This window comes from Brachionichthys hirsutus, chromosome 10 (assembly GCF_040956055.1).
Source record: "Brachionichthys hirsutus isolate HB-005 chromosome 10, CSIRO-AGI_Bhir_v1, whole genome shotgun sequence".
NCBI lineage: Eukaryota > Metazoa > Chordata > Actinopteri > Lophiiformes > Brachionichthyidae > Brachionichthys > Brachionichthys hirsutus.
In genome coordinates this window covers 8,255,347-8,312,011 of record NC_090906.1, presented here as the reverse complement: position 1 = coordinate 8,312,011, position 56,665 = coordinate 8,255,347, and the positions used below count along the sequence as shown (strand labels likewise).

Sequence of the window (56,665 nt, the reverse complement as noted above, 5' to 3'; positions counted from 1 at the left end):
TGATGCATTTTCAGCATGAATACAAATTTAGCATTTTCTTTTTGATTAACAAATAGATAAATAACGTTGGCTTTGTTATACTTGTTATAGTCTTTTATTATATGCATCTTTGCACAGTTGGCATTCCCTATTGGAACATTAAATATTCATTAATTTGAAAAGAAGAATTCAAATAGTCGTCTGCATGCATTTGCTTCAGGGGCCGGATAATTTATTTAGATTATGAGGGATGCAGTCAGGTGTTCTCTTTTCATCTCCTTTTTTCAGGTCAACTTTGATGAGAAAATCAGCCGAACATTTACACAAACATTTGCATGAACGAAAACGGTTTTTCCATTGTCATCACTTGAGAAAAGCTTAACTCAAACCAGGAGATACATCTATCCTCTCTTCTTGAATTAGATTGCTTGCGTTTGTCCTATTGTGACAGAAAAGACTATAAACTGAAGAAAGGAAGCATTAAGTATGAATAAAGTCAATATTAGCATTGAACTCTGCCCTCCAGGAAAAACACTTCCCAGCAAGGCCCTGGTATCGCTCTACTAAAAGACATCTGAGATAGAAAGCATCGCTTGAATTTTCATTTTGTCTTTCATCTACTGTCAAAAACTGACAGTAGGCGGTTAGGTACTTCCTGTTGTGCGCACCAGACCTCTTCAGTCTCCTAGAAATGCTGGTTAGCAGAATTTCAGATGCATCACATTTAGAAATGTTGTGGTATTTGTTTCCCTGCACAATATCTATAAATGTGTTATCGTGCTATAGGCAGCTTATGAACACATTGCTATTACCCATGTCAGGCTTCCAGAGCAACAGTCAGCCAGCATAAATACAATCACATGATCACCTGCATAGCATTACAGCCATCAGTCATTCTGGTGTTTCTACCTGTGTCCAACTGTGACATGTCAATACGTTTTCTGCTTGGACTGCCCTTATATTATGTGATTAACGCCAACACGACCACAACAATTTGCACATAGAGTGCTCTTTTCATTTTGTAGTGTTGTTTTTATCAACCTGAACAACAGTAAAAGCCTACACAGTATTATAAAAGAAAGTTAGACATGAGTTGTCCAGTATGTCAGAATCAAGCTGACTTCATGCAGTACCGAATTCGATCAGGAGGTGGCGTTCGGGTCCGTTTATTGACGCCACACTTTTGTTATCCATCCATCCATCCATCCGTCCACTGATTGATCGATTGAATATATTTACAGTCTTGGACTCCCAGCTGTTTAATAATTGCAGAGCGTGGGTTGGTGGGAATGAATAACCAGTAAGGGACGGGATAGTGTGAGCCGGCCAGCTCTACCGGTGCTTGTCATCGCAGCAAACAGCATTCAGAGACAAGTGTAAATGAGGTGAGGTGGACGATCACACCCGCGTTCAGCGGTGATGGCACTGAAATGTGTGACTGACTGCAGAGTAGGTGAATCATTGTCCAGCTCGTGGTGTGTTTTCTCCTTTGCTCTGGATGCTTTTCACATTTAGGTGGCAGCAGGGATGTTGACAATGAGTTTGTAGATGGACTTTAGCATGATGTATTGGGTACTGCTGGCATGTATGTCACTTTGCCACTGCAGCTTGGCGTACTTCCACCATCCTCTATGACATAGAGTCTATGTCAACGGCCGGGAGCGAGGATTAGCATGCTTTTCTATACCAGCCTGTCAAGCACCGTTTGATGGCCATACAAGGACCATAATTATCTTAGTCAGTGTTATGTTAATCTAGAGCCACAGTGGGAACAAAACAAAACAAACATAAATCTGTCTCAGGCTGTCAGTTACATACCAGGCAGCAGGTTTAGAACCAAACTGCTTCTAGTCGAAATCTAACCAGTCTGACCAGACCTGCCATGTTTTCTACCATGCTCTGCAGGATGTTGAGCAACATTAACAAACAACGCTTTAGAATATTATAAAATGTAATTCTAAAGAATGGTGTGACTCACCATTGCTGTGTGAGACATGCTGGTACATGTGGGCAGTGTGAGACAGGCTCTCTGAGCTGGAGAATAATAATGTATCTGGTAGCATGGGAGGCAATGAGGCAGTTATGTTATGGCCTCAAAAGACAGAAAACACCAAGACGCACTGGTAACATGATTAGCGGCAATGAGTTCATTCAATCGCCAGCTGTCAAGGCCTCAAAGACGTATTTTGCCATTATACTGTGGTCAGCGGAGGTCAAGACAAATACACTTTTAAAATCAGTATTGACTATCGTTTTAAGAGGTGCGTTTGTCTGATCTGTGCCACCACACATACACGGATTGATGAGATGAGCTGAGTTTTTGGGTATTAAAAGCCGAATAAATAATAGTATTTTCCCAAACTTTCATTTGCATATGTAGTAAGGCTGTACAAGAAATCGTTCCTTAAGTAAACCCATGAGAAATGAAAGAAAAACTCATTTTAAATGGCTGATCTAAATTAGATTTAACTCTGTCTTGACTAAATTAGATCTGTTGTTGTTGTTATATTGTCAGATGTAACTGGTAGCCGTCTTCATTTTAAGGCATAAAACCTGCGTCTTAAAAAACACCAAAATATTCCTTCACATCACAATAATTACTCCAGAAAAGTGAAATATCACAGTGTCAGTTTTTTTTTATCTCAACCCTCTGGAGCCTTAATATTTGGAAATGAACATATGTTAAATATTATTGCCTCCTCAACCTGGGGTGTGTCTCGTTGCCACAGGCCAAAGATAGTTACCGAACATTAACAATAGCTTTACTTTCTTCAAAATCCAAACAGCAGAAAACCTGTTAAATACCCAGAGAAAGGTAACCCTGAATCGTTCTTAAAGCTGAACAGATGTCAAAGTATTGCCATTAGGAACCCAAACCCCTCAAAAGCTGGTGAAGCGATTTCGCTGTTATCACTCAAAGGCAAATGTTAGCTGTTACGAAAATCTCTGTGGAACTCACAAATGGCAAGTCGCGCCAACACCTGCAGGGTAGCTGCCACTTTTAGGGCCACATTTAAATCTACGAGCACGCAGGTCCAATGAACAGCTGCCAAGAGTTTTACAATATTCCTCGACAACACCCCCCCAAACAAATAAAAAAAATAAGTGGCACTTCCTCGAGCAATTGTGCAGACACCTGTGGGTGTCTGTTGGCTTTGACAACTCACAAATAGTCTCTCAGTTTTTATGCCAGCTGAATATTATTGGACCAGGGAAAGGGATATTCTGGTAAGTAGACACCAGCGAGACCAATCATATCTTCAGTATAATCTGAAAAATCACATTACAGCCGATACAGCACTGTAAAGAACGTACAGCTGTGGCCAAACGTTTTGGGTCACTTAGAAATGTCCTTATTTTGAAAGAAAAGCACTGTTTGTTTTTTTTTCAACGAAGATAACTTTAAACTAGTTGAAATGCTGGTAAGTAAATGACTATTCTAGCTGCAAATATCTACATCGGTGTATAGAGGCCCATTTCACTCCAGTGTTCTAATGGTACAATGTGTTTGCTCATTACGTCAGAAGGCTAATGGATGATTAGAGACCCCTGTGCAATCATGTTAGCACAGCTGAAAACGGTTAGAGAAGCTATGGGATGTCCCAAAACTTCTTCTGGCCGTGGGTGTATGTTATTCTGATTAAATCAATAAAGCACCTCTTCCTGTTTGTAGAAGTGCCTGAAACATTGCAAAGAGCATTTAAAATATCATATGAAATAAATGATGGGTCACTTGGAGGAGGTGCAACACAACGTACATCCAAAAGCCTGCAGTTCTTTTAAGGAAAGCGACACAGGAGGATAGCGATGGCTTATTTCTGGGTAAGCCATCTTCACATCTCAGGTAGATTTATTATAACAGAGGTGTACAGATGTGCATCAAGGGAAATGGTCTCCGTAGCTGGACTGCAGGGAGAGTTTTTTTTTTTTTTTTAAATCTTTGCTGCTTGTAGCATGATGCATTTTCAGCAGCATGAGAACGTGTAAGAGTGTGTGGGGGTGGAAGGATTGTGTTTAAGACATGTCCCTCACCCACAGAATTTTCTTTTAGCTCATGTTTGTGATCGTTGAAGCTCATTATCGTTTCTAAAACTGAAAGGATGCATAAGCAGAACTGTAACGCCCTTTTTTTTTTGTCAGATCAGCCATATTAGGTTGAAAACAGCTGCTTATGCAGAGCATCGGTCCTCACCTCCAACAATCGCTGTAATCAACACACACAAACTCAAAGGCTTGTCGCTTCCAGTCTAAAACGTACATAAAGGGCTGTCATAGTTACCAGCTTCACGTACAAGCTGGGACACATTTGGGTATTTATGTGCATATGGCAGGTTAACGAATTCAACATGTTACCTTCACATCAGGACAGCTGAAAAGACGTCTGTGCCAAACACCCCAGAAGTGAGAAGTGGGTTTGACTAATCAATACTATCGATACTAGTGTAAATCCAGCAGCAGATGGTGATGGTAAAGAGCAACGTGGGAAAAAACTGATTACAGAACTGTTTACAAGTTTTTGTTGCAGGTGATTTGTTAAGGATTACATTAGTACACAAACACTCTGAAATATATTATGTGAGGTTAATACGAGTCTTCAACCGTCTTCGATAAGTCATGACTCGTGAATCGTGTTTTTTATTATGCAAATATTAAAGTGTCTATTTGTAATCCTTTGCCTCCACAGCTTAGAAATCAAACGGTTTCCAAGGAAAGACCTGCTTTAATGATCGGGCAAAATGATTTTTAGCCATCACTGTCATCATGATGCCATAATGGTGTCTGGATTTTGTTATAGAGAGGCCGCATGTAGAAGGATGGGTAGTTTGGACGTGACACATGTCAAACAGTGTTGTAACATGAATCATTGAAACATCTTTCCCTGACATTTGGAGTGTAAAAGGATTTTAAAAAAGCATGAACTCATCCTCCATTTGGAGATGATTTCAGATGCAGCTATTCTAGATAGCTGCTAACTGCTTCTGACGGCCTTTAGAACATGCCAGTTGCGGGTTCCACCACTAAGTCATTATTAGGAAGTCACACCTCTGTCCCATCCATGCCTGCTCATATCTTGGCACTTTTTACTGAACAAAGAGGCAAAATAAAGGCGCAATGGGTTCTGCCTTGAATAGAATGTGCAAGAGAGTCTAAAGCGCCTTGATTTTTAGAAGATGCGGGTGGATTTTCTGCAGCAAGGACATGGGATTCTATCCTCCAAAAATTCCAAGTAAAGGCATGCTACGAAGGAAAAGGCTAGTGAAGTGGAAGAAAGATTAAAGCTTTCATCAGCCTGTTCCAATGCGTAAATGGGGATGCGAGTGCAGCCGGAGGAGCAAAAAATGTGGATCCTTTCATAATAGGTTCATCGTTTTAGATAACATTTCTTGAAATACTGGAACGTTTGGTTTTAAACCGCTTCGACGACACATGGAAAACTCGGTTTGACCCTTAGGGCTTGTTACACCCCAGCTGACAGTGGACATTTCAGAACAACACTGATATTGATACATGAGATGTGTCAATGGAAAAACTCATCTGCACACCCTGGTGGACAAACTACATGTGATTGCACTTCTAAATGACAGAGGCTTCAGTGCGGCCAGTTCATACACTGACGCTGACTGAATGGATCGGTGCCAAACTCCTTCGGATGGTAACACCACCTCTTGTTTAAACATGAGATTCAAGGCTCAAGAGAGTCACTGCAATAAATGTCACTCTAGTCAAAAGCAAAAACAGTAGAAATTACAATTAATAATTATTAGCACAGCTCATATTCTCTACACAAGTGGTTCTCTTAAACAACGAAACACAATATGTCTGCTTTTTCTGAATATAACCAGTGTAAGGACAGACGAATCTAAATGAATTATATACTGTTTATTTGTTCCCATTCTGAGCAGTAAGATAATTAACTTGGACAGATCAATCTTTTAATCCCTGCCGTCACATTTGTCATTATTCACATTCACAATTTGAAAAAGACAAAAGTCTCTTAAGAGAGCAATCTTTGGTGGACGAGTCAAAAAATGGTGATAAGCTTTTTGAAAATCAAATTCAATGTAATTCAGTGGAAGTGCAGCATTGAAGGTAGCCCATCCTTGCATGTAATTACAGCACTTGCTATACTTGTGAAAAGCATGACTGCGGGTGTATTTATATCAGTGGCCATCTGTGGCCATTTAGTGTCTATGCTTGCTGTATTTCTGTGCATGCGTTGATCACAACCTTAAGCCTTCACCCCGGGGGATACATTTTGTGTTCATCATTTCAAATTGTTTTATTGCTGCACCATCGCGCCTGCATTGTGGTGAACAGGAAAGTGGGGTGAGGGGTGGATTTGAACGATTATAGGGCCAATGATGCGAAGAAGCTGATGCACACGTCTTCCCCCCCTTTACATGACCCTGAGTGGTATGCTCCACAGTCTTAAAGGCAGAGTGCACAGCTGTGTCTGCATTTTTACACCGTTACATTGCAACATAAAGATAGAGGATGCTAGATGTTTCATATTCGTTTATAATGAATGATTCATATCAGTTTCAACAAGCACATGAGATGATAATCAAATTATAGATGGGATGCCTGGTGACTTCTTATTTATATGTAATTGTCCTTCATGGTTCTCCATCTTAATTTAATATAAAAGCTCTAGAATAACATCCCTGATAAGGATTTTCTTTGCAGCATTTCTTTCTCCCCTTATGTGGCTGCTTCTGCCCCAGGTGGTGAGAGCAGTTTGTTGCGTTGCCCCTCCGTTGTTACCTTCTTGCTGCTATTTCTTTTATATGTCTTCTTGTACTTTTTTCCTTTTTTTGATTAAACCACACATCCACACATACATTTTGGAGCACAGGTATGCAAATTCAATTCCAGAATTGCCTACTCAGTCCTCAGCAGTACGCCAGCAACCATATGACAACAAGCGGCCCTATTGCCATGGCAACAACTGCACCATTGCTAAGGCAACAGCTGCAGAGTGCTCCAACAAGCACAGAGATCTTTGTGCGTTTAAAGGCTCATCCCATCCAGTTCATGCAGAACTCCCTGTGATTTGATGTTTTCTCGCGGTGCTGTCTTTTTCTGTGATGCATATGTAATTCACACTCTCCTCCTCAACACATTTCCTCTCGGTCTAATTCCTTCTGTCTTCACACACGCACACACACACGCACACACAGAGACACACACACACACACACACCAGCTCTCCCTCTCCGTTTCTTTCTCCTTCACTGTCCCCTCCCTCAGTTCTTCCTCTCCACCCTCTGCTGTCTTATTCTCCGTTTCTCTTTTTCCCTTTCTCTCCACAGTTTGAACCTCCCTCTCCCTTTTAAAAAAAGAAAGAAATCCACACCACTTCTGCTTTCCATCGCCATCCTCCCCTTCCTCCATCTCGTTTCATATCCGCCGCATCTTTTCTTTCTTTTCTTTTCATCTCTCTTTTGACTCGGAACACAAAGAATGGACATACGCTCACCTTCCCTTTTCTCCGCTCTTTCTATCTCATACTAAATTTCTGAGATCACCCTCGCTCCTCTCCGCTCTCTTTCTTTGCTCACTCTCTCAATTTCCCTGTGGCCCTCCCCCTCCCTTTTCATGTTTCCCCCTCCCTCCATCCTCTCTTTCCCTCGCTGGTTCAGTTAGTCAAAGAACAGATTCAGGGAAGGAGAGAAAAGGGGGAAAGGCAGAGTGAGAGAGTAGGAGTGGGGCAGGCTGGGGAGAGGGGTGAGGGGTCTCAGCCCTCTATTGTGGGGGGTTGGGGGGGGGGGGGTTGAGATACACCCCAATATTTTTTTCTAAGTACCATGGACTGCCTCTGCATTGTGACTACAAAGGTAAGCCAATCTGTTGTTCCTTACTTTAGCGTGCATGTGTGTGTGTGTGTGTGTGTGTGTGAGAGAGAGAGAGAGAGAGAGAGAGAGAGAGAGAGAGAGAGAATGAGAGCATTTGTGCCACAACTGTAAATGGAAGCGGAGAAGAAGCTCTCATCTTTCTGGGATGTTTCGTTCTGAAGGCATGCGTGCCATCTCTTCTTCTTCTCTGTCATTTGTGAGATGTGTAGATGTGTAGAAGCAGCTCAGGTGGCGTTTGGCTATCCGAGCAGCGTGCAGGCGGGATGCTCTTTGATATTCCGCTCAGTGAATGACCCTCTCCCACCCTCTGCACCTCGTACACCGTTGTCTTGCTTGACATAATGACATCATCAACCAGGTGACCTGCGTGGACGTAGTAGAAGCGGGAGGCAGTTGGCGCTCAGGCTGCTTGTGTTGGGTTTTGTGGCAGGTTTTGTTGTGGGGAGGGCATATTGATCTCTTCGGCAGTGCTGCCCGCTGTGCATCTGCATCTGCCTCACATATACATGTAAGGCAGGGCACGAGTGATGCCTGTTGTCGTCCATATGTGCTTCCATGTCAGAGCTCCCGATGCCTCGCAGAGGCAGCGCCAAAAAAAAATGCCCCAGTGGCCATACTTAAAGATGAGCATGAGTGTGCCGTAGTGACTGAACGGATGCAGTTCCTGGTGGGAACTGATGAAAAATGCAGGAAACAGAAATACACAAATGACAACGATTACAGCGGCGTTAAGTTGTGTATCTTTTCAAGATTTTTATACTTGAGCTCAGAGCAGAAGCAAGCAAGTTCAGATATATCACTTAAATAAACCTGAGTTTAATTGTGGCACAATACATTCATTTACTTATCAAACTGTCAGTTTCCTTGGCAACAGAGATTTTTTTGGTAAGTTATACATAGATAGGGGACGGATGAAGTCAGCATGGAGACAGCGTTCTACACTCCGGTGGTTCGCATGAGAGAAGGTTGGCTTCCTTTTTTGCTTATTTGATATTAAATATCAAAACTTTATTGCAAATCTTCCTCCACTGATTAAAATTTCAAGCTGATAAGTGCCAGTGTTGCATTCTGAGAAGATGCAGTGAGACAAATTCTCCACAATGACAATGTCCAGATGTCTCTGTCCCTTCAGCATCTCATTTGCATCTTCAGATTTCACTTGATGTCTCCTCATAGCTTGGCGTGTTCCTTTAAACTTTCACGGCTGGCTGCATTGCAGGTGAGGAGTGTGTCTTTTTTCCGTCATGGAGCAGATGATGGGTGAGCGGCTCCTCGGGTGAGCTGTTTCCTGACACCCACGTGCTGTAGGTTATGAGAACAATGCTGCTGGTTGTGTGCACAAAGCCTCGCAGTGTGGGTGAAACCATAGTAGGTCCAGTGAGTGATGAATATCTGACACGGCTCTGTATGACACGTTAATCTGAACCAATGGCACACAAGCGCCGGGTTTCTTTAATGATTAAATAGCATCTCCACTGTGCTGAAAATGTTGATGGAAAGTGGGCTGAAGCCACACATCTCATTAAAAGACCTCTTTTGATGGGAATAGAAGCTCAGTTTACGTAATAATGTGACGAAAAGCAAGTTGAGCGGTTTCCGAGAGGCGACATTGATTATTGTCGTTTTAAATGTGAGTTTTTGTGTTTCCTGTTCTGTCAAAATGCTTTCCATCGCACACTTGCTCCTGCGCTGCTTGTCTTCCGCTCCTTCGATTGTCACTTCCCTCTCCATTTTCGCCCATGTTCCACATCTCTGCTTCCACATTTCCAATTTCATGTTTTTTTCTGTCCCCCCTTCACCTCTGTAATCCCTCACTCATTCTTCTCTCAGCCTCCCCTGCCTTTTATCTCCTTTTAACCCCCCCCCCCCCCTTGTACTTACTCCAACCGTTCCTGCGCTCGACTTGCTAGCTTGCCTCCTGCCCTCCTCTTCAGCACTTTCTAGGCTTCCTTAGTTAGTGCCTCTTCCGATGAATTATACATGTGACAAGATGTAGTCAAAGCCAGTTGCTCCATATCGACAGCGCTGGCTTCACCTACAGCTCCGCGCTCCATCACGGACGTCTTCTTCCACCCAACGCTTTCGAGCGCTCGCATGTGTAATTATTTTGTGCTGTGAGCTCTTCTAGTCTGCATTGCATTCACCATACCGTGTGATGTGTGTTTCCGTGAGTGTGTGGCATACAGTACAGTGTGCTGTGGGTTAGGATTAGTGATCCAGCGGAGAGCTAATAAGATCTGCGCTCAAGGGCACGCGCGTCCACGAGGCCTTTTGTATGCGACCACAGAGACACTGATACAGCCAAGTTGCTCCTTGGGCACAGCAGGCAAAGAACGAAGGTGTACCCCGTGGGAAGTGTGATGTCATAACTGGCACAGCAGAATTGAGGGGATAGCAGGGACGTAACTCTACACAGGACAGTCATTTTCTTTCAGCTCAAATAATGGCTCGAGGAGAAATACTGCAAGTGGCTGTGGTCAGCTGTGCTTTTGTTTCATCCTACACATTGCACCACTCACCCACACATTATAAACCGGATCCGATCAGATAGGACTCATGCAAACTGCTAGCCATCCAGCTCCAGCACAAAGAGGAGCCCCTGAACCTCGGATTCGTAGCTGCAGCTTCTCCTTCGGTGCGAGTTCATGTCTTGGAAAACTTGTCAGGTTTAATCAAACAAGAGGAGGCAGCGTGCTGCATTGCTGGTGTAAATTCAAGCGGCTGCACTTGTTAATTAATGGTTTTACTGCAGAAATGCAGCTTTGGTTCCTTTTAACTTTCATCAAAGTGGCCTCAAGTCAGAGCTTCACCGCAAATCGTCGTATAACATATATGCTCAGCAGTCCCCTTATTTCATCCGTGATGATTAGTTCCTCACTAATGCAATGCTAACCTCCAGTCTCTCGACTATTTCATAATTCCCAACACCCCCACCAGAGGCGTGAGCCAACAATGAGGCTGTTCAGATCTTCTTTTTGTCAAAGGCACACAACACAATCTGTGCTCCTCTCTTTTTTCTCTGACTATTGCTTCCCTCAGCTTCACAGGTTCATCTGTAGAGAGGATGAGCGACGGCTCATCAAGCCTTTTGAAAGCTACTTTAGTGTTTAGAGGCCACAGATTCAGTCGCTTTCTTTATTGCATTCCAGTGTTTTTATGTACTTTTACATAATATGAACTGAAAATGCTAGTTTCGTCTGTGACCCTAATTGGCGCATTTGGACAGGTAGGCTTTCATTTTTCAGGTGAATGAACTGCCCATAATTTATTTTTACACTGAATGTGTATAATCATTTATTTTGGTCTCGATTCCATAAAAAAAAAAACAGTCCACTTAGTGTCCACCAGCCTGCACATAGGCGCTGCTGCTTAATTTCTGGCTGTCCATACTGCTGTTTGACTTGAAGTTGTTCATATGACAGATGACACGTCTCATACATCGCAGGTTGTTTGAGCTGGAGACTTCGTCATCTCAAATTGAGCAGGAGGGCTAATGGTGAAAAATCAGCCTGCTGCTGTGGGGGCGGACTGTGGCTGTCTTTCTTTACTTTGCTCTAACGCTAACGTAGGGTGCACCGAATGGACACAAAATACAATAAATGGAGAATTCAACAGATGAAAAAAATCAATGGTGATGATGATTTATAGCTTCAATAGAAGAGCTGTCGTGGGGCAAGGAGTGAGGAGGAGGTCTCACCAGACAGGACTAATCAAATCCGCATTGTTGTGATTTTAGTTAAAACAGTAAATTAACTGCCATCTATTCGGGGATTAGTGAGTGTTACTCGATGTGGCTTACTGGTGTATAAAGTTAAATGGGACTGGGGTACATAGGGAGTAGAAGCAAATAACTATTTAAAGGATTGTAGTTTTCTTTTATTATCATCAATGAGTGACGCTTGCATTAGCCTTGCAAATAGCATCAGATTTTCTTAAAGCAATGCGGCCGTATTTTGCACTATAGCACACAATGACACCTTGTGGGATGCTGGTAAACTACAGCTCAGGAGAACCTGACAATCCGACTCAGGGATTCTGTCAGATTTGTGCTGGATACTGGGGTGTATTGTTACGTAACCGGCACCTCAGAGTGCAGAAGCAGTTTGTGTTCACTGAGGATGGTGTCCTTGTGTTTTTCCTTACGATAAGCATGAGGCCCTGGATCAGTTATTCATGACTAGCCCCCTCATCTCATCTTAAATTCGGGTTGTGATTCAGAGGTTTTTAACTTTCCGTTCTGCCCAGAGTAACCGGTCACGCGTGAATGGCACGCTTTCTAACTGATGATACACCTCGCTGCAGACACGAGCAACTTCAACAGTAAAGAAAAACTGAATGAAAAACACGACAAGACAGAGGGAGAATTCAAAAAACAAGCAACACAAGCACATATTTTGCATGATTTGTTTGTCTCTATAGCTCTGTATCTTCATGCTCCTCTTATAGGTGATGTCAGTTGCCTAGTAACCAAGCAATCAGGGCCCGATTGTTGCCATGACAGCATAGCAGGGGTATCATCATCATGGAGAGAATAGCAATGAAAGGAGGAGGAAAGGAAGGGGGGGGGGGGTGCCCTGCCATTGAAGGGTATTGAAATTGTGACGCCCACAGTGTTCAGGTAGGAGGATGACCTCTGTGTAGGCAGCAGCAGAGAACGCTCATGAATGCAGAGAATAGAAAATGAATGTTGGGCTTTATGCAGCAGCGTTCGACACTGTTCTAAAGAGCGGGCCGGGTTCCAGATGGAAATGTCATGATGTGCTTCAGTTGCCTTTAGTTACAGACAGCGATGTTGATGCAGGAAGCACAGCTCAGCGTGCCATCGAGGTCTAAAGGGCTTCAGGCCAGACCTCCTCAGGTGTCACAGCCCATCCATCACCCGACAGCGGTCCGCCGTTAAACAGGCCGATGGGTTCATGGTGTATTTACTCGGATTATTCTCTCACACTGCTGTCTGCGTAACACCGGCAGTGTGTCGGCTAGAAAACCTGTACCAAGAGCAGGAACAAGTAGTCCCTAATTAATGGAACTGAAAATACTGTGTGGCTCAAACCAGCAAGAATTATGTTCAGTGTAAAACTATTGGCCACATTGATTACACAAGCGTGTAACAGGCGTCAGGAAGCTAACAGCATGGCCCTCTAGTGAAAGAGGACAACAGTAACAAGTACACTCTAAGAGAAGCTTCTGTTTCTGGAGATTTTTTACCAAATAAATGAATTAAAAATATCCAACAATTGGCTTCACAAAATCTGACATTTGCATCATTTATTGACTAATTTTAGCATCTGTTTTTAAAGCACAGCTTTCTGTGCGTATGTGGCATGATGTATTTAACATCTGGGAAAGGCAACATGATCTGTTAGAAGACAATGAAAGAAAGAAGACATCACTGCCAGAGTCACGTCGGATAGATTTACACCAACAGCAGCGGCTGGATAACAAAGAGACGACGATTCCCATGATCCGCCACGTCAAAATAATTCTTCTGTCTTTATTGTTTTCACTGAGAAATGCTGAACAACATAAATTAAATATTGTGATTCTGCAGAGCCACACGCTTTGTCTGCCGTCGTCGCACAGGAACAACTTTTGTGACACCTGTTGCTTTAATCTCTCCATTGATGAGCGGGCGTGAACGAAAGCAGACTATATTTAGATCCTGTTTCTACCTAAGGCAATCAGAGGTGTCTGGTTTAAAAGTTGTATTAGTCTTCAGAACAGGAAGATTTCTGTGTATCCCATAAACATCACTGACATCTGTCATGTTATGGTGTGTGTTAAAAGAAAAAGACAATGACTTAATGAATGATCTGTAGATTTACGACCTTTAGAGGATGATTAATACGAAGAGGCAGCACTCCTAATTCCTCATTGTGGTATGAAAGATTTTATGGGGGCGTTAATGCTGAGTATAGCAAGATAGTTAAAAAATAAATAAATAAATGAGGCCAGCATTGAGCAAACACACACTGTCAGTTTTTGACGGTGAGAATGTAGACGTGCACTGACTCAGGATTTGCATATAAAACCAACAAATGTGGAATAGAGTGTTTAAGCTGCTCAAATGATTGTACGGGAGCATAATCTGTTAAAATCTTTATTATTGCCTGGTGCGGTTTGGGCTTTATTTTCAATTAACTATAATCAGGAAAACGTTCTTAAGGGTGTTGTCATCTGCAGAAAATGTCACACAGGATCGAGGAGCACGAGGCATCCTTAAGTGATCAACGGATGAATTATTGTGTTGCGTGATGGGCGCCTAATTTCCTCCGAGTCGTACATCGACGGGGGTCATCGTGGAACGTTTCCTGACGGGCCGACGTTCAGACAGATGTGACAGGAATGGTGCAGAAATGAATACGAAGGCAAACAGTTCTTGAAAAAGAATCAATCATAAGAGAACAAACAGCAGTATAGATAGACATATGCTCTCATGTCATTAATATCTATGTCTATGTGTGTGTGTTTGACTCTCCGTGCCTCCTTCCCTCCGCTTCCTTCCTCTCCAGCAGTGACAAACATATTTTATGAGTCACAGCTCGAGCAGGCTGCGAGTCCTCTCTGTTCAGACCCCTACCTTTAACATCAACATTTATCCAAAACCAGCAACTCAGGCTTCCAGGAAAACTCCTCTCTCCTCCTTTGCTACAACAGCCCCCCTTCCATTTCCCTCGCTCCCTCCCTCCCTCCCTCTTTTTAATTTCTCCTTCCCCGGTCTCCAATCTCTCTCTCTCGCTCTCTCACTCTTTCTCCTCATCCCTCCCCTCCTCTACTGCGGGTGTCTGGGAGTCTGTTTTTCCACTGTCTCTCGCTCATGAAGGGCCGCAATAAGCTCCCTTCGCTCTGCCCGTGTGTGGTAGGTAAATTCACCTCGTCGTCCGTGTCGTTCTTCTCCTTCCATCTCTCTGTTGCTGCCTCTGTTTTGCATGTTAGCTCAAAGTCTGCTAGTCATTCCGGCAGGCTGAGGGCTGAGGGGAGGTCCGCATCTACAGCTGTGCATTTTTGCAATCGAACATGATTGCAATGTCCTCCACTGTCATAGATTCATCAAAAATATGTGTATGAGGATTGATTTGCTCTCCTTGAACGCAGGCTCTGGTTAGGTCTTTGCACGCACTTTGGTTGTTACGCATGAACGCGGCCCGGCACATGTGGGAGTATATGTGCAAGAGAACATATTTAGACATGGAGAGGGAGTAAAACTCTATCATACTTGTTGATTAAAGAATCATATATTCATGTATGCAGCGGCTTGTTTGTGTGTTGGATTGGTTTTGTTTCTCGTGGGACACAATCCCAACAGAAGATTTAGAAAATCCTCCTGTTGTCAGGAAAAATTTACAGTCGTCACTTTGAAAGAGGTCATTTTATTTTAAGGTTAAATCTTCAGTATTAGCATCAGACAGGAATGGGGACTAGGTTTGAGGTGAGAGAATGGGGTTTCATCACAACAGCCAGTTCCATTGCATTAAATACAGCATCTACAACCACTTATGTGTGTTTGAGATAATGAAAACATTGTGCTGCCAAGAAAAGTCCAGAGCTCCTCCTGGTTTAATTAGATGAGAAGCCGTGATGGGTTTGAACGGCGCTGGTTGAGTGTTATGGCACCAAGATGCCACTGAAAGCGGTTCCACATCCAGAATCCTCTGCACTTGTTTGCTTGTTTGGGAACGTGCTCTAAATACACAGTGAACCAGTTATTATCTTTGTTAGGGTTGTAAATGTGAACACAAATACAAGCTGTCACTTTCAGCCGATCAAACCACAGCAAGTCATCGTCATCCGGCAACAAATTTAGATTGTAAGTGCCACGGTCCTCCCCGAGAATGGCGTTGATCCGGATCTTGATCCAGATTCTAGAATTATTTTTACATCTGGAATTGTGCCTGTGCTGTAACATGGGAGTGTCACTTTAAGAGGGAGGGACATGAATGGCATGATGGGAGGATTCTTTAACATTGCGAGATAGGGCACTTGGAGGCGAGGGTCTGCAATCTCTGATTGATCAGCTTGTTCAAGCATGGAGCAGCCACCAGAGACATGCTCGAATCTCAGCGCTGATATCTGAACGAACTGTAACTGATCTGTTGATTATATAAATATCTTAATCTTAACCCACATTCTCCTCATTGACTACGCACCCACGAAGAAACCCCTAACAATGACTTAAATTAATTAATTCATTTTCCAACCGCTTTGTCTGTTATCGGGTCGCGGGCCAAGCTGGAGCCTATCTCAGCAGTCAATGGGCGAGAGGCGGGGTACACCCTGGACAAGCCGCCAGTTCATCGCAGGGCAACACAGAGACAGACAATCAGCCACACACACACACTCACACCCACGCAGACACGGGGAGAACATGCAAACTCCTCACAGAAAGGCCACAAGTCGGATTTCCTTGCTGTGAGGCAACAGCGCTTACCACTGCGCCACTTTGTAAATTAATCTAATAATTTCCATTCAGTTATTTTTTTGCTGATGACAGCCACCAATTTATTTATGTCACACAAAGATATAGATAGCCTGCAAATTCTTGCAAACTATGAATTAACTAAAGTAAACAAATATTTAAATTATCTTTAAATATTTATAAAACTAATTTGATCTTATTTCATTCAAATAGAAGCCAGAAAAAAAACTGCTACGATACAGATTGAAATACATGGTAGAGTAGAGAAAATTACATTCTTAGGCATATATATTGACTAATTTTTACATTTTAAGAATCACATTTAGTATCTAATTAGCAAATTATCTAAATATATTGGTCTATTAAGATACTTTCTTCCTCTTGAATCTCTCCTAACCCTGTATCAGTCTGTTTGAACCACATTTGAACTATTGTAATGTCACATGGTGCGACATGTATCCAAGCTATCTTGAGAAACTACGTATTCTCCAGAAGAAAGTTATGCGTGTTATATCATGGGCAAAAATGTAATGCTCTCACTGATCCACTTTTTCATAGGTTGAAGCATCTGAAACTCGCAGAGTGCAACAGGTTACAAAATGCTTGCATTATGTATAATGTAGTATAATAGCCCATTTAGATTTACATTTAGATTTAATGGGTACTTCAAAGTATGTTTATGTGTTCTTTATCTTGATGTGTCGTAGTTTACCATTAATGGTTGTGAAATTTTAGTTGTAATTGCTTTTAAAATTTTAACTATGATGTGTTGATTTTAGGGACCACAATTATGTATTTGACTGAATAAATGATGTATTTCATTAAAAGGTTCTGCTGAACCTAAACCTGCTCCTTTTTGAGCAGAAGTGTTTGTTTTCCTGAAGGATTGTAAATTCAAGTTATTGCTCAATTAAACTAAATCATGAATAAATAATAATCCTGGCTAGAAGCAATGTTATGGCTGACCAAACAGGTAGCATGCTGTGCTCTCCATATGCCGAGCCAAACCAGTGGCGATCTGAGCCTCTTTGAGGAATTTCATCAGAGGTGTTTCCAGAAAAAAATAATTACTTTTACTTGTGTGAAGCGTTTTCTAAAATGTAAGAATGCACACAGAGGAAGGAGGTGAGTCCCTCACAATTAAAAGTCTTCTCCATACCGGCTGTTTAGTATGTCAACTATTTAATCAAATATAACTGGATAGAAAAATGGACTAAAATACTATTTACCCTCTTACTACTCATAAGTAGAGTGAAATCAGGTTGTGGTCATGCTTGAACTCACAATGCATCTTTATTTCTTTCTGTTTTTTTAGGAATAGGGTGATTCTTTTTTTTTTTGCTGTTGTTGTTTTTTTTGCAATCAGACTGTTTCTAAAATAGCCTTTCAAGGTATTTTAAAACTATATGGAGAAAGCAATACTTTAAATGACAGCTATACTAACACCTGCTCACATTCATTCATTCTCCAAACCGCTTTGTCGTTTTTTTGGTCGTGCCGTAGCACTATCCGAGCAGCGAGAGGCCGGGAACACCCCGGACAAGCTGCCAGTTCATCACAGAGCCACACATAGACAAACAATCATTCACGCACACACATACAGGCAATTTAACATAACCTGGTCCACCTGTTTTGCAAGTTGTGGGTGGAAGCCGGAAAACCCAGAGAGAACCCACGCAGACACGGCGAGAACATGCAAACTGCTGACAGAAAGACCCCGTGTTGGATTTGAACCTGTGACCTACTTGCTACGAGGCAACAGCGTTACCCACTGCGCCACCGTGCTGCCCGGTAAAAATGATCAGATTTTTCAAAGTAAAGCAGTGCAGAATTCAGCTTGTATTTGGAATTATGATTTAATTGGTTGATTATGGTTATTATTATCAAAGATGAAGATTTTTTTCTTTCTATTTATTAAATTGCAAAGCCCCATACCATCCAAATGCAAAGTGCTTCATTCTGATGCTGAAATTGATTGACTATGATTGAAATGACTTGAATTAATTGAAGCCATGTCTTGCATTCCACGGTGAACATAGGGAGCATTCTGGCATGTGCAGCAGAGCCCATCGTGACAGCACAGTTTAAGGTTAGTGAATATTATGGGGCGGCACATCGAAGCGGTATTATCTGAGAGAAAGCTTTTTAGCATGTGGGTGGTTCTGGTTTACAAAAGAGAGACTTTGGTACAGGTTGGAAAGGGATTCTCTTTTCCTGCCGTGCGTCTCAGATGGAGGACAGCTGGCTGAGGACTGCATGCCTCAGTTCTGTGGACAGCGCACGGCCATCTCTGGTGTGGGAGACGACACAGCAGAATCACACTACGACAAAGGAAGTGAGGAGATGGCTGTATGGAAATAGAACAGTAGCTGCTTCGAGATATTCCTTATTCGCCACAGGAAGAAGATCATCTGTTCTGCTTTCACTATTATGGCACTGATGTTTCCATCACATGTGAAGGTGGTGCAGATAATTATCCCCTAGAGCTTAATTTAACAATTTATTAAGTGTCTGCACCTACGGACAAACACGTGTATTCCCCAGCTATGCCGTTTTTCGGGGGGGTTTTATTGTAAGTGTGTTGCAGGTGGATCATGGGCACGTTGCTACATTGCTCCAAAGCACCTCTGATGGTGATGGCCCCATTCTGGCATGTTTACACTGTTAAACGTTTGCTTGCAGAGGAACCTTTGGCCAGCAGCTGGGGTAAGGTCAACCCACCACAGGGCTCGGGCAGCGCTTATACATCTTTTATTTACAGTCTAAAACAAGAATGTGTAAAGAATGAGGATGATGAGGTGACATGACATGAAGGTGAGCGACGTAAGCTTAGAGCAATTGATGGTTTCTTTAAGTCGTTTAGGAATTCATTGTTTGTGTTATTGAATTTGCTTCCCTTTTATAGATCCTTTCATTCAATCCTGAATTCACAAGTTTGTTTTAAATCGCATCGTTCATTCGCACTGATTGCTGAGGCATCACTGAGCTTTGTCTGGCTTTGGGTCGTGAGCTGCAGCTTCAGTCGGGGGTGAATATTTATGTTGTAGCATATTTTAATTTATTTGTTTTGTCTCTTGTAAACCAATAACGCTGGTATGTGTTTTTATGTAAATGTAAATAGTAATGTAAAAGAAAATGCACATCTGCCTCAGCCCGCAGGTTTAGCACAATTTCTGGCATCCACAGGCTGAGTGAGAAGCTGCAGCAGCCGGTGGTGAGCAAATCCACGTTAGCAGTTAGCCTTAGGAGTCAGGACGCTTCGGCGTATTCTCTTCTTGACAATACATTGGCGTGCTTCTCGTTGGTGATGCATTTGTGGCCTGCACTTTTTATTCAATCCCCCATCAAGCAGTCATTTTATAGACGCCTTGACCAGAAGGTTGCTGGCAGGTGGACTATTTGTTAGGGATCTACCATCCCTTGCAGATGTTGTCATGGAAACACTGTGGCTCCTTTAGGTCTCTCTCTTTCGCTCTCTCTCTCTCAAAGACACACAATGCAGCATTAGGATGCTAATGCTATACCCAACACCACTGCTGTCCTTACGTAATGCTACAGTGGAATGGGGGGAAGCCAGTATAGGGTTGCCATAGAAACGATGCTGTATCTCTGATATTTATAGAAGACACTGTCGTCATATCAGTTGCTTAAGTGATTCTGCTAATGTTAATGTTTTCAACACACTCTATACAGTGATACATAGAAGATATAATCTTGAGACTGAAATCTTGAGACCGAAATCACATCACAGTGTTAGAAACGGTATCCAGAGGCCTGTCAGTTAATGAAAGAGAGGAAACAGACATAACGGCGACACACAGAGGAACTGTGCAGAGGCCATTTACTTTACTTATTTGTTACTTATCTCTGCAGTCTATTTCAGTGCAGTCAAAGCCAAAGTCCATTATTAAAATACCCCCCCCCCCCCCCCATTCAAGGACAGAGTTTACTTTTAAGAAAGCAGTATTCATTCAACATTCATCTGTTGTGAGCTTGAAAGGTCTCCTAAGTGTTCTTATGTGACCAGACACAAGAGTCAAAGTATAAGGTATGACAAACCGTAAGGGAAAAACAACAGAACAGAACTAGAAGGATAAAAGGAACATGTGAGTCAGGCTGTACCTGCTGCAAAACACACTAACACACACACACATTATGAAATATCTCAAATACTATGCCATCAAGATTGATGACTGCCTCGCTGTAGGCCAGATATTTCTGTTGTGGAAATGATGATTTGATGATGATGGTGCAGGGTGCTTTCTTACACATTCTCATATCGATTCTGTATTGATCTCTTGATTTGTGCACTGCCCTCTCTGGTCTTTGATGAAACTGCAAATACTACTTTTCCTGAGAGAGTGACACCAGTCTTCTTCACCTTCTGTTTAATTTCAAAATTCACACTCTGTAGGCCTGTGGTAATCCTACTGTTGTCTTTTGCACATTGCAGATTCCCCCGGGACATCCCCTGCTCTCTGGGGGGGCGGGGGGGCAAGGTTTTTATGAGGAAAAAGATAAACTACCAGCAGTGCATTGGTGTGTTTTTAACAGTGTGAGCACTCGATTTAATCCCATCATCATTCGAGAGCATTGACTCCTGCACCGCAGTCGGTCCTGAGATGAATGCACAATATTTAAATACCGCCTACCTGGTTCTCTCGCTCCACCCTGTGGGCTCACTGAGTCAGCACATAACGGCAGCAGAGGAGCACGATTAAAAGCTAAATAAATGAGGCTTCTATCTGAAACTTGCCCCTTTATAGCAGAACATGTACATGAAACAAGTAATAATTCACTAATAATTTTTCAACAGGGAGCATCACAGCTCCTTAAATAGCTATTTCCACGCAACACCTGTCTGAACTCTAAAGTTTAAAATATGCCTCGATTTTTTATTCAGTAAAAAAAAAAAAAAGACGGTAATGTGTATTATTCTGGCTTTGCTGTTAATTCACTGTACTTTATTTCATAGTTTAATACGTGTGTGTATTTGCTACATGTCACACATCACCATTTCAATATTGTAAATAAGTTCTGGGACAAATGAGAAATTCGACCAGCGGTGCGATTGAACAGTTCAGTTTTTTTTCACCCATTGATTAAACCTTTTTTCTTTCAGCACCTTGGACAGCTCCTTCAGCACTTTGCCTGAAAGCCCAACAGGAGGCGCAGTAATCCCGCTGTCGGTGTTGACAGGCTGTTTGACGTATTTCCTCTTAATACGCACGCACTGTGTGTGTGTGTGTGTGTGTGTGTGTGTGTGTGCGTGTACTATTACTATACCAATATTATTCTCTTTCATGCTGCCTTTGGGCAAAATCGATTTATACCAAATCTCTCTACTGAGCCTCTTCAACGCCCCCATTCCCCTCCATGATTCCAGCTGCGCGTTGTGTACAAACATTACGGTTAATTAGAGAAACAGAGAGAGAGAGAGCGAGAGAGAGAGAGAGAGACTAAAGTACATCATGAACGATGCTGCCAGTGTTAAACATCTGGACTCGGTACCGTGCAGCGGCAGATATTTCCACAAACACGCGTGACCTGAGGTTTACGTGAAAGCATCGAACCCGAGTCCCGCTCCGATCACGGATCCACTCACGCACGCAGCCCCGCCTGTTACCGGATCGACCCGCCCCCTCCACGGAGCGACGAGCTCCGGTCTCAGTGGTCTGTGCTGCCGGTGCGGTGGGGGTGTGAAGTTCTGGTTCTGGTCGGTGCGGTGGGGGTGTGAGGAGGTTCTGGTTCTGGTTCTGGTTCTGGTTCCGGTTCCGGTTCCGGACTGATGTCGTTGCCTCTCAGGAGTTTAAAGTGTCTGTCGCCGGTCATGTGCCAGTGTAAGGTCATCTGCAGCAACCGGACCTTGTCGCTCATGTTCGGCTGCAAGGTAAGACCGGGGGGTGGGGGGGGTAACGGCGGTCCGGTAACCACACTCCCCCCTACGGCGTGTTCTTTTGCTCATGTGGGGGTCATGCTCATAAATGGCCGATCTCTATTACGCAGACCGGGAGGCGGCATCGTTGGCAGCTTCTCTTACCCTGCATGTTAACAGGGATTCGATCAATGACATCCTCCTCCTCCCCCACGCGGCACCGAGACGGGTTTTCCACGCTCCTGAGTTCACGCGCGGCTCTGTGCGTCCTATAGGCTGGCGTTTTCGCGACCTTGGAGGACGCACTGTCAGTTTACAAGAAATAAATATAATATTTTCTGTGTTGGTTATTGAACCAATCCATTATGCCAGCGTGCGGTTTTATGTACTGTTGAGTGGGTCATGGTCATTCATTCATTCATTCATTCATTCATTCAGTCACTCTGTGCTTCACCTCCCTCCTATAGCTTCAGGTGCTTCCAGGATGGCAGCTCATTGGTTCCTCCAGCATTCAGACAGATTATGTGTGTGCAGATTCACAGCTAACATTTAGTTTCGTTTAGTTTTATTATTTGACTTAATGCATTTTGAAGCGTTATCCTAAGAAACGGGTCAATAGTTCTGTTACGTCTCATCATCCATGGCTATTTTGATCTTTTGTCGACCTGTAAAACAGCTGGATAACTCAAATGTGGATATTTTTAATCCTGGTTCACTGCTGTGCTTAATGTTGAGTGTTATCAATTCAGACAATCCCACATGTCCCTGCTCCTGATTTATAACTTCCTCTGTTTCTCCATCTGACACGACACCCTCCTTTTAGATTCTCCTAAATCTGTACAACAGTGACCACATTACTGGTCACTTCCCTACAGGTGATCCTCCAAGGTTATTTCATTTCATAACCTTTATTCCCAAACAAAGCAGAGCGTCAGTCATCTTTAATTCAGGAACTTGATTAAAAGAATCTTTATGTGCTTGGAAGTTCAGCAGTGTTTTAATGTGCTCTTTGATGCGTAATGCTCATCGATGGCCTCGTAGCATTGAATCGAGATAGACTGCCTCGCGGACGTTTGTCTTTAAGTTCTGCACCTATACTGAAGGCCGTACAATGTAAACTAGCATAAGGAGAGAGATTTAATGGCAGCAGAGTATTACTGTGATGAATGATTTACAACTCACGGATAAGTGAGCCTTCATCTCAGCATCAAGATCGATGATCACCACACCCTGGGAATCAATGCTCAGATGTTCTTACTGGAAAGTGGACAGGGATACGACCTGCTGTCACTCATCGCCATTATCAGCCAATCAGACGGTAACTGATACCAAATCAGAGGTGCTTTGCTTTACTGAGCTGCACATCTGTGTCCTTACATGCGAAGCACTCGTTTACGTTTGATCTTTGTCGTATAAATGATGCTTTGATCCTCGCATCCAGCTGTGGGTTCGACCTGTTTGTGTCATCTCGCTTCATAAGGAGTCGCGAGACAATGACAGTAGCCTCAAAGCCACGCAGAGGAAGCCCTGTCCAGGCAGCCACCTTTAGCATGCCAAGCTGCTCTTCCCTGCTTATCAACCCTCCAACATTGCTGCTGCTAAATTGTGTTGAGGCTGTGGGATTTAGTTGCACACTCATCGTATAAGACCTACAGCACTGAACAGAAATGGGCCTGTAGAAATATTATCTTTAAAAGCCATGCAGAATAAAATAAAAAAAAGTAATAATCTAGATGTTTCTCGCAGTGAACAGTTGTCTGACTGATGAGGGCCGTACGGCTTTCCTGCAAGAGACCCTGACTTATTTGAATGGACTCAAATATTCAAGCGTGCCAGCATAAGCCAGTGCAAATGTCAAAATCACAAGAAGTGAATCTGCATATTATTTAAAGATGGGTTGCCTTGTTTCGTGGTCATACCGGATGAACCTGGGGCATGCATGGGTGGATATGATCGTCTTTGCTGCAGCAGCACCTTTTTTGATTCAGGCCGGCTGGATTCATGCATTAAAATCTCTGCCTCGTTGCAGCTTTAAGCATTCTGCCCCTTGGTAAATGTAAAGGCTGTTGTTGTTGTTGCAGCACGCATACCGGTAGCTAAAGGACACGCAAGCTCATCAAAGTGTTGTGGCGGAAACACCTTAGAGCACAAAATGAAGTTAGCGTTGGCAGGAGATGAGCGAGTTTTCTGTCTTCGGAGGATTAAACAGACATGGAAAAAGCAGTTTGACTGGTGGGTGCTGGCTGGCAACACCAGTTGTGAATTTGTGATGATACAAATGAGATGAAAACTGTGTTTGGGGTTTGGCACTTGAGAGTGAGAATCAACTGAGAAGACAAAAATGACTGCATTTTGATGTGCTGTGGTGGTAAAGCTAAAATGACATTTTCTTTCTGGTTTTAAGTCTATTAATTATTGAATTATTTCTCTTTTGTGAAAGTTTGTACAGGAATTATCTATAGAATACAATAAACTAATGCCTGATGAGTTTGTAGATAGCGATGATCAGAGGTAGCTTCAAAATTAAAAAAATATTCTGGATTACCAGATTTTGATTTTTCCTTGAAAAATGTGTTTCAAGAATATCATTCTGTGCAGATTCACTGAACTGAAAGGCACAGAATGCAAACTAAATTTCACCGCAGTTCCTTTCAGCAGAGCTGAGAAGCTCCGCACAGAATCAAAGCCTCACACAATAATCACTCATTTAAAGATACAAATGTCAGAAGTGATAAAAGCTCCTGTGAGGATGTGCATGAGATTGTTGACCTGTGATGTTTACCTGAACATCCTCTCATGTTTCTCTAACCATGTAAATGTCATGCGCTTTTGCAATGCACATTTCTGTGCAAATGGCACAACTGAGAGGTGAGGTTAGTTTTGAGTCAATTACCTAATGCAGCGTACCGGTAATTTAACAAGAGCCTTGAATGGCAAACTGAGATCACGGTAGATAGCATTTGATATTTGCTCTACATTAAATGAACTCCTCCAACCATTAAAGGCACAGCTTATTCAGCCACTCGGTATGCATTTCAGATTATAGCACACAAGGGCCGACAACTGCGGCTATAAATTGTGGGGACTCTCCTTATATTGACCTTTTATAACGGTGTATTTCCTTAAAGATGTTCTCTAATCCTTCCATGGTGATATACTAGCCCAATAAAGTCAGAGAGAGGGATTGTATTGTGCTAGTCTTTTATTGGAGAGGTGATTTAGTGAACTGTTTGTACCGGTAGAAGCGGATTTTAATTGTTGGAAGCTGTTATAAACCACCTGGAGGGCCCCCAAGACAGCAAAATGTATTGACACGATGCCCAATTATGTTTATTAAAGTAGACAATACCATATGATAAATCCAGATGTGTTGTGTTAATTCTATAGCGGGCATGGGAATTCATGATATTAATTGCAAGAATGGCTGAACTGAAAATCGGTCAGCACTTAGTAAACTAATTAGTCTTTTTAACAATAGTGCAGTCCATTCAAATAAGACATTAATATACATGTGTGCATCCACCATGTCTGTCTGCAGGCACAATGCTCACCACCGCCGAGCACTAGCAGCCGTGCTAGGCGGTGCAAAATACCTCTGAGAGGATGACTCGTCAAACTCAATTTTGACAGCTCCAGGTCAAGAGGTCATAATAATTAGCATAATATATGTCATACTATTAGAAAGTGTAAAATCGTCATATATATATAATGTTTTATAAATTTACATAATTTAAGCATGTGTGAAATTGGTGTACATTATGTTTTACAATTTAACTCTTGGTTGCTCAGTTGTGGTTGTTTAGTAAAAAAAAATAATAATTCTGAAACAAAAGGTTAAAAAAAATCCTCATTCCTCACCAGGGTAGTCTGAGTCAGGTCTCTGTTGGAGAGCGCCATGTTACTGTGTCTGCTGGGTTATCTGTCTTTGTTCTTGCCATTGTGGTCTGAATAGAAGCCTCTAGTGGTGGGGTTTGGACCACATGGCCTCTCATTTGGGGCCTAGAGCAAACTAGCGAGCGCACGGTCAGTTAAGTAGAATTACATCATATTCTAGTCGATTCACTCCTGCAAAAAATGTCCTTCTGATAACTGCAAGTACAATTATCCACGTGAGAACAGCTGCATTACATGAATGACCAGTGGCACCAAAATATGTACAGAAGCAGAAGAAAAGTTTAGAAGAAAGTCGTCATTTTTGAATGAAAGTCATCAGAAAGACAAACGATAATGACGTCATTTTGTTCGCTTGCCTTTGCTCTCAGCACTCAGAACTGCCCGTCTGCATTGTGGATGTTTTAAATTGGTGGTGTAATACCTGGAGCACCAGGTGAATGTAGCGATGAGTAACGACGGGGAAATTGTAATGACCCGCAATGCCAAGTTAATCATCCCGGTGCTAAATAATTACATTCCCAAATTACAAAGTGACAAGCGGCGCTCCCAAAGCATTTTTTTTTACTTCTCGGACTCTCAGTTGTGTTTTTATGCTGTTTTTTTTATTATTATTCTGAGCATTGTGACCAGCAGTAAAACAATCTATACCTGAAGGACACTGCAACATCTAAACCATCACTGCCCCCACCAGTGGAACAGAAGGCAGCATAAGAGTTGGTCATGCGGAAAGCGGGGGGGGGGAGAGTTGAGACCAAAGCGCCGAGGTCTACGTTTAAGTGGTTCATGTTATTTGCGAATCTCTGTGAGGTTTATATTAATTTGGGGGGGGGGGGGGGTTCTCTTTTTTACTTTTGAGTTTATGTATATATTTAATATTGAGATGAGTCACTTGACCTGTAGTTTGGTTGTTTTCGGTTTGCAGGTACATAACGTTTAATCTGTGTTTACACGCACCTCTGCTGCACTGAATGAACAAAAATCATTTGTTCCTGCTTGTCAACCTGTAATTATGGAACGAGCCTGCCAGCGATTCTTTTTCTTTCAGATCCATCTCCACGCTTCTGTTTTCTGCTTCCCTTTGTTGGGATTTGCTTTTTTTTTGTTTTGTTTTTTGCGTTTCATTTTTTACCCTTCCCCATCACTTTCTCCTTTATCGTCATCTCTATTTCACTCCCTCCCTATCTTGCTGTCTCGGTGTAATATGATCCAGGTCCGGTGCTGGCAGCTCCAACTGTAGCGCCGCAATCTCTGCTGTGGTTGCTAGGCAGCCTGTCTGTGACAGGGATGGGTGATGCACCCTTTCATCTCTAAAAATCGAGAGGGCAGAGTGGCGGAACTGGTCATCGGGCCTTGAAACAAAATTCATATGATCTCTCCAAATGGTCTCCTTTGGCAGAATGCAGTGCAGCACAGAATATTCTACGCCTAATGGCCTTCAGGGATTTTGGATTTGTAGCAGAAGGACAAGCGCTAACCCACCGGACTGTGCGGGAGCTCTCCACAGTGCTCCAGCCCACCTTCTGATGTGTTGCTCATGGAAAATGTCATGCAGATTTTTTGGGCCATCACACCTAGAATGAAACCTACCATGTGTGGCGAACACTGTGGGCTGCTGGCAGGGCCTGGTGTGGGATATCAGTAGGAGACGAAGGTTACTCAGAAGAAGCCGCAGGATCTCTGACCACAGCCATTATGAGTCACAGCTCTGGTTGGTCCGGTTGAGGAGGACGGGCACTTTGCTCAGCATAGAGGGGCATTCTTTGCTTTTGTATTTGTGGGCGTCACACATTTTACACTTTATACAATGTTTGCATAATGCAGTATGTGTATACTGTATACACTCCTCATACAGTCCTCTTGGAACTAATATCCGTGTGTGTGTGTATGTGTGTGCATCTGCAGAAGTACAGGTACCAGGATGAGGAGACGCCCCCCTTGGAGCACAGTCCAGCACATCTGGCTTCAGGGAAAAGTGCTGAGATGCTTCACATGAGTGACAAGAACCTTGCTGCCATGGAGGCGATACATGGCTATGCACCTCACACACACATCTCTCCTGTTAAGGTAGGACACGCACACACACACACACACACACACAAGTCTAATGAGAAATTAAATTCTAAATTCCAACAAAATGAAAACAGCTGTGAGAAGGAAAGACAAGGAAATAACATGAATACATCCATATACTGTGTGTGATACTTTTTTTTTCTTTGGCACTTTCTCCGCTTTTCCACCAAGTTTTATGGAAATCTGTCAAGCTGTTAAGCAACTGATCAAAACCAGGAATGTTTTCTCAACAAGCAAATGTAACCTGAATTGCTATATGTATTGTTATTACACAACAAGCAGGTGACTTAAAAAAAAAATTCCTGTTAAGAATTATCAATGTTATCTCAGTTATTAAGGTCTGGTTATAAGAAATGTAATTATAACTCCAAAAATCATGGCTTTATCCGGCTCCAATATTCTCTTGATCAGAATGAGATTAATGCACAATATTGCAGATTCCAGTTCAAACACAAGAAAGCACAAAAATCAGGTAGCCTCAAAATGCGCCTCCGTTTTTTTGCACCATCCCTCGCTCGGTTATTTCACTCTCTCCCTACCCAGCAGTGTTGTCATCATGTTTAACTGTTGTTGTTGTTTTTTTCATAAAATACCCTCACAAAAAATTCCAAAAGTTAAATAAACAGATTCTTCAATCCCACAAAGTGTCAATAAAATCCGTGAAGTTTTAGTGTTATCCTGCTAAAAGCCAAAATCAACACGCAAACAGATGCCGGTGAGAACATGACCTGATTATATAGAAGTAGCTACCATGGAAGTGAAACACTAACTTAATTTGCTTAATTACCATCTTACTATTAATGTAGATACTGGGTCTCGAATTCTGAGCTCAGTCACCAGGCAGGTTTCTCTAAATGCCGTGTTATTGGTTCATTAGAACACAGCATCAATTATAACTTTTTATTTAATGCGATAAGTAATCTTCTAACTGTAATTCTCCTACGAGCACTTTGATGGAGGATGCAACATATTCACGAAGAAATCCATCCCACTGCGTCTCTATGTTTCATACCAGCTTGATGCCTGTTTGACCACAGATGTGGGGGTAATTTGGTATCAGAGCTTAACAGCAGGAAGATCAAACTGCAGACGGGCGCGAGACGGACTGGATGATGTACTCTCATGAGTCATTTCAGGATGTGGTCAGAGACCAATTTATCCTAATCAATTATAACGTGAAACAGCTGCGATGCTTCCGATTCGCACGCTGAAATGCAAACACTCGTTGATAGATTTGTGAATTAGAGATAATTCAGATGAGACTGGCAAAACTTCCCGCGTACATGGAAGGCACCCGTAAAATCTAATTACAGTTTGACAAGTTCCGCTGATGCAGGATGACGCTGAGCTGATTCTGATCAGTGCCTCAGACACTCGGGTCACGGATGTGGATCGTCATGCAGGAACACAATCTTCCGTTAGAGCTCCACGGCAGAGACGGATCCAACACGAGAGCTCCTGGTGACACAGTCAAAGCAGACGGCTGACATCGGGAGGAATATGAGCAGAGCCACGTTGCATGAAGTTGCACTGGCTGTAGCTACAGATGCCAAGCAGGTGTAAACTATAATGCTCACTCGATAATCTGTCTCATGTGTCCACGTCTGTTATTAAACAGCCTCAGTGGCTATTAGGAGATCGCAGACGTCGCTCCTGTTAGGGGCGGAGTGTCTGTCTAACCTCACGTGGTGGGAGTTAGCTGAAATCCCCAAGGACCGAATGCATCTGCCGAGATGCTCTACAGCAGGGGTGTGTTGGTTTTTATGTTTCTGACTCTGCTGCTTCGTCATATGAAAGCGTGACGCCAGACTCCGCCATGCTGTGAAGGGTTATAAGCGGAAATGTGCCGTATTATCATTCACTGCTTACGTAGACAATATGTTGCAATACTGTGACGTAGAATCAAAGCACGAAAGCAGTTTTAGAAAGAGCAGATGTGCGATTTTCTCCCGGCCTTTCTGTGATTTCTGTGATTCCCCTTCTTCCAGTCTAATCTGTCGTCCCCCCCGGCACATACCAAGGGACAGGGACAGTAATTAATTATTCACAGCTGATGGGTGCACAATTTATTACAGAGTATCTGTGCCAAGTAGTAATTACATTTTAAGTAAGATGTTCTGATCTAATGTTAGACTACACATCAATGGTCATATCTCAAATTAAAATCATCGTGCTACTCGGTTAACTAGTTTTAAGTTTATATAAGCTCCATTTTATTTCTTGAACGATTTTGTTCGTCTTGGGTTTTTGTTTTTGTTTTGTTATGTTTTACCCAACGTTCCTAAGATGCATGTTTGTTCCAGTGGTGGAGGGAAGCTGGAGTATCCGGAGAAGAACCCATTCAGACACGGAGAGAACATGCAAACACTCCACAGAAAGGCCATGCTGGGAATTTAACCCATGCCCTTCTTGCTGTGAGGCAACAGTGCTAACCACTACGCCACAGTGTCCCTGCACAAACATTAACAGCAGTTTGGGATGAACCCTGTGTGCTTGTTGCACGTTGCCTGTTTTTAAAGTGTCGACCTTTTAGCATTTAACCTCTGGTGGCGTTTGTGGCAGACGATTCACAATTATAATTTGTGATAAAACAGTAACAATGGCACCTTCAAGCGTCACAAAATTCTGCCTTGAGGGTATTTCTCCCATCGCATAAAAGGGAACATGTTGCTGTTGTTCAGTGTTCTGGGAACAAGGATTGGCCCGATTTCTATTTCTGGAATACTGCCATTATTTATGAACAGTTGTGTTTTGCCGCATGAAATGGAACCAAATGCAGTGTGAAATAAAAAAAAAAGATTGTGGCTTCACTTCATTCACAGTAAATTGCTTGCATCATTTTACGTAGGTGCTCTTTATCTTTTACATTTTAAGAATATATATATATATATATATATGTTAATACGTGTATTAAAAACTCATTCCGAGGCTGGCGGGTCGTCTAACAATCACGGTTGAAGGTATTTAGTTTGTCACCCAGGCAGCCTCAGCAACCATAATCATTCATCTATTACATACATTAAACCCGTCAGGAGGGACACGCTGCTAATCATCATGCTACAAATGAAGGGAGGAGATTTTTACTCCTTGGAGGCGATGCCGTCGAAAAGAGTTGTTGACAAAGATGGTGACGATGGTGATGATGATGAGGGTGGAGGCTGCTTATCTGCCCTCCCTGTCAACTCTTGTACTAGTATTACCTCCTCACACAGTAGTAGTTTTTCGGTTTGTGCGATTGTGGCTCTATTCCTTACACTGTGGCATGGTGCGTGGCGAGTAAACATGTAGTACTTTCTCACGCTGCTGCACTTTCCTTTCCTGCACTCCTCTCCCTGCTTGACTGGCAGCAGTCAGACTGACTGTGTGCGCTTGATTTACCTCATTTATCTGCAAGGAAATTCTTGAAGGGTTTTGTATGGTTAAATATTGCAATGCTACACGTTATTGTTTAGCATTCTACATCCACTTCACACCCCTCCACAGCCTCTCAATGTGAAAGAAACAAAATCCAAATTCATTCCGGTGTTTACGGTGGCTGAGTCTTCCTCCAAGTTTCATGGAAAGCTGTCGAGTGATTGTTTTTCAAAGTCCAGTTGAGAGTGAAACAAATTTGGTGGAGCTATTAATAGGAAACTATTTCTGCATGAGAAAAATAGGAGTGGGAGCTCCAGCTCAGTGAGATCCATTCTGATATAACAAACATAATAATCCCCCTGTTCCTTATTGGTTAACTGTTTTTTAGTAAACTGAGTGCTGGGTCATAAAAACAATTACTATGCTATTTCTTTTCTATTTCATTTCTTTTTGGTATCTATAATATATCTTTAAAATATACCGTATCTGTGAATTCATATACTCGCACTAACGGGCCAAAGTATGCTGTACACTTGCAGGTGCATGAATTCCAGTTTTCAGTTATGCAGATTTTATGTTATGCTTTCTGTATCCCATGTTTCTGGATGGCACACTGCTGAGTTTCATAAATATTTAATTTGCTTTTTCTTTTCTTTTCATATTTTCCATTTGAGGTTCTGGAATGAACGGCTTTGTCTTCTTCTGTGAACCCAGATGTGAATATGTGTCAGTCTGTACCCGCCGCTCCCCCTTGCATGGCCTGCACAGTTACCCTCTCCGTTCTGTTTTGCAGCCTGTGCTGATGTCTACGGGACACACTCCAATGTACACCTCTGCTGTTTCCACACTGGTAAGATCACAGCGATCCGTGCCAATCCTGATCCACGCTGAACGTTACCGCCGTCGTTATCCATTATCATCGTCACTGTCCGTCTGATTCTGGTGTCTTCATTTCCCATCTGTACTGGATTTGGTGTCACTTAAGGTGTGGTTTCCCGTTCAAGACTATATTATCTGCAGAGAATGAGATCTTCTTCTGGTGATGCGAGTCTTCATACTCATTGTCATTGAAACGCCTCGATCTGATTTGATGTAATTGTACTCATTGATTATTGTTGAGCCTGAAATCACATGGTTGGAAGTGAAAAACCATGACACTTGATGTACTCTGTTATAATCATATATGCCCCCTCACCTCAGCCAAGTGAATGTATGAAAGTATTTGCAGTGTAGGTCCTGTTTTTGAGTAAAGAAATAATTGTGCCAGCATTTTTCTCTTGAATTAGTTTTTTCATATGATATATTCACACAAAAATATACCTTGAAATTGGAAAATCAACGGTAAACGACACGTGAAGGTGCGTTGGGTGCATTCAAAAGCTGGACGTGATTGTCTTGCAGGACAGGCTGAGGCCCGTAGGTGTCAGTGTTGGGCTGATTGTTCACAGCGACTTCCGTAACCTTGAAAAATGGCTGTGCTGCTTATTTTTTCAAAGCATTTTCATGATTAGACAGGTTGAATTAGCCTGATGCACCATGAATAGCTCCAAAGATTCTGTCTGCCTTTCAATGTGGAAAAGAAATATATAAAAAGGCAGAATCTATTTATAATTAACTGCCATAAGTGATTCCCTCTTACAGCATCAAACGAAATGCAATTTATAAACATCTGTAAGTCTGAAAGCAAAAGCTTGTTAAAAGCAAACTGGAATATAATTCTTTTTAAAGGGCAACGACGGGAAGGAGTGGAGTATTCTTGTTACTACGGCGCTTCTCATCTTAGCCCGTTTCCCCCGACCTTGAACGCACCGTACCGAATAGAGCCTGCCTGTAATTTGTACAAATTAATGTGTGACATTCTGAACTCAATAGCATGACGTCATCAGTAAGAGAGAAGTGTCTGTGCACAGAACACAGAAGTACTTCACTCTGCACAATTTAATTATCTCCTAAGTTATCTAGTATGTGTATTACAGTACGTGTGTATGAGTGTCGTGTTTGTCACCGATGTGCAGGCGGTGCTGTCGGTTGCTTTTAAAGGTGTGCCGTTTTGCCGGTACTCCTCTAACCGGTGTTGATTTATGGGTTGGATTCTCTCTCGAAGCATTCGAACAGAGAACTTTTTATATCGATCTGCGCTTACATTAATGAGCCCTCTAACTCTTCCACTCTATATGACTCAATAAGCCATCATGCCCTCCTTTTACTGTGGGACTACAGAATTTGCTGTGACATAATTTTCCATTTTCCATCGCTTTGATGAAGGAACAGGAAACTGTTGTTATTTAATCGTTGTTTTTGAAGAACAAAGCTAATGAGCATAAAATCTTATATCTTATATATTAGTTTTGCATTACGGGTATTTCTCCTCTGCAGTGAATCCCACTGTCTTCTAATCCAACATTCAAGCCTCACATGAATACATGAAAGAGGAAATCACAGAGAAGTTTGTGACTGAGGACGAGCCAGTGAAAATACCACAAAGCCCTCAGTAAACGTGAGAGAGCACACTCTCAGTCACTCCTTATTTAGATTCTTATGAAGCATCCAGACAAGGATATATTTGTTTTTTGTCCCTGCATGTTCACTTAAAAAGATCACATTTCTTGAGCTGTAAATGTTGCACGACACATTTGCCTTTTCTCTACCTGCTGAGAAGTGTGACAATTAGCGGGTTGACTGAGGACCCAGGACCTGCACAGATTATATTACACTCTGTCTCCTCTAATAAAAATATACTTCTATCCTTCTCTTACCTTACTTTCTATACATATTATGTTTCCACCAAGACAAGTGTCTCCAAGATGTGTTTGACAGACATGAGCGTTTTTGATGTAAGGATTAAATTCCTGTGTTCTATATCCTCTCTCTGTTCTCGTCCGTATCTGGTCTCTATCTTCTCTCCTACTTTTCTTTTAATAAATGTTTAAATACGTCCCTGCAGCTTTGGTGTAATTACAGTGCAGCAGCAGCAGCAGCGCATCCTTTGGGAGGCAGAGGGGAGAAAGGAGGACGAGAGGAAGAATAGGAATGCCAGGAGAGGAGAAAAGAGCTGCGAATGGTGAATGATAGTGCGGTCGATAGCGAAAGGCTTTGCAATTGGAATCGAGAGAAATGCAAAAACAAATATTGCAATATAGACCTAAATAAATTACAAATATATATATATATATATGTATGAAAAATCTGAAATCAAGTGTCAAGCTACATATTCCCATTCTCACTGCTTCTACTAGGTTCAAGTTGCACTGGTCTGGTTGACTGACTGTTGATCTGCAGTTTCCAGGCCTCAAGTTCCTACTAAAAAAAAATTCAAGTCACTTTGAGCTGCTTGTCCATTCATTTCAGCCAGAGAATAGCCTTCACGTCGCCCGCATCGACGCTCTGCAGCGAGACAGCAGAGCAATCGCCATAAAACTTTTCCTGCTCGCTCCTCTTTCCCTGCGCAGCGGGGATGGGAGGGGGGTGCGCTGCGTTCTCGCCGAGCACAGACCGGCAGCAGGGACGCGTTGCTATCGCAGTCCACTGCCACCAGATCGACGATGGATGGAGGAGTCTCTGTAAAAGGCTTATTTTTCTCTGGACGATTTCCGAGGAGAAGACGACTCTGTGAAATGACGAGTGGCATTGGCGAGGAGTAATTTTATCATTCAAGCCTGTTTTGGGGGATAATATTGGTCTTCCTCCAGTGTTGAGGACACTGATTGGCCTGAGCTTTTTGTATCAGAAGTGCATGCTATCTTTGATGTTGGTAGGAAGGCAAACATATCTTTCAACTGCATGAGGATCTCTGGATGCTCTGTGGGCTCTGATCCACCTGTTATGGGACAGCCTAAACCTGACGGCCCATATTTCAGGGTTCCTTTTGGGAATTTTTTTGAAAAAAGAAACTTCTAGAGTGTGTTTTGACTCTGGTGGAGAGACATTTGGTGTGGACGTCTGCTGTGTGGGGATGTGAAGAGGGCGGCGCTCCCAGCATCAGTTGCGATTTGTAGTTTGACGCTGAAGGAGAATGCTCACATCGGTGTGGCACGCCAAAAAGATGGGCTGCCGGTTCCTTAGCGGTGTTCGGAAAGCCAAGAAACATCGACGTCATAAGATGGTAGGAGATCATCATAAAACGTGTCTTTCTATGATTTTAACTCAGAAATAGGAATTTGCTTTGATTCTCAGTGGCTTTGAGATGTTTGATTATATTATTGTTATGGTACCAAGATTTCTATTGCCTCTGTATATGAAGCTAATATAGTAGCTATGGCTACACCCAAGATAGTACCGGATTCATACTCGGTGACAGGAAGTAATCAAATCTGGTATTATAAATCAAATCCTGCTCAAGCAATGTGTGTGTGTGTGAGTTTGTGTGTGTTTGCAGGATGAAATGTGCCTGATCTTGTCGCAGTGTGTAGGGTAATTATTTTTGTTCCACATGAAACCGCCATGGCCCTGTAATAAACTGGCAACTTATCCAGGGTGTACCCGGCAGCCGCCACCTCTAGCCAGCTGGGATAGGCAACAGCGTGAAAACCCACGACCCGGATTCACATCAATGACTGAAGACGAGCTGCTTGTCTCGTCTTCAAGAAGATAATTAACGAATGAAACCAACATTTATTCTTCTTTTATTCATAAAATAAAACCTGGAAAATTGACATGCTGATTTTCTAGAACCCAAAAGAGACAGCTTTAAATTTTTTGCACACAACAGGAAAGGATAAAACACAGCAGTATTATTGGGGCTACTTTACTTCCTATTTCCAAACGGGTCATGCGCCCCAGATGAACGTGTACATCCGCAGAGGGATGGCTTCAACAGAGGGTGATCGTTTTCCGGGATTTAAATTCTCTGTATTCAGCTGTTGGTGTCCCTTGTTTCCCTTGGAATTTGCATATTCCGGCACATACCATTCTGCAGATAGATTCATCAACAGGCGAAAGGGCCCTGGGTGCAGATGGATGGTCGCGCGCTGCCTCTAGACATGTGACAAAAGGACCAGTTGGCTGAATAGGTGGTGCTGAAATAGAGGTGGGCAAGTGCGGCCAAACATTGTAAATCCTAACAACCCAGCGGTCGAGTGACTTGACAGAACAGAGAGAGGGAGAGAGAAGATGCTGTCAAAATCCCTTCAGGAAAAAACCGCCTGCACAGGGCTTACATTTCTGCTGGCGATGCTCATTATTCCTGTCTCTGGATGAGGAGGAATTTGACATAATGTTCAGCAACATGGCCCGATGGACAGCCACGCGGCTCAGGACAGGTCAGGCACGGTTACAATTGGGCCGCGTGCAGTATAGCTAAGCATGACATGTTGAGGGGGCGGGGGGGGGGGGGGGGGGGGTTGTATCGCCTTTACCTCATGTGGACGACACTCTTCTCTAAATCAAAAGGGGAAAAAGAGGAGGGCATGAAGAAAAGGAAGGTTGTGGGGTGAATAGCCAGCGTTGGCGTGTTGACGTCTGCGTCGATGTAAATTGGATTCATAATGTCTGTGTCACTTTCTTCCTGATGGGTATTTACTATTCCACGTCAGTGATGCTGTATGACTGAACTGGCGTGGCTCTGTGAGGCGACTCCTCGATGTTCACTGTGCTGTCTGTCACTCAGTTACTATTTCCTCATCCTCATTCCGATTGTGCCGAGAGATCACCATCGCTACGTGTCGTCATGGTGCCGCACTAGTCTGAGAGGTCATGTTTTGAAACAGCTGATGGCCAGGAAGTCGCTACAGAGCCTCTGAGCTCTAATAACAGCTCTCCGGCTGTGCTCTGTAGCCCTTTCTTTTTCTTTTTTGCCATTATACCCTGATAACGTTTCTCCTCTCTGCCTACAGGGAACTAATGCTCCAGTGGTGGTGAACGCCGACACTCTCGATGGCTCCCCATACGTAAGCGCCGTGTTTAATCTCCCTATTTTTGCATGGCGTCCGGCTCAAGCGCACGACTTCCTTCCTATATAGTCTGCATCATCGGCGATCATTTTTACCTGCATCCGGGTGGACCGTCGCTTTTTGCTTTAATCTGAGGTGTTAAATGTGACTGCTTTTCATGTCAAATGAGGTTTCTCTTTTAGATACAAAGAACAGAAAATAACTTGGGCGGGGGGGATGAAAGCAGATCAATGCCTTGAAGATATTCTCAGAAACTGTGAGGCATTAGAATAAGAGGCCCGCTTCCATCGCAGACTGAAGCGGCTGCAGACTGCAGCACAGAAAGGTTTTTTTTTTCTAGGTCAGAACCAAAACAGTGAAGTCTGAAGCGCTTTAATTCCCCCCTCTTCCTCAGGGACCTCCTTAATTGCAGAGGTATAGCTTATGTACTCGAGCGACGCCGTTCAGCCAGAAGGCAAATTAGTCATGAAGAGCAGTGCAGCTGTTATAGGCCATGCATGCCACACAGAGCAAGTCAAACAGAAGCAACAGTAACGAATACACTAACCCCCCCCCCTCCAACAGGTGAATGGGACAGAGGGGGAAATCGAGTATGAGGAGATCACGCTGGAGAGAGTGAGTCTGACAACGCTTGATGCGTTTTACATGTTTTGCCCTCCTTGTAGTTCGGCCATATTTGTTATGGATCGTGCTCTCTGCAGCAAATCAAACACCAATGATGCCAATCACTCTGTCTCATCTGCTACTGCAGGGTAACTCAGGCCTTGGCTTTAGCATAGCCGGAGGAACCGACAACCCTCATGTGGGCGATGACCCCAGCATCTTCATCACCAAAATCATCCCAGGAGGAGCCGCAGCTCAGGACGGTCGGCTGAGGTGAAACCATTCAGACACGCTATGAGTTCATTCTGTTCAAGTTAGCGATTCAGGCCAGCAGCAATCGTTTTACTACCATCAAGCTCGCTTTGGAAAAGAGAACGAACTAGAGCTTTTATTTTTATGTACTTTTACTGTTTGGATTTGATGTTCATGGGGTTCAACGTTTCCGCGCACAGTATTTCTGTTCCATTTTTCAAGTCAATCGATAAATATTTACATTAACTGTTGAAACAAGAACATCTGCAGCAACAAGACTACATTGTTCAAAAATCAATGGTAACAAAATGACGAATGTCAACCTCAGGAGTTTGGGCTGTTTCTCCTTAAGAGCCTTTTGTCCACTTCACACTGAAATAAGTAATCCCAGCACAGAGACTCCGTCTTCTTTGTAGATGGCCTATAAATGTCCATCTGGATGGACTGCAGAGTTTAAGACAGGCCTGGAGAGAGCACTTATATTAACTGTGGGTTTTTCTTTTCTTGGCCTTTACTCTCTGCCATGTGCAAGAGCTCTCCATTATATGTGAAAATGAATGTCACTCCTCCTAATGGAAGGGAGTTTAAAGCCTAATGGTATGGAGTTATGTTCTATAAAAGCCTGCCGTTTGTGGGTGTTAAGTCATGTTGCTTTAAGGCGATGATGATTCTTATCAGGAGTTATTCAGCCACGTCCATAATATGTATTTAAAAAATATTTAAAAAAAATCAGAATAAAGACTTGCTGATTTGTAACAATTTAATTAATTTGTATTTTAAAGCTTGTATGTACGCTCCTACGTGAAAAAGACAATAAATGGATGCTATGGTGGTGAAAGAGTTGTACAATAGCTGCCAGAATAAAAAGAAAAAAGTGAATAATGTGTAAAAGGTGTGATGATGATTTTAAATGGATGTGATATGGATGGATGCGATGTGGATGGGTGCAATGTGGATGGGTGCAATGTGGATGGATGCAACGTGGACGGATGCAATGTGGAGCAGGAATCGTGATGCGATTAGTAGTTTGTGATTAAAGTTGGAGGTGAATGAGGTGGCAGAGCTTCGCATCAATCTGGCGCTGGAATGACAGCTGCCATTAGCAGAGACAGGACTGTCTCACAGAGGTCACGACAATCTCTGATTGGTTTAACAGGAACACCGACCGGCTGGAGCACGAAAAGGAGGAGAGACGCAGTTTGAATGTAGAGTAGATTCCCAAACAATCTTCCAGCGCTCACAAAACTTTTGTTGCCCTAAAACTAAATAATTACTGGTGGCCGTAATAATCAATTTCGCATATATGAATGGAAAATCTGTATCTCTTCTGGAAACAGGCTCTACTTGGACTTTACATTCTCAGCATGCGTTAACAAAGAGCTCTATAATGCAGCTAAAGCTAGATCAATGGCTGGAGGATTCTGCTCTCATTAATATGGACACTGAGATGCTTGGGGGGGTTTGACTTCTTCTGACCTCTTCTGGTGAAGGATTATAGAGGTTTTGTCAAGCGTGGACTCCACACATGATAAACAGCCACCTGGATTTTACATCACAAAAAGCTCTGTTGTATTTCCCGTCTCTCTCTCCCTCTCTCTCTCTCTTTGTCTCTCTCTATCTCTCTCTCTCTGTTCCCTAGTGTGAATGACTGCATCTTGTTTGTGAATGATGTTGACGTGAGGGAGGTGACACATAGCCAGGCTGTGGAGGCTCTAAAGGAGGCAGGTGCTATCGTTCGCCTCTATGTTCTCCGCAGAAAACCAGCGGCAGAGAAAGTCACAGAAATCAAACTCATCAAAGGGCCTAAAGGTACGCAGGAGAGCAGCCGGTCTGCAGCCTCCAATACTGCAGGACAGAACCACTTGTGTGTGGAGTTAAGGATCCTTTAGATCCATATAGATTTATCTAACAAACTTATCTTGTACTTCCTTTGCTCGGTTTCTGTCTCCCTTTTCTCAGGTTTAGGTTTCAGCATTGCAGGAGGGGTTGGAAACCAGCACATACCTGGAGATAATAGTATCTATGTCACCAAGATCATTGAAGGAGGAGCAGCTCATAAAGATTGTCGCCTGCAGATTGGGGACAAGATCTTAGCGGTCGGTCACTCATGTGATAAATATCAGTGTACTGAGTTATACGCCACTACAGTACAAATATGCATCACTGACAGACTCACACGCTGAAATTTTATGCACACAATCACACAAATCTGTGCATACAAAAAAGCATGGAGGTATTAAGAACCATAATAAATTACATCTGTAATTTTCAAGGCATGACTTTATTTTTTATCATTAATTTGTTAATTGAAGTTGTTTAAAGTATTCCGTCTTGGAAAAATACAGCTACGATTAAATTTTCCACCCAAGGCTACACAGATATTGAAATTATTACAAATGTGTTAGTATGCGTTGAGTGACTTTTTCTCCAGCGGAAAGGCAAGCAGGTCACTAATTAAAAAGTTTTGAAAAACAATAATTAGCGTACTTGATGCTCATGGATTTTAATTTTTTTTTGTGTAATCAAAAGAGTTATATTTGTATGCAAGTATTTATTTAATTTGTAGTAATTAAAAATTGTAGTATCTTCTTGACAGCCTTGAAGGGAATTCATGAAGGGTTGAACAGAGTCTCAAGTAGCTTTACTGCCATCTACTGGAGATCAGGGTCACAGCACCTGACAGCAGGCTCCAGCACATCATCCTCAAAATGGAGTTTGGTGTCTGATAATAATGGAGCTTTGTGTCTGAGCTAATGCTGTAGTCTAAAGTGTGGCTCCTGCTCATTATTTGTTATTAGTATTAAAAACACATTTCACGTATATGGAGTTATTTTCTAAAGTCCCGTCCAATTAATGAGCATTTTCCTTAAGACCTGCACGCAGTGCTGATAGAAATGATCACTGAACATATACAATCACATTTGTCGTTTATTTGTGCAGCGTCGGGTTGAAAATCTGATTGTTGATGGACTGCTTGACAGATTTTCTGTACTTCAGATTAGAAATTAATAATAACAAGTATTTTGTGGTGCTTTTATTTTTAGTGCTATCACAGTAATCGTAATTGTGTTTCTCATTTTATTGTGATAAAAAAAAACAGGTTAACAATGTGTGTCTCGAAGATGTGATGCATGAGGATGCAGTGGGGGCTCTGAAGAACACAGCAGAAGTGGTGTACCTCAGGGTGGCCAAGCCGAACAACCTGTTCCTGGCCAACTCCTATAACCCCCCAGACCTCACCAGCAGTAAGACCCTCTGTGCAGCCGGCACACGGCTTTGTGCTGACTGTGTGTTGTGTTAAGAACATAAAACCACAATAGATGAGAGATTGGTGCAGTTAGTCTAAATTGAAGTACAGAGGGAATCGTTTATCTTTATAAAAAAAAAGAAACTGAAGTGTTCAGGTTCAGGATTTATTTTCCCCTCAAGTACATTTCGCTCTTGTATTGCTTTACAGGTACTCTTACTTGACTTGAGTATTTATATTTTCTAATGGCTATCGTTCTACTCCACTTCCCCATTTTAGTTATTAATATTTTTTATCAACATTTGGTCAATAGAAAATGCACTGATATCCCAAGATAGTCCGTTTGGGATGTACAATCGATCATCGCTGCTGTGTACAGTACCTGCCCGGTGTATAAGACCGCTTGTGTTTGTGCGTTTCCAGCATACTCTCACATGGATACTGAACTCAGCCACACCAATTATCTGGGGTCGGATTATCCTCAAGCGCTCACTCCCACCTCACCCAGTCGGTTTTCTCCCATCCTGCACGGCATGATGGGAGACGATGACATCCCGAGGTGAGCGCCGTTTGTTCAGCGAAACATTTATCCTGTAATCTGCTGTCTACTGATTAATTAATTGTATAGTAGTACTAGTAGTAGTCAGCAGTGGTATTTGTACTATACCAGCACTTATATAGTGCTTGTTCTTCACCTTCGTGGTGCCCAAAGTGCTTTACAAAGCCTCACATTCACACACACACTCATACACCAATGGGCGGCTGCTGAAGTAGCAGCAGCATTCATGGAATGTTTTATTGTTTAATTTCATTTCATTTTGTTTAAAAAGTGTTGGAAAATGTTATTGATAACGCGATTGCTTTTGCCTCCTTTGTCTCTGGTCCAGGGAGCCTCGCAGAGTTCTGATCCACAGAGGCTCCACAGGTCTGGGGTTCAACATCGTCGGAGGAGAAGACGGAGAGGGGATCTTCATCTCTTTCATCCTGGCGGGGGGGCCGGCCGACCTCAGCGGAGAGCTGCACAAGGGCGACCAGATCCTCAGCGTAAAGATGCATTTAAGATCTCACACATCAATGCATGTGCACATGGACTCTGAGCAAGTTCAGTAAAGCTGTCGTCCTGCGCGTGCGACAGGTGAATGGAGTGGACCTGCGCATGGCCACACATGAACAGGCCGCCGCAGCGCTGAAGAACGCCGGCCAGACGGTCACCATCATTGCTCAGTACAGACCCGATGGTAAAGCCAGCAGCTGTCACACACGCCATGTTTCTAATGCAGGACATATTCTTCAGAAGAAATTATGCCTGCTGAGATATTTACATTTTGATCAACTTCAAAACTGTTTTTTTTTTTTTTTACTCAAATTGCCATTTCAAGTCAGCTGTCAATCATAATGCGCTTGACGAATGGTTCGACCTTGCACCCTCTGCTCAATTTGATCATGGCAGAATATTTCAATAAAATCAGGACGACATTTTGTCCACGGGCAAAGAAATAGCTTTTAAGTTCTTGACTATTGACCATAACCACAGAATTGTTAATTCTTTCATTAGCTTAGCTGCTTGCATATTTTCTTGTTGCCTGGCAATCCATGACATCATTTAACCTCACGGTAAATCATTCAAGTTAATTATGTGTAATGAGGCTTTACAGATTTTACATTTGGGGAAACGGCGGCACTTACAGATCGCTACTCCGGGCCGATCTCGACAATGGATGCGTTTTCTTCACCAGACAGCCTCATCGTTTTCACCTTGGTATAAATATCGCAGCCGTAAGCCACTTTACATAGCGTTAAAAGACGAGGGTTTGAACAAGTCGTTTTGATACAGAACGACTTGCGGCTAGAAGATGAAACCTGGTGAATGTTGGTAAGTATCAGCCCTTCAATATATTTTCACCCAATCTGACCAATCACCTGCCTCTCATCGTGATGCATTTGGTGCTTATCAAATGGTGCTTCTTAATGTCACAGCAAAGCAGGAAGTTGGTGCAGCGTTGCTCCTGAAACTAAGATAAATCCCTCGATGCTGATGCTCATTGTTGGTTATAGAAAACATCGTGCTGAACTGTAATGACTGGAGTGGATGTCAAATTTGATTTGTTTTCTATTATTTACAAAGCTTAAGTGTGTTTTTCCATCCCTTTAAAATTTGATAGGGACATTTGCTGTTCTTACAATGTTATGAGGGCTAATAGGTCCAATAAATAACTAAATAATGTAGATAAACGAGCCATTTCTGCCCACCTCTAAGTTATTCAAGGGACATTGACTTGAAATTTGTATTTTTTTATTTGATTTTTCGAGGAATATCCAAGTTCAAGATCCTATACTGGTTTTGGGCGACAAGTTGGGCTGTCTGAACCAAAATATTTTGTATTTGTTTGTTTCAGAATACAGTCGTTTTGAGGCCAAGATCCATGACTTGAGGGAGCAGCTGATGAACAGCAGCATGGGCTCTGGGACCACGACGCTGAGGAGCAACCCAAAGAGAGGCTTCTACATCAGGTCTCATGCACAGAGTAGAAATACTCTGCACAGATATAACAGGGGCCGAGCGAAGGATGCAGGTCATCCTCTTTATTACACTGAGCAACAGTGATCATTATTACATGTTTACGCTTGACTGTTGGCTAATTTAAATCAGGTAGATGATGGATTGTTATACATTTATGTGGGCTTTGATGAGGGAATTGTGTTTTTTTTACTGCTTGTAGAGAATTTCTTAGAAAATTTTATTTCAATAAATTGGCAAATGCTTCTACATTTGCAGACAAGGCAACAATTTGAACATATTTAGCCACAATAAATGACAGACAATGTACTCTGTTAAATCTGGCATTTGCTAGCATCTGTTTTAGGGCAAGGAATCTTTTGTAGGGGGGCATTATAACTGGATTGATCTGCACTTATTGATCTTTTTGTAGCATTGCTGTCAGTCATTCAGTGAAGCCAGTCATCCACTAAAGTGCTGCTGTGGTGCCAACAGTTGTTTTTAAATGTATGAGCTGGTGCCAAGCCTGATGAAGTGGTGGAGTGTTGAAAGTAAAAAAAAAATAAGATTCATTGACACCAGAAAAGAAATGCTGAGTTAGAAATACTTTGTGCAATATCATTGAAACAAAGGGTAAATACTTCAAACAGCCTCGTGGGTGGCTGGTATCAACTTTCATGTTAAGAAAAATGCATCCACTTTGAATTTCCCAATCAGCGTCAAGTCTGTGCGTCCATCCAGTATTTACCACCTAGAAAACAAAGTTCATCTTGATTCGGACTGCCTCCATAAATAATCAACACTAATCAAGCACTGTCATGACACATGCAATGCATCATGCAATGTTTTCAGACATCAGGTACAAAGGTTTCATTTTAGAGCTTGAATTATTAGAGCCTGATTTGAATGCTATCGTCACCCAGGGCTCTTTTTGACTACGACAAGACTGCAGACTGTGGCTTCCTCAGTCAGGCGCTGGGCTTCAGGTTTGGTGATGTGCTGCATGTGTTGGACTGCGGGGATGAGGAGTGGTGGCAGGCCCGTAAGGTCAGCCCCCAGAATGAGGCTGAGGAGGTCGGCTTCATCCCGAGCAAGCACAGGTCAGACACACTGTGAGTGAGAGTTTGCGGGACATTATTTATCACGTGTTTTCGAAATTGCATGAACTCCATGATTTAAGTTTTCTACAGAATATAATCATTGTACCGTCTTTCTTAAATCTGCAGGGTGGAAAGAAAAGAGTGGTCTCAAATTAACACCAAAGAGAGGGTACGTTCACTAACCGCCACTGTTTGAATGAAGCTGGTTCCTGCTATGTAAATCTCTGCTCTTCTTTCTTTTGCAGGACCATGGTCGAGACAGCTTGAGCACTCAAGGTAATTACAGTAAAGGTACCATTAACAAGGCAAGCTACATTTACATATTAGTGACTTTATCTGACTACAATTAACCTTAACTCCACTAATTAGAAACGGGAGCCCAATTTCCAACCAGTTTCTTTATTTGCATAAAACTAATCTACATGTTTATGCATTTAAATGGAAATCAGACGCAGAAACCGGTTTTGCATATCGGTGACAAGATGAATAACTCCATTGCACGAGGCCGTAGCATCCTGAAAATGTATTAAATGCCAGTACAAGAGAAGTTCCGATCCCATTCTCATGGCCGTCATCTCCAAATGCCTCACTGCCAATTTGTGGACATTACATGGACAACTGCACAATGTCCTCCAGGCTGCAGTCCATCGCTCACCTCACCTCCAACAGAGTCACATGGTTACTGTGAGTAATTCCAGTAACAACGTCTTACGTATTAGCTGCGACATTTGAAAATAAATTGTTTCTCTGCACACAAACGTGGGAAGACGTGCACACACACACACACACACACACAGACATAAATCTAAATGTCATTTATAATTGTGAAAAGAAATTTGTCTGAATGCCTCTGTGTTCTGTCACCAGGGAGAGATAAAACCTCACACAGTTATGAGACAGTCACCCAAGTGGAAGGTAAGGTCATAAAAGAAAGAGATTATTTAAGACTTTTATATTAAGTAAAAAAAAAATCCACTTTCCTGAATGCTCTGCTTCTTCTTTCTCTCCTCCTCTAGTCCATTACGCGAGACCCATCATCATTCTGGGCCCCGTAAAAGACAGGATAAATGATGACCTGTTGTCTGAGTTCCCTGATAAGTTTGGATCTTGTGTCCCACGTAAGTAATTACGCCGTCAGTCACAGAGACTGATCCAATCTCTGTATTTTATTTGATGTCACCAGCGCCACCAGCAGCCGTTTTAGGCTGATGCCTGCGTAACGCATCCCTCCCGGTGAAGCCATTCATTTAAATGAACGTGATTAAAGAGCTTCAGAGTGGTGTGAGTTGATGTGTTGCTAGAATCTTCTATTTTTCTTTTTTTTTTTTTTTCACGTCCTTCGATTGACAGACACCACGCGGCCAAAGAGGGAGTATGAGGTGGATGGACGGGACTATCACTTTGTGTCGTCAAGGGAACAAATGGAGAAGGACATTCAGAGCCATCGGTTCATCGAGGCGGGCCAGTACAACAGCCACCTGTACGGCACTAGTGTGCAGAGTGTCCGCGAGGTGGCCGAGCAGGTGAGCAACAGCATGATGAAATAAGAAATAACAATCAACAGCAGTGCTAAAATTCATTTTAACAGTTCTTTATAGTAGCTAATTTAATTTATTTTCTTGACTACTAATTGTTTGCACTGACATTATAATATTAGATGCGAGAATATCATTCAGATGTGTCTCTATTTGAGATTTTTTTAAAAAAATGAGTTCCATCCCGTCATGGATTATTACCTAATTAACTTTCGGTGTAATAGAAGCCATTGCTAAGAGGATGTGCCTATTAATCCTCAGCATTTCTTTTCCCTTGCATGTGTGCTGGAGTAGCAAGGGAAGCACTGCATCCTGGATGTATCGGCCAACGCAGTGCGTCGACTACAAGCAGCTCAGCTCCATCCTATAGCCATCTTCGTCAGACCCAAATCGCTGGAGAATGTCTTGTATGTAGCACAAATGCTCTTACGTCATACATTTCAACGCTGCCGATACGCCGCGTCGTAAATCAATGACAACAGAAATCACCGCGCTCGAATGAGGGCTTGGTTTGACTTGTTGTTGTTGTTTTTTACAGAGAGATCAACACTCGTCTCACGGAGGAGCAGGCCAGGAAAGGGATGGACCGAGCCCTAAAACTTGAACAAGACTTCCTTGAGTGCTTCTCAGGTAAGAGAGACGCCGCGGGAGGCGTCTGTTTGACTACAGAGCACAGACATGATGCGCCAACACTGAGCTCACATGCAAACTGCTACTGTGTACACACTCTGCATTTGCTTTCGGATTTGGCTTTGGACTGTTGGACTGTAAACGTGAGCTTGTGCAAACGTGTTTGCAATCTGCCGTGCACTCGTTTGCTATCTATAATCTATATGATGCGTAGCAGTGATCATAATGATCTTAACAAAGAGCGTGGAAACAACAGATTGTCCATATGTTCAGTTCATTGCTGGAACTCAGCGAATGATGTGCACACACCTCAGTCACTTTTCTTGCGTCTGATTGGTTAATTCCAAGTAATTCTTACGATGGATCAGACCTTCCCAATAAAGACGCGCTTCCCCTCGCCGCGCTCCTGACAGAGCTGAATAAGTCAGGAGAGAAAATGAATGTCTCTTAGAAGGAATTTGGAATTTTAACATGCAGGAGACACATTTGGGGCAAATCACAGCAGTCGACGGAATATTAATATGAGATCTTTCCACAAATCCAGTGGCGTCTACGCTTTATAACAAATCTGGAACAGCTGCCATATTTGACATTTCATGATCCAACAAGAGAATGTGTGTGAGAGTGAATAAATATGTGGGAGACTTTGTAGAAACGCATGCATAATAGACACTACCATTGTGATTTCTCACAATATTACGGATGCACGTGGATGATGAATTTGTGTTCACATTAAATTATTTCTCACAGTGACTAACATTCTCCCAGTCTTTCTTCTCCCCCTAATGATTCTATTTTTCCTCCTGCTCCTTCTCCTCTTTTCCCGACGCTACTCTCTCCCGCTCACCCTCCTTTCTTGCCGCTTGCAGCTGTTGTGGAGGGAGACAGCTTCGAAGAGGTCTACCACAAAGTAAAGACAGTGATCGAGGAGCAATCGGGGCCTTACATCTGGATCCCCACCCGGGAGAGGCTGTGATGCTGCACGCGCCCGTGCGCCCGCTTCCTTCCCAATCGCCAACCGACACCACCCTTCACCCCCCCCCCCCTGCAGTCAAGCTAGCCTCGCCTTCCTGTCTACCCTCCAGCAAAAGTCAGCGCTTAGGCAATCACAGTGAACGACACAGAGACAAACACGTACGAAGACAGACAGAAGCTGAGACGGATTCAGAAAAGGACCGAGCGAGGGCAGAGGATGACACCAAAGGGGGGGAGACTCAGAGACAGATGTCGACACAGCGATGTGTAATTGGACTGAAAAAGACTTTATCTGGATTTCACTTTAATGAGGCGGCGTTTTGAGCCACTGTTCACACTTGGCATTAAAATGCATCTTTGGCCACAAGTGGACAGCTCTAAATACAGCTGTGACTGCATCCGAACGTAGGGATACAGATGTGCTGAACACAACTGATTAAGTGCTGCCAAACAAAAAAGTGTTTTTTCTTCTTCTTCTTCTGTTAAATGCAGTTTCAGCCACACAACAGCTAGAAGTACACGGGAATCCAATTACTTGATTGCGTGACAGATTTCAGTCGCATTGTGGTGCCATGTGTGAACCGCCGTCCACGTCATCTGGATGGACACTCAATCTGGGCATGCGACATCAGCAGGCACAGACGCCGAGGTAGCATTAAAACCACCTCAGACCTTCTCTCCTGTTATCAAGTCCCACTTGTCCATTGAACACCCCCACGTACCTGTGTCTGAGACTGAGGTGTCCAAAAAAACCACTCTCTCCCCTCTTTTTATATCATCTCCTTTATTTCTCTCCTCTTCCTCTTCCTCTTCCTCCTGTCAGCTCTGCCTTGTTTCGTGACAGGAAAGGGGAGAAAATTGAGTCCCTCTTGATGAGGAATATTTTCTCAGCTAAAAAGTCTTTTTTTTTTTTTCTCCCCCCCCACTTGGTTCTGAGAGTTGACTCACCTCATCGACCAAGACTGATATTTCATTAATCCCCGTGTTGAATATTGCGAGGCATTACTTAAAAGCAGTTCAGACGATAATAATAAGAAAACCCGTATGCTGAATTTGTGCATGCATCATCAAAGACAATGGAGACAAAAACCTGACTTGAAAAGAAAAAAGAAAGGCGAGGATGTGGGGTGTGTGTTCCTTCTGCTCCTCTCCTCTCTTATGTACACACACTCTTGCACCCATCCACTGTCAAACACACGCACACACACACACACATACACTTAGAGCTTAACCTCAGCTGTAACCTAGCACACTCTGCTACAGGGGGACTGGCTGTTCTGATCTCCTAGTCAGAGTCCGGGATGAATGTTATCTCTCTAGGCACAAACAGCAGAGCTGTTAGCTTCATCTCGCCATGTCCGACTCGCCACTCACTCTTCCAGAATAATCCCTCAGCCGTTGGATGTACACACTGTTTCCAGTGGCCGCATTAAAAGCCATGGCGTGTGTGTGTGTGTGTGTGTATGCACGCATGCTCTCAGTGAGTATACATATAGTGTGTGTGGAAACTCCTCACTGGAGGACAAATTGGTCTTCTTTTATTCTCTCTCTTCCACTTTGTCTACTTACTTTCCTCCCTCTTGTGTCCACACAAATTAAAGCTAATTCATCAAATAAATGGCCTATATAAATGAATATAAATATATATATCTTTTTTATGACTATTTCTAACGGGATCAGGTCTGTAAAAATCAACACGTCCAAACAATATTCCATTGACTTACTTTGGTAATATTACAGTTTGGTAGTTGAATTTACCAGCGTTCCCATTTTATTGTTGTGGGACGCAGCCAAAAGCCACATTGAAGTAACCGAACCGTTCCAGTCGATGTAAAGCAGATCTCGCACCAGAATTTCAAAATGATGCAGGATTTTTTTTGTGTGAGGCTAAAATAATTGTGTGTGTGTGTGTCTGTGTGCGCGTTTGCTGCTGGTGCGTGCGCGGGTGACAAATGACACTATATATAATATCGATCCTTTATAACATCCCCAGGTGGTTATTATGTATAATACATACATTGGGTGGTGTGTGCGTATGTTTGTGTGTGTGCCAGAGCGAGAGAGTGAGACACGCACATGAAGTGCAATACTGCTATGATGTTATGCAATGAGGGTCTAAGATTAAATCAGTATTTACAATGTTTGCACTGAACGCATTATATACAGGTGATCAACAGGAAACAGGAAGTAGAAGCTAAAGGACTCCGAGGACTTGGGAGCATGTGTTTATATTTACTGATCCTTTGTTCTGAATTATAAGAGTGATGGTGGAAGTATTGATGGAAGTGATCGTTCATATTTATTTTTTGTTTATTTTTGACGATATCAGTATGTTTTTATGATTTATTTATTTTGGGTTGTCACCAGGTCCATCTCAAGTCTGTCCATTTTTTCATTTTTATTTTTATTTTTTATTTTTTTGGGTGGGTGGTTCAACATCGAGAGAACTTTTGGGTCTAAGACATAAATGCTGTAAATATAATAGAGGCGTTGGCGCGCTGCGAGGCTTCCGGTTTAGCCGCGCGCGCGCTGTTGACTCGATGTACGGAATCCATCAGAGCCGCAGCCTCAAACAACACGCACGCACGCACACACACACACACAAACGAAGATACCAGCACATCCACGCACCATCTACATTCTGACATCGAGAGAATCACAGATACGCAGCGATACACGACAAACACGTCCATGAATGAAATGATGTTTTCGACTTCTTTATTTGAGAGTTCAATGTATTTCTTAGTATCTCTCTCAGCCATCCGTATCATAGTGTGAAATATTCCTTATCAAATATATGAAATGAATTTTTACAGAAAAGAATGATTAAGAAGTTACAACAGAGTCAAATGATGCAGAAAAAAAATATATTTAACAATGAAGCAAAATAAAAAATGTTCGAGTTCAGTGACGCGCTTGTTGTAAATTAGCTATAAAATAATAAAATGAATTTAAAATTGCTTTCTGAAGATGGACTCAGCCGCCTTGTTTTTTGTTTGTTGGTTTGTTTCTCCGTCGTGTCGACTTGATGACTCGACGTTCCACAGGTGACGGCTGCAGGGGGACTTCGGTGCGGCCAGCGGGGGGCAGTCTGGCACCGAGTTCGGATCTTGATCCGGGCTCTGAGCTGCACCAGCGCACTTTCCATAGCTCATATTCAGTGGTCGCCAGTGTAAGGCTGTTCGTTTTAGAGCATCAGTTTAGATTTAAAGACTTAACTTTCACAGATGACTTGAATATCTACTACTTCAAACTAGTGGTCGTGTTGTCTCTTCCCTCCACACCCATCTCTGCTGCCACATGTGATCCAGTTAAAAGCAGAAATTCTAATCTTTCAGATCAGATCAAAATTATTATCTGAATCTTAATCCTAATGCATATAATTGAATATCATGCATTGTATGCATTGGTATATTCATTTTGACTTTCCTACTATTCTTTTCCATGATAAGAGAAAATTATAAAAACATTTCCCATCATGCAATGCTATGACCTAGAATTTGCATCCACGCCTGAGAGATATTTTCAACCCAAGATCCACCTCTATGTAAAAATCTATTGACAACTTTTCAAGAGATCTATAGGCAATAAAGAATAGTGACTTTAATATCTTTTAACTGCCATAAACTGCATGTGTATACAGCAAACCCAGCGTCATGGCCATAAGGCTGTCTGTGTGTCTGGCTGTTATTTTTCTGGATCTGGATTCTCACCTCTTCAGCTTAGCGGGGCGTAGCCTGCAGCTGAGGCCACTGTTTTTAATCAAAGCGAGCTTTGAAAGCCTTGACAGCGCCGAGCGGTGTGCCAGCAGACCCGGCAGCAGGAATCGCTCTGTGTGTGTGAGCAAGAGCACAATTCTGTGATGTAATGAGTATAGGTGCCTCACTTTAAAGTCATGTCATGTCCTTTGTTTATGGGACAAAACATTGTATCCTGTTTGTGTTGAAGACCGGAATCTTCCACTGAAGAAGCTGCCATTTTGGTCCATTTCACCTTGTTGAACAGTGGACTTTTTTGTTTTAAGCTTGTTCACACATATATTTGTCAGGTCAATTTATTCACATAACCTAAAACCACAGCACACAACAAGATATGTCCAAGCACTTTCCAAGAAGAGCAGATTGAGAACAAGCCTTTGTTCAAGAGAGACCCGGCGACAATCCAAATGTGGTCAAGCTCTTGGTGGCAGTGGTGCGGATGAGGCAGAAACCTCAAGCAGATCCAGGACTCAGAGCCACTGCTTGATTTGTATATATCACCATATATTTATTTATTTATTAATATTTAAATGAAACTATTTTAATGGCTAATTAATAAATGAGGATGTTAACTGGTTTGTATCTGTCCTTATAGCTGTCAGTTCTCTCCCTATACAGGTTATGTGATGCATCGACACACAGGCTGGTGGGTCTCGGAGAAAAACTGACTGAATGCTGCCGAGGTAATGTGATTACTTCAAAATTATAGAATCTGAGATTTCCTCCTGACTGCAGCGGACTCTCTGGGATTTGAACCCTCTCTTTGATCATTATGGGGCTTTGCGTTTTTGAAATCATGAAATGAACATTAAAGATTTAGCCACAATTTATTGAGAGCATCCTATTTTTTTTACTGCTGGGGAGAACAGTCGATTCGAGGAATGAGAAATGAACACTTCCAAATCAAATAATTAAATCAAGCCATTGATTAGAATCAAATTTAACTCCAAACGTCATGAAACGAGGACGCTGGCGGAGTGAAATTGGCATGTTAATTGGAAAACTGTTCGATCACAGGACTCACAGTTGGACGGTGATAGCCATTAATCGCACCTATAACTGTATCTCCAACAATTACTGAGTCATGTCTCGTCCTTCTTGCTGCTGGGTTCCTGACCTGTGGTGACGTGGCTGGATTTGGATGAAAGAGCTGCTGACATGTTTGTTAGAAAAAAAAAAGAATTCAGCTGAGAATCCGCTCAAAGCAACCTCAAAAGCGCTCATGCCTTCTTGCACAGGGAAACCAGTAAAGCGTTTCAGGACAACACCGGCATTCACACATCTTAGAGCCGATATTATTCACAGACCTGAAAGCACGACAGTTCATTCATCTGTGAAGCTTCACTTTTGGACCTCAGTTACTGAGAAAAATATGAACATATCTGTAATATGTGAGCAGGAAACAGGTCCACATGCATCAGAATTCAATACAAATGCAATAATAGTCACTGCCTGATATGCCAGACGGGTGTTTCTCTACACTTCTGCACAGATTTAATGCTTTGATCAAAGTAATCCTTTTTACGGCCTCAATGATAATGTAACAGATATGCCTATATCTTGAATTCTAGTCATTGTCATTCATGAAAGCATTGAAAGCAGCAAAACACTGCACTCTGCCATGTGTTAATCATAGGCAGAAAGCTTTTACTGAGTGGTTACTGCTCGTTCTGAATGCTGGAAGAAAAGAAAAACAAGTTAAAATGTGATTCACTGTACTGATAGATTCAATTGAAAGAAAACTCAGAGCTCTATCTTTTGCTGACTGCTGAAAAGACAAGTAAATGGATTTCTGCAATTCCCAGAGACAACTAGAAACCAAGCACTGAAACCTGGAAGTGTGGTTGAGTGTCTGTAATCAATGAAACCTCAAAGGCCTTATCACATTTGTCACGAACCCCATGGAAGGTCAAGCCATGAATCTCATCTTCATAAACTTTCCCTAATGGTGCAGGATATGATAATGAGGCAGAGCTTTCTTTATGGCTTATCCCCACTCCAGACATAACCGTGGCACTGCTGCATGCCGGCATGGCTGGAGTGTAGTGAAAGTGTAGAAAGTTCACTGATGTTGCCACCTCCAAATGGAAACAAGTGTGATTTCTATAACCGATCAGGCAGAGTTTGGCTTCTTTATTGCCCCAACTGTGAAAACGAAAAATGTCCATGGATAACTGGCTCTTTGTTAAGATGTAAACATCACTGTCAAGTCCCACCTGCCTTAAATTTAACAAGATAACAGCTTGCACCTCCAGTTCATGCTGTTAAAGGCAGCCGTGTTGCGTGGTTCTTTACTGCCCAATCTGACTGGGGGGGGGCAGGTTCCATTGGGAGAGTGATGTCGGTGCCAAACCTGTTATTTTACCTGCTGTGGCTTCTAATCACACATTTTTCATCCCCTTTATGCGCCCCATCATCTGCTGTGTCCGTAAATCTGCAAATCGCTGTGAGTGCCTGACTGCTTTTTTTTTTACACATGTATCTGGCAGCTTAAAGATAGGATGACGAATACCAGCACTTTAACCTGCTAACATCTCTGAAGGAAAGGGAGGGGGGGGGGGGCTCGCCCCCCCCCCTCCCTTGGAGGCATTCTTCCTCCAAACATAATAACAAAAATACACGCCACGCCACTCATTCGTTTTTACGAACAAAAGTTGAGAACAGCTCCAGGCAATTCGATTTTTAATGCTGATATCTCGAGATCAAGATCTCAAGATAACAAAGCTCATTTTCTCACGATAATGAAATAGATTTATCTTATTATTTCAAGAAAGCAAGCTTTGTTCTTGGGATAATGAAATAAATCAACCTGTAATCGTGAGCAGGCGAAAGGTCCTTTCCTTTTTATTGATAATTCTATCTTTCGGTGCCACGCCATGTAAAGACGACATCTCGACAAACTGTGGAACTGATCTGAAAATGTCAGATAAAGGGGCAGCCTGTCCATTATTGGCACATGAGAATTATAGTTCAACATCATTTATTTATAAAGTACTACATAATTTATTAAGCCATTCAAACAATCAGAGTGGTTTGTCATTTCCTCTCTGCTCTTAGCCCGCGGGATGATAGCACACCTTTCTTAAACTGACCACTGTCAAGCTCTTGTTTGGTTCTACTGTGATGGAAGGCTTGACCCCTAACAGTAATTATTCATAATACTCAGTCTCAAATATAATCACTACAGAAAACATCCTAACAACAAATGGGAACCGGTTACTGAGAGTTGACTCGGTTCGATTTGAACCTCCCCAAACAAACCTTGTAGCATATAGCACGTGTACGTCATCATGCTCCACTCCACTTGTGAATGCCATAAAATACTTTACTCCTGATTATCTCGTTATTTTGAGAAATCATAATTTTTGTCAATGCAAATGAAATTCATCAGCTTTTTTTTTTTAATAAAAAAAAAAATTCAGTAATTATTATTTATTCAAGAAATGTCACTAAAACAAACCTTTAAATTTCCCGGGGATGTTTAAAAGGTCGGAAAATGGATGTACTTAATGCTTCATCCTCTGGCGACCATGAATGTCTACTGTATGCATTTGTAAAGCAATACTGAACCAATCTGGTGAACCAATAGACTGACTAAAAAATATAATTAGCAACTCAGCCATTGCTAAACTTGCCACAAAAATAAGATGCAATCAACCAACCACAACATTTTGAATTGTTGTTAGAGTCAATTTATGCAATAAAGTATGTTCCTCCAAGTGAAAAAAAAAACTCTCCACGCTCATTTTCTTCTTATAATTGGAGGCACCGCTAAACAAACAAAACAAGTCTCACAGATTCGTACCTTCTCACTGACTTTAAACAATGTGTGACAATCGGTAAACCTGGGTGGGGCGACGTCCAGGTGTCTGATGGCACAGCCTCCACAAAAAGAAGCAAAGTGCATACAAACAGCTGACAAATAGCCTCATTGTCTTCCATTGGTAGGTCACTCTGATCCACAGCTCTTTTGTCCTGCCCAGCAGAGGCTCTTCAAATTACAGACACTGTGTGAAGAAAAAAAATTAAACCTTCCAAGGACATTTCTCATTCTTGTTTGTGTCCCAATTGCTATCTGTTGACACGGTCATTGTGCCAGTGGTAGGAGTGAGAGCCTGATTAAGCTTACAAAGGAGAATTTTGGGCACTACAGACAGTAAATGTAAGTTTTTGATGAGATGGATGCCAATAAGCATTAACCCTTGATGTTTTGTAGTTTTTGTAGCAGAAATAAGGAACTGGCGGGAGAGATAAATGTATATTTTTCTCGGTTGTTTTCTTGTGTCATATAAATCAAAGTCCGATGTGTGTACATTTTGAGATTTCTTCCTATGTATTTCTAAGAGATTCAGAATTGGCAAATGGGTGGATAAAATGAATGACCTCAGAGTTTCATTCATTATTCTGCTTTATGGACAGCAGGAAAAACATGTACACAAGTTGAACTCAAACAACAAGAAACACTGGTCTTGACTTGGCAGCATTAACCAGTGTTCTGGCCTTGTTAGTGATCTTGAGTTGCTAATTTCCTATTTATATTCTGTCATTTAGATTACAAATTTGCATTTTCTCTTATTTATGCCACTGTCTCACCCAGATCTTCTATAAAAAAAAACTGATTTCATTTGAGTTTTTCCCTTGAGGAAGCCTCCCATGAATAAATTAGAAAATAGACTTTGCTGCACCGCTGATGTAACGAATGGGTAATGCTGAAATATGCTGTGTTCAGATGGTTAC

At 42.5% G+C, this 56,665-nt stretch overlaps 1 protein-coding gene across 1 annotated transcript; it reads left to right on the top strand.

Annotated features, from left to right (window-relative positions):
• Window positions 1-22,038: 22,038 nt before the first annotated feature.
• Window positions 22,039-48,171, top strand: LOC137900515 (disks large homolog 4). Its single transcript, XM_068744615.1, has 22 exons — window positions 22,039-22,140; window positions 27,922-28,083; window positions 32,237-32,293; window positions 37,275-37,328; window positions 37,896-37,946; window positions 38,083-38,207; window positions 39,826-39,995; window positions 40,146-40,282; window positions 41,287-41,431; window positions 41,857-41,992; window positions 42,321-42,477; window positions 42,569-42,671; window positions 43,830-43,944; window positions 44,854-45,030; window positions 45,157-45,199; window positions 45,276-45,306; window positions 45,898-45,945; window positions 46,047-46,148; window positions 46,381-46,553; window positions 46,860-46,972; window positions 47,104-47,195; window positions 48,065-48,171. Exons 1-22 carry the CDS (start codon window positions 22,039-22,041, stop codon window positions 48,169-48,171), a joined length of 2,400 nt encoding a protein of 799 aa, XP_068600716.1.
• Window positions 48,172-56,665: the final 8,494 nt, after the last annotated feature.

Excerpts from the sequence above, each read along its gene's own strand:
- LOC137900515 (XM_068744615.1), top strand. The coding sequence starts at position 22,039 with ATGTCGTTGCCTCTCAGGAGTTTAAAGTGTCTGTCGCCGGTCATGTGC. Across the intron at positions 39,996-40,145 it reads ACTCATCAAAGGGCCTAAAG|GTTTAGGTTTCAGCATTGCA; the intron begins GTACGCAGGAGA and ends CCCTTTTCTCAG. Across the intron at positions 42,478-42,568 it reads AGGGCGACCAGATCCTCAGC|GTGAATGGAGTGGACCTGCG; the intron begins GTAAAGATGCAT and ends CGCGTGCGACAG.